The 51,801-nt window shown below is 34.7% G+C and overlaps 3 protein-coding genes and 1 pseudogene across 3 annotated transcripts; 1 reads left to right on the top strand and 3 right to left on the bottom strand.

Annotated features, from left to right (window-relative positions):
• Positions 1 to 9,340: 9,340 nt before the first annotated feature.
• On the bottom strand, positions 9,341 to 10,312 carry LOC146731580 (somatostatin receptor type 5-like). Its single transcript, XM_085492933.1, has one exon. The coding sequence runs from the start codon at positions 10,310 to 10,312 to the stop codon at positions 9,341 to 9,343; it is 972 nt and encodes a 323-aa protein (XP_085349059.1).
• Positions 10,313 to 20,002: 9,690 nt separating this feature from the next.
• On the top strand, positions 20,003 to 24,225 carry LOC144355103 (uncharacterized; annotated as a pseudogene).
• A 3,056-nt stretch (positions 24,226 to 27,281) lies between these two features.
• On the bottom strand, positions 27,282 to 33,587 carry LOC146731579 (ATP-dependent DNA helicase PIF1-like). Its single transcript, XM_085492932.1, has 4 exons — positions 33,171 to 33,587; positions 32,867 to 33,033; positions 27,595 to 28,217; positions 27,282 to 27,436 (listed from the first exon to the last, which is right to left on the bottom strand). The coding sequence occupies exons 1-4, from the start codon at positions 33,585 to 33,587 to the stop codon at positions 27,282 to 27,284; spliced, it is 1,362 nt and encodes a 453-aa protein (XP_085349058.1).
• Positions 33,588 to 39,897: 6,310 nt separating this feature from the next.
• On the bottom strand, positions 39,898 to 40,866 carry LOC144355102 (somatostatin receptor type 5-like). The gene has a single exon (XM_078010506.1). The coding sequence runs from the start codon at positions 40,864 to 40,866 to the stop codon at positions 39,898 to 39,900; it is 969 nt and encodes a 322-aa protein (XP_077866632.1).
• Between the last annotated feature and the right edge of the window lie 10,935 nt (positions 40,867 to 51,801).

Genomic DNA, 51,801 nt, shown 5'->3' with positions numbered 1-51,801 from the left:
TCTCCAAGTGAAAAAAAACATTATAATATAATTTGGTGTCTTGACAGTATGTGTTGAAAGACAATAGTGTTGACATATTCCTAAACTCATCATAATCCTAAATGCTGTTTGTTACTCAGTTGTAATGCAGTGTTTGAAAACTAACCTTGTATTAGTATACGTATCTCAGTAATATAATGAAAAAACCAAGGCAATAAAAGAAAACCAATAGATCATTATATCAGTATCATCATTCTGTGTTGGTTCATTGATACGGTGCATTTATAGTGGCGTGAGTTTCAAACATGACGAATTTGAAGTTTATGTCGAGATACAGATTAAGTTTAAATTGAGGTGGTCGCCGCGTATGTTGTGCTATCGTTATGAGTCCCATATCGAAGTTAACATCGTGTTTGAAATAAACAAACTTCCATTCAATATAATGACAATTAGTTTTACAGGTATACGGCGTTTGAGATTAGGGATACTCATCACTCTGTATTAAAGCCTATTTATACCTTTAGCAATGTAGTTGTTAAGTCGTCTTTTCAACCGTGGTTAAGCAAGTTCAGAACCATTTCATTATGAATAAATTTGTACAGAGTTTCACAAGCCAGGCGTCAGTCGTCCTGTTACATTTAACTACTAATTTATTAATGTAGATAGGCAATAAATGTCACCTTCTAGTGACAACCAAAAATAGTAAGATTCACCCATATACGTCATTCTGACGTCAAAAGTAGCCTATATTTCCGGAACATTTGCTTCAAAATGTATAATTAAAGCGCGGTAGTCGTCGCGCTGCGCATGTGCGAGATGTATGGATCCCATATAAACGAAGATGGCTACTTTGACTGTTGCGCAGATCAACGAGTACAAACTGAGACATTTCCAAGCTTTAATTAAGTAATTTTCATGTTATTAGAAGGCATCGAAGGTGTCACCGGCTGTAATCAGTGCAAGTCGCGCCCAGGTCAAACCTCATACTTGTGATTTCCATTTGAAGAGCGCATTGGATTGTGGGAAAATCAATGTTTATCAACAAAAATGTGGCACATGCGCAGCGCGACGACTATCGCGCTATAATTATACGCAATATTTGTACTGCAGTATTTGTATTGTATATTTGTATTTGTATAATTTGCACGTATTCATAGCACATGGTCACGAATAGGGAGTTATTATTATATGTTGATAATACAATAAGTTAAAAATGCGTCGACGAATAATGAAAGTTTTTCAATTTACATATTTTTGCAATGCATTCAGCTCTACAAGGATGCCCTTAACTGATTGTGTGTGAGACTGACAGTTAACTCGGAATCTTCGATTAGCCAATGCTTGCTCCAGTGGTTTTATGCACATCTAGTATGACAAATATCCGCTGTCGTATTCTCGTCAATGAATAGCGCATGCCAAAAGCATTATACATATTTTATTACGTAAACGCACTAAAATTACAAATTATCAAAATAAAATAAATATAAAAATAAGTTTTTAACATTTATGGATGATATGTATTGTTGTCGTGTTTTTTACATTTACGTTTCAATCACATTTATGGTTAATATTACAAAATTCAACACGGTTTTAAATTCAACTGACAGTTAGCTGCGAAATGTATTGGGCAAACTATTCATCTATTTGTTTTGATCCTTACAATTTTTACTTTCCACATGATTTATATATCGCGTCATTAACGGTACTTAAATTAGATATACAAACACATTAATATACCCATTAAAAATCCATTTATGAGAATATACAGGCACTTGAATTCATTACAAGCACTTAAAAAACTCATCAAAAACTGATTATGATGGTCCGTAAAGTAGGTAATTATACATTGCACATTATTGTACGTCAAACGAATGATATGGACAGGTGCGGTGTGTTTAACTTAGGATCTACGAGAAAATTATAGAATATATAATTATAAAACACTTAAATGTATAATGCATTCGTAAATCAAAAGTTTGTTTAGTTATTTAGTCGGAACATTGTGTTCACTTCCCGAAACATACCTTGTGAATCTATTATAAAACAAATATTAGTAAGTGATTCGCACTGATCAACTTATTTATGTGAGACATATGTTTGTGGCGTTGATATTGAGTATAGACGAGATAATCCCGCAAAATTAATATATATGTTCAAATCAGATTATAGATTCCTTTGGGATATCTTAAGGTGATTCATCGGTCGTCATAATTTCAAATATAGCTTATAGGTGACGTAAGGTGAGATTAAGCTGTCTGACGACGGCCCAGTTGTATGTATACAACCAAAGACAGAATAGCGTGTTTATTGTGCATACAATGTAGCTACTACTGAGGCGCGGGTAAGACGCAAAATAGCGATACTGCATCACGTTTTATGCTACATGTCTCATTTCGTTGGCAACGCTTTCTAATGCACGCACTTCATAGGAAGTTCCTACAATCAGAACGTAAATGAGACTGTCATTTGGATTCTAGACACATGCAAGGCAGAAGTATCTGTGGTTAGTACCCTTGGCACGTGTCTGCAAACACAAGAAACTCCAACGTACTAGTGCGTGTCCTGGGACTATTGCAGTGCTTGCCACTGGGTCCATGGACATTCAAACCACCATACAATTTTGACAAATAAAATCCTGAATTCGAGATGACAAAACAATTATTAACTGAATGCTTCGGGGTATTAAATATGGTATTTTGCAAAAATGATCTCTAGTGAAATAATATGGTTATATATTAAACGCATTTATCTAGCCTACCTCTTATTTGCATATTGGCGTGATTGTCCTAATCAATAACTATTGGAGCGATTATTTCAACCTACTGGAATGTATTAAACAAAACGTATTTTGAAAGGCTTTCATAATAGTTTTGAAAAATGTGTTTAAATGGTTTATACATAAAGACTGAAACGACACATTAATATGCCAACAATAGTTGTATGTGTTTTATAATGGTTTAATCTTTTACACGAGTAGTGTAATGTTATGTCTTATGTTGATGTAGTTAAAACGATAACTTTAAAAAAAGATGTACCTTCCCCTTGAAAGTCAAATTATTTTGCCATTACCATCTATCATACGAATTAAGAGTCAATTGGTATACTAGTAATATTACCCATGTATATTTCACCACACACCAAAACTAGATCAAATCAAGAACTTCGTTAACAAAGGAACAAAAACTATCATGCTGAAAGGGAAATTGACATGTGATTGATTGTGCGACCACCATCCGGAAATTAACAAATGTACATTCCTGGTTGGAAATTACAAATCACGACATTATTATCTATGATATATCAACGGCAGTGGAAGTGACCGACAACATCGTTTATTAAACATTTGAACTTAAAATCAATGGCGAATAAAAATACCAGTTCTGTAGCAATCCATGAAATGATCATTGAATAACAGGACTATGATCGGAACTCGCGAATGAATTTCAAAGGGAAAATGTGAGTTGATTTGTGTTTACATATTTTGTATGATACGGAAATTGGATTTTAGTCAGCGACCCCTGAGTCTATTTTTGCATCAATTTACTCAATTATTGTATCTATTGGTGTGTACCATATCCGGGGACCCACCTATGAAATACACACACCCAACTATCTTAACAACAGTGTTTTCTTGAAGTACATTTTAATGCTATATTTCGTTTGTTGCAGATCTCTCAATAAAAAGCCGCTTCTGTTAGTATTTGTAAGAACCCAAATTCCCTATCGTTAGTCGCACATACACCATATAGTGTGTATGTGTGTGTTTGTTTGTGTGTGTGTTTTGTGAAAAAAATGTATTGTATTGCCCATCCCAATTTTGACAATATGAATACGAAACGCAAATTAAGTTTAAACAATAAATCGAAATTCCGATATATTGAGACGCCTTATATGCCACAGTAAGTAAAACACAAACAATAACGAGAGGTCATATTTGTAAGAACTTTCAATTGAAATTTTAACTGCACTTATAATTTAGTATATGGTTGAAAAACACATTAGTTAAAGGTCCTGATGTATTTAATCAATCAGTTCGCTTAGCGATCAGGATTAATGGGTATTATATTTTTGATGCAGTCAATTAGCCAAAATTATATCACAGCAGTGCCATAGTTGCATTAGGTGCTAAAATATTGCTGTATCACTTCTATATCGACAACCATTTCAAGAATATCGCGTGGATGAACGTTAACTAAAAAAATATGTAAGCTCACACTCTATCTACATATCAAGAAGGTCAGGTTTTCGATCTTCTTACAATTCTCCCTAAGATAATATATTGAAGAAATTCGATAATGTCAACATGATGACATACAATTATATATATTTCTTATCACAGTACATTTATAACACATGTCATAGTTTTGAACAGCGTGACACGGCCAGAATGTCACAATTAATAACCGGAATGAAAACTTTAAAACGAAAATTACCAAGTTATCAGTCTAATAATCAATTACTGACACAATGGCATTTATACAAAACAATCGGCGACCAAGCAAATGTCTTTATGGTAATTGTATATTGTATTAAATTATATTGTTATCAATTAATTTCCCTAAACATTATCACAACGCATGCTCCTCATATTAGTACCCACAAAACATAAATTTATAAACACCTTCATAAATTCTCATTAGAATGTTCAAAACTTAATTCTTATGCCATTCTTGATTTAGGTTGACTAACTATTTTTTCAAAAAAATTATAATTATTAACGTACATGTAGACAGTTCGTAAATTAAGCCGAACTGTACCAACAAACAAACAAACAAACAATTATTTCGTAGTGTGGTCTAAAATATTGAACGAATTTATGTGCATAGCTACTAAATTTATAATTCACAATAACAAGTGATCGTTGACCATATCTAAATTAAATTAAGATACTGATTTGTTCCCAACATCACATATTTCTGAAATGAAAATTCACAATATATATATATATATATATATATATATATATATATATATATATATATATATATATCAGTTGGTACCATACATCGTTAATTCACACTAAACGCGAAAACATGGTCCAATGTGTCATAACAACACAATGAATACAAGCTTTTTGGCGTGTTACTATTTGCTTCTGTTTTATATGTAGGTAAAGAATAACTACAAATACCAACGCCAAAACAGAGACAGTATTTTATATATATCATCTTTATATCAACACTCCATATTTGACAAATACAACTAGCGTGACAAAGCATCTCGTTAGTAAAACCATTTTCTACACCATTCTTACATTGACAATGAACGGGGGGGGGGTCGTTAATTGTAAGCCGATATATGTCATTAATGAACACGTCTATAGACAATTAGAGAACCTATGGGAAACTAACAATCTTACCCACTTTTAGAGAACTATTCCACTATATCCTAAATATGGGGTGCATAATTCCAGCTTACTTAATATGCCTGGGCTTGTTGTTCAAACAATTAAATAAAGAGTTTTGTAAAGAACGACTAGCCTTAAAGGATTTTGGCAGACATAATGTGGTGAAACATAACTAACACTGGTACAAATTGGATATCATATGTGATGTGAACTTGTGTTCCATGCATAATCCATTTAATTTGTTTGGATGCCGCATGTGGAGTAGAATGTGCTTGCTTTATTCAAAACACCATACAATCCATACATCCTTCTCTTAATTTGTATTATGTTGCACATGTGTAGTGTACTGTCAGTTGTTTTGTAACCTATTGTTTTATAGATAATTTTCAAAATATGAGGTAAATCATTCCAAGTGAGGCTTAACGGTCTTCAAAAATACGGCACAGTCCATTACGTTTTCGCTCTTATGCTAAAGTTGTTTTTAGTTGTTTGGTTTGGTGATATCTTGTCACTGCGTTTGTTGTCATTATGGAAAAGGATGTGTAATTATAAGAAAAGTATGCTTTGTAAAAGGAAACTATTTATATATACAAATGTCATACGTCCACTAATACGGAATGCGAAATTACAAGCGATTATGATTGTCTATTCAATTCAATTAAAAGTCCCACTAAAATTATTTAAAATAATATATGATACTTATTCGACGAACCATAATTAAAACCGGGACAATTTATTCGTTTTTTTGTCATTATGGATATCAGTTAAAAACCAGTACGTCACTTCATTTTTCGTCTTATTTTTATATAAAAAAATGAAATAATGGTTGAAGACCTGCTCGTTGACCAGCCAACGAACTCGCTTGTTAACGTTACAGTATATACGCATTTAATCTAACTAACCACTGAAGGACACGCACGTTTTTCAGGCTTTATTGAATTTAAAATTACCGTCAACACAATTTCCGCTCTCTTTCAAAAATCAGGTTGTGTGAGTACTATTTGTAGATATATTCACAGTCTCTTGCTAATCAATAAACACATCTGCAAATCGTGAAAAGTGGGCAACGAACCGCACGATCCAACGGATATGAACATCCAGCCATTAGGGGAATCAGGTGATGGAGTACCCACGATATTTCAAAATGTTAATGATTGATCATACATTGAAATAATGTTTCAGTTGCTAGTAAACGCTACTTCAAACACTAGACTTGCATTAAAATATCTTCTCTTTCATCGCTCTAACAACCTGGATATGTTTTCGGTAAGTATTTAAATAATATCACGTGTTTGTAAGGGCAATATCACGATTGGTTGCCTGGATGTTGGTGATGGTCATAATACTGATGATGACAGAGCCGGAGTCCAACAGCCGTGATATTGCCGAATGGCTGTTATTTATTTTATCACATCGAACAGATATCCACCATGCACAATTACATTTCCCACACAAGCTCTCACACAAAATAACAATGCTATTTTAAGTATGCAGTATTTTTTGCATGTATTATAACAAAAGTCACTCAATAGCATACATTGTTTGTTGAAAAAACTGAGATACAAAGAGAATGTTATTTTCAGCCACGGTTACTCCTTTTAAGTAACCATGATTTACCAGTGTGTATCAATCAATATCTCGAGTATAAAATCATTGAAATGAACAGTTAACATTTTCAAACGCATGTTACCAGCGCCGTTGATTTGACTGCAATGACTTTCTTTCGAACGCACTACGCATTTTGTTCGCATGCCACTCAGCATATAGCTTACTCGGTGAGTACCGGCGTGGTACGCGTTGAAATGTTCACAGCTAAGAACACGCTGCACCGATCCCGGATGCGATGTACATATTTGCTCCATTTGAAAAATAAAAAAAATACCCTTAACACCAAAGCGGCGTATTTTACTTAATATTCATTCTGACATGCTCTCTATTTCGGATGGCTGATCCTCCTTCAAAACCTTGAGAGCAACGCCGAATGCAACAGCGGCCGGATTAGCACCAGTGTGGCAAACGACAATTTATTATGCGCAGAATCGAATATTATTTAAATAAAACATGTTTATGCATATACATGATAAATTATTACATGCATCTCATGACGACATTGACTAGAGACAGTATATAATTTAGGCAGAATTTAATTTAAAATTTAATTTAATTACTGTTATGTGGGTATGTTTATTTCATTGATATTTATTTAATAAGCCGCAGTAACATTGTGATAATAGTGATAATATTTTAAACTATGCTCGTTGAATTTTGATGTAGCCATACGGGCGTAGGATACACATCAACATGCATGTAACTAATTTTATACACCATAAACGTCGGAGCAAGGCCATTGAGTTTTGAAGTATCATTTGATTTTACATATTAGCTTGGTTGTGCGAATTGTTTGTTTGGTATTTGGCAATTTTGTCATTTTACTGCTTTTCCCTGGATTCTATTATTTGTCAAAAGTACCACATTTGTTTACATCACAAAGGCTTATGAAATGTGTGTAAGTTGAAACCGCTTTTCAATAATGTAACAAAATTATTCTAAGAATATAAAAAGGAGCAATTCCACAAACTGTCACCGGTTTCGATAAAGCATACTACACAAAAAATATATAAAGTTCATTAATATAAAAGTTCAATAAAGAAAACTTTAAAATTTTACAACAACCAACATACTATAAGTTACTGGATATCAAGTTAATAAAAACTGATTAGAATCGGATACTTGTTATAGAAATAAGAAGAAAAAAACGTTAAAATAAATTTTATTTTGACACTTTGTTTTATGACTTTACACTCTTGCTTTATGCGCAAATATATGAAGCATTAAATAAATATATATTCGAAAAATTCACAAGAAAACCCAAATAACTCATATAGATATTATTATAACGATTGATTTAGTTAGCTCTGCTTAAATACTGAATACACATATCGAATGAATAGAGCTATTTATGAAAATAATCACTAACATATCACAGAAGGGTCTAGTTTTATGTGTGTATTTCAAGCAACATCGACCCGATCATGCTGAGTAATATAGAGGTATGTACGACCAGGTGAAATATGAAACAAGTGCTCGATAAAACACTGTATTGACCTTGGTTATAGATCAGGGGGATTCCATGTATTATGATCATAACCTGGGTGGATGTATCTATTGTGATTATTGCAGGCTGTACAACTATTTTTACACATGGTATGTTTCACCTTTCACACTCAACTGTAGGAAGGTCAAATTTATGTAGACTAAATTATTTAACGATACTGTCCTGTACTCTGTGATCTACACTAAAAATATTAATGGAAAACACGAGAATTCTCATAATTTAGAATTAATTAAAATGATTAATGTTAAACGTTTTAGAGGTGTTTTGTATTACTGACCGTTGTGTTAAGAACTATTCATCTGCCACATAACTGTGATTTTTAGCATATTCTGTACACGGGAATTACATTGGAATGCAAAATACATACTTGGGTCACAAAATGTTTGACGCTTTGGAAAAAAGATTCTTTCCATGATAATCAATTCAATTGCAATTACACAAAATACCAAAGTTATAGCTTCTTTAAAGTTTGAATTAATTTCGTTTTGATAAATTTTATGATAGTTTACATACGATAACAATATTTAATAACTCGTGACTATAAAGCAGATTCCGATTAACGTAACGCTATTTGAGCATTTTTATATCAGACCACAATCATTCAAATGAAGTATTAATCACTGCGAACGCAATGATTACACTGTTGTTAGATATTACTGCCAATCAGTAAAAGTCGATAAATTAAATTAAAAATAACATTGAAAATAATTGACTTTGAATCGCTCAGGAAAACTAACACATACAAACACTGAACACAATTCGTCAGGATTCATAGGTAAATCGCAACCTAAAATAACTACCAGAATAGTATTAATAAATATTCTGAGGAAGATGAAACAAGTCAGCATAAAGCGTACTATTCGGTGAAATCAATTGCAGTTAGAAAATACATCAGCAGTTTAATTTTGTGTGATAGAGATCTTAACGTGAACGTTTTGTTTGTGTGACTTGCAATAACATATGCAGCGTTTAATCACGTCTTGGAAATCTTTCTTAAAATACGCGTATACTAGCGGATTTAAACAGCTATTTATGGAGCTCAGGAATACACTGACGTAGTACCATACCTGTGACGCTAGCGTGAGACTGTGATCGCCGGAGAGTAACATTATTCTTATAATCCAAAACGGAAGCCAACATATAATGAATAGAATCACCGCAAACAGCACCATCGCGCCGACTGTACCGACGTGGAACTGTCGTCGGCGTTGACGCGATCTTCCATTTGTCAGGTATCTCAGTATCCTGCAGTAGCAAGCTGTAATGCATATCAACGGTAGAGCGAAACCAACGACAAACGTGTATATAATGAACAGCTGTCCGACTAACACCGGGCAGACGACGTTACAGACCGTCACCCCATTGAACGTTTGTGTCGTCGAGTACATCCACAACGGTACGGTGACGGCGAACGCGACGATCCAAGTCGCGGCACACACCACTTTAGTTTTAAAGGCAGTTCGGTAGTTTTTAGACCAGACAATGTGAACGATAGCAAAGTATCGGTCAACAGCCATCGCAGTCAACGTGAAAATACCAGAAAACATATTAAAGCCGTCAATTCCCATCACTACCTTGCACATTACGTTACCAAATATCCACTGCTTCGTTGTGTTGAAATAGGTCATAAAAGGCAATCCGAGTAGAAAAAGAAAATCCGCAGACGCCAGGTTTAAGATGTACAAATTGGGCAGCGATGTCATTCCTGGGCAGCGAAGTAAAATGTAGATCACAATTCCGTTGCCGATCAACCCTATTACGCAGACGAGGCTGAAGAATATCGGGATCACGAAATGAAACAACCATGTTGGTAGCTGTGTCCTGTGAATGTCAGTACTGTTACTGGTATCATTTGAATTGAAGAAATTCATTGTATAATATACAGCATGCAAACGAACGTAGCTACAGCGCATTCAGTAGTGTGTAGCAGTCACAGTTACTCTGTTATTGACTCCCTCATCAGTCAGCTGTGGCACCAGTCGATAGACTGTTCTTTTGATATATCACCCATTCATGTAAATCACCCATTCATGGACCTCCCTCAACGGCCACATATTCTCCATGATCAAACGAACTGTGATGTCACGTACTGAACGGACATCTGTAAAACTAACTCGCAGGTTGCTTACAGACTGGTTATCGATCACGGTTGTCACAAGCGTTGAATAAAAAATTAAATATCGTATATTTATTTCTGAAATATCGACACCATATCTCAGTGGACAGGTTATTCCCGTGTCATTGATTAAGTCGTATGCGAACAGTTACATGCGAACTAATTCATTTAAAGACTGCTACATACTACTAAGTACCATCTGTGGTGAAAACAAACTAGAAACTGTCAAAACGCATTACTAAGATCAACATTAGTAAAGTACTTTCCCTTACTATGATCTTGGAGCATATCTGCTGTCATCATTGGCTCTCGGTCAATCATCTTGTTATACTGGCGTTGGTTAATACGTAAACAATTCGACCCATCTTATTTGTGTACTATCACAGCAAGTGATGCATGTGGGAAGTTTCTCTTACAATTCCAATCGTCAGTATACATTGAATGTTGTCTTTCAAAGACAGATCTCAGATGAATTCGATGCTGGATTAGGTTGGTAGTTCCTGGTAGATCTGTGAATATTTACTTATACTCATGCACTAGAGAGAACATTTCTGCCAAATTTCACATCAGCAACCGTCATCATCCTGCACAAAATCTTCATCCAAAAACTCTTCATACTCTATAACAGCTGCACTAGCAATGCCGAGACAGCAAGATTGTTATCAACATCACTATTCTGCTAATTTCATTTTAATACTTCTTCAGCAAATTTCGGATGGTATGTTTCAAACTTTCCATATATCTTTACTCTATAGTCATTTACATCAATGACACTATCAATGTATTATTGCCCCTTCCACTGCACTAATAAATTTAATTTTCTTTCATCTTATTATCAAAGAAGTGCTTTCACTGTTTCAGGCTCTCGATGCACCTGGACACTTTCCAGTGTCTCTTCCAAGCGATGATACACATACTGATACTGGTTCCTGAGTCTGTTGTCAAGAATGTGCAATATGACCTGTGGCAATTGTCCCACACATCGACTCAAATGGAGTAAAACCAGTTGATTCTTGGGACACTTCTCTATAGGCGTAGAGTAATTTATTGATGTTGGAGTGTTACTGCTTTGGCTGCTCTCCACAAACGCTTCAACATTGTTTTCAACGTACCATTAAACTTCTACAGTTGTCTAACACTCAACAAGCAGGACACCTCGCAGATACACTCACAAACTGAGTAACCATATCATGTAAAATCTTCTCTGGTAAACCCAGGCAGCTGTACACATCAATTAGTGCTTTAGCTATGTTTTCTGTACTGATATGTTATAAGGATATTGCATCTGGATACCTGGCAGCATAGTCTACTAATTTCAGGATGACTTTTCAGTAAGGTGATAAATAGAACCAACTAAATTAAGAACAACCCATTTGAATGGCACATCTATCAGTGGCATCATCTGAAGGATAATTTGCAATTTCACCTCGTACCGTTTTCTGTTTTTTTCATGATCGACAAAACTTTGTTATGTATACCCGGCCATTAAACATTTCTTGAGATCACTAGTTTTCTTTACACCCATATGCCCCCGTTTAATCATGATTTGTTGATGCAATGACATTGGTACAACCATATGCTTAACAGAGCTACCCTGGTGTATGCGAGGATGAGTAAACTGTCTGTAGAATACCACCTCTCTTCACCAGTGAAATATGGGGTGTTTACATAAATCTTAGGTACAGTGCTGCTGTATTATCTGTCATAGGCATACAATAACACTTTCAAGTATACTGGTCATCACTGCCAAATCTCTTTTTTTCTACAACACCACTACACCAGTGTTCCTTAATGTGGTAACAAGTTTCTATCCAATTTTTTACTGTAGGCATTTTGGGTTTTGACCCAATTTGATAAGATTTATCTGACAAATTGTTATCAAACACTGGAAGTAGCACTTGATAGGTTTAACGGTAATCATGTTGTTGTTTGAAATAAAAATTACCCTCGGATTGAACAAGCAATGTTTCTGTGGTCTGGCCTGCATAAACGTGTATCCAAATTTCTACCGCGTACAACTATAGCGAACAACCACACATTACTTGGATTTGTATTAAATACTCTGCATATATCAACTCATAACATAATATGATCTAAATGCAACTTATGTAAATTCACTTGATAAATTGTGAAGTATATTGGCCCTGACTTTCATTATCAGCTCACAACTGCAGAAAGAGGTGACAATGAGAATAAAATACTGCATTATTCCTATGGCATGTGCTTGATAACAGGTGTAACAGAAGGGCATATATATATTACTCGCGATCAGATGGGCATTTCATCCAACAATTGGCGTTGACATTGTTATTGCTTCTAACGATATAGGTAGTACATTAATTGAGATATATAACTTAGTTGACCAAAAACTCATGCGTTGCAAAATTGAATTGTGGCTCGTGATATAGAATATTTTATCTTCAAGCAGAAAATCATAAAAGATCGTTTCATGGAGTAAATATTTGATTTTCGAAGTGTACTATATGATACTTACTACAATGAATAGTCGAGTTTCCAGGAGAACGTAATGATAGCTGAACAAATGCAGTCCTTGTGAGGTCTATGATTATTAACTGCTGAATCGTCCAAGAGCACAGTTGTCGAGGTTGATTCAATCAGAGTGATTTCCGCTATTTAAATAACATCTTCATGCGTTTAATCTAGATTCGATGATTTGACAACCTTTTAGAATTACTTTAGGAAGTCAGCAGCAGATGAGCCGCGGCATTCGCCAGATGTTTGCAAAACTAGTGAAACAAGTAACCTGTAGAATGCTGTGTGGGTAATATTTTTATATTGATTTTTGTTGTATTTGCAGCAAATAGTTACCAAACAATGAGAAATCTATAGGATTGGATATACCTCTCAGCTGGCTTCACATGCATAGTTCAAAACTGCCTAACCGGTGCTTATACCAGGATTTAGTTGCAGCACTGTGGTCTGTGGTTACCGCTTCATTTTCCGAGTAATCACAAGAAATTGACATTACAATAGAAAATAAAAGACTGGCACTCCCATACAATTAATAGCAAGTGAAATTCCTGGAATTGAAACATAGAGTTTGAAGTCACTGGTGTAGGCATTGAATAACTTCAAGTTGGCATAAAGACGAGGTAGTTTATTTAATCAGTGCTGAACTAGAGGTTGAAATTATAATTAAGTTCGTTGTCATATAATTTGTTTATTTAAATTTCTCCTGAATTCAAATATAATACACTGGTGAAAGGATGTTTTTGAGGTGTGGTTACATTGTGTATGGAGTGGTAGGGTTGGGTGTCATATAATTTTTTCATTTTCAACTATCATGAAATCACACAGAATTTCACTTAATTTATTTTCGATGAAAAGTTTTCAAGCATATGGTGTGAATCAAATTTTCACTGTGCTGTGTCAAGTCTCAATAGAGTATGAAGGAAATGGCATTTTCACTGGAATTTGATTTAGCGGAAAAATGTTCACAGTGAAAGGAAGTATTCCACATTATTACATATATACTGCAGTTTATTTTGATTCGTCCCTGAAATCAAAATCGGTACTTCCACACCCCATATGCAAATGAGGTCTGAGAGCGAATACAGTAGTCCGTTCAAGAGTAGCGTTTTTCGAAACATAGCAGAAATAAACAATATTTAGAAGTACGATACTTTACGTTTGGGTACATGAATATATTTGCCGAGTGAAATGAAATTTGAACAACAGTAATGGTTCTTCTAAGCAGTAACTTATTTTGACTAAAACTAATTTGCATATCACCCGTGCAATGATGTGTTTGGTATTTTCACATATGCAAATGAACATGGTATTGGCGATTCGCTCCACTTGGATTGCCCTTAAAATCACTTTAATTTTGTGTATCTGTGTGTGTGTTTGTGATTTCTAGTGTTTTCACGTATTAATTCTTCTGTGATTTGTTTGGTTTGGCCGATTTCGCTCAAACTTAGCAGGTAGGTCACACCTTCACCCTAGTTATCAGGAAATGTATCTCCTACAAATTTTTGATACAAAACCTCAGACATAGCTCATTTTGCTCAGCTTGAGTGTGGGCACAAAGTTACTATTGGTAAAATCTGAAAACAAATTCTGACCACCGTTTCCATGGAAACAGCCAACAGCTGAATTTTTTAATACCTTCAAGCCAAATGTATCACACCCTACATTTCTATGATTAAAAAGCATGGACGTAGCTCATTCTAATCCGCTTGAGTGTGGGCTACAATTTACTGAGATTTTTTTTGGCTTGGCTAATTTTGTTTATAATTGACAGGCAGGTCGTACCGTCACTAATTGGCAAAACAATCCTGGTCCACAGCTACAATGGCAACAGCGAAAAACTGTTTTTTGAATACTTTCGACCCCAAATTTATTACCTCCCACTAGTCTTGTATTCATGCCTTTTATTTTGGCTACGTTCCACACGGTAAGAGATCACCGACGCCGACATTGTTACACTGTATCAACGTAATCCCGACGCAACTTTGAACTTTGAATGAACTGTAAATGCTGCCTGCAATCTAGAAAATACTATCGGTTGGAAATAATAAATTTAAGGGATTGTTCAGTTACTCTGGCCTGGGGGGGGGGGTCGGCAGATTCCATTTTGTCAGCTGTAAATCTCAGTTGACCCACCCCTATCAACAAAAATAAGTGGGCGACCCCCTAACATTATATTTTAAAACATGCTGACCCCCCCCCCCGAAAAACAAAGAAACATTAACAGTTTTGGCTCTGACATGATTGCAAAATGTATGATGTGCATTGAAAATATCGTGGTTTGCCGTAGTTTTTAGTGTTTGCATTTAATAGACCAGTCACCTTAGGAGGGGAGGGGAAGCATAAAGCCAAAAAACGACTACAGAAAAGGCTGCAGGAAGTAGGGAAATCTACGCTGCTAAAGATAGTAAATAAAAACAAAGCTGTGGAGTACTCACTTGATAAACGCCCTTATAAGATAGGAAAAGAGGATTTGAATCTAGGCGGTTTGAAAACTAATTTGGATTTAATATATCTTTCATATCTTATAGACCAGGAAAGCTTTACACCTGAAGCACAGTCTGTGCTTATGAAAACAAAGGACATTTTGATTTTTGTATAAATTTGTGTTGGATTTTGGTATTTTACAGAGCAAAATATGCATATTTAAAAGTTAAAAAAAACAAAAAAAAAACTATTTATTTATATACATGAATCCATTTAACTTTTTTGATTTGCTGAACAAAAACTGTCACTGCTCTTTGTACTAATTGCTGTGTTTTTCCGTCTCCAGCTACAATTGGATAAATCCAGTAAATATCTTATACAATGGTGACTTCAGACTTTAAATAAAGTATCACATGGACTTGGGATGTGTTCAAAACTTAACTGTATAATTGCATGGGGCTCTGCCGCATTGCATAATCTGTTAATTATTTGTCAACTTCAACCCCAAAATATTTAGCCTATAACATTTTTTGCATCAACAAATTTATAGGCAATATAGGTAATAGTTATTATTAAGAACACATTTGTACGATTAACTTTTTAATCTATTGTTCTGAAATAAAATTTAAAAAAATATATGCATATGCGTGTGTGTGAATTGTGGAAAACAGGGTGACACCCCCCCCCATTCGCAAAATCAAAAACAGGGTAACCCCCCTACTGATCCACCCCCAGGCCGAAGTAACTGACCAATCACTAACAACAGCATACGTCCTAGCAATAAAATAAAATGACTTCTAAGGACTTAATGTTTTTTTGCGAACTTTGTATACGGTGCCCGGTGTTAGTTATAAACCGACGTTAGCTTCACGTTCATGTCCTACCATGGCAACAGCCGAAAACATATTGCTAGTTTTTTTTTTAGTGGAGTGGATCGCCAACCGGCTTGTTTTCATTGGCAAAATCGTTCAGCAACATGTTTGGCACAATAGGTGTACATCACATGGACTACTACGATTGAGAGAACTGTATGTTGAATGAGTTTTATAAACCCCGAAGGGCTCTTGGAAGATCCACCCGCAGTAAAATTAGCGATTGCCATGGAGGCGCAACCATCAACATCAAAATCCCAGGAGGTTTCTGCTGGCGACGTTACCCAGTTCCAAATAAAGATCACCAATGCCAAATAAGCAACATTTTAACCGGTAGTCAAGATTAATTCAATCCACGGCTAACAAGCAACATCACAAGTGAAGTTGTAGCGTGAAGCTCAGCGACTACTGCTGACAACGTAAGTCATGCTTGCGTGCCTTCACCATTGTATTCAAACCCGGGATTCGATCAATAGGGGAGTTTCAGTAAAAAAAAACACATTGCAAATCATGCAAATTCAACATTTTCAAACCAGTATACTAAAACAGAAATGCTCAGCGATGCAAAAAAAGGATAGATGTTACTTTTCATTATACACATCTCTGTTGATACAAACCCTCACATATTCTATTCCCAGTTATACCTGCGTAAAGGAATTAGCCACTTTTGATGTTGACATTCAGACTAAAATCACGTGACAGGCTGTTAAAATTGGCTGTTGCATACACTTTCGCCGGTCTGGAAAATGTGTTTAGTTAGCTCTCATTCAAGTAACAATGCAGATTTCCCAGTGGGAGTGAAACTATTCGACTCTGCCATTAAAAAATATGGGTGTTTTGAGCAAAATACGAATAACCCTGGAGTGCACACAACACACTGAATTTCGGAACAAATCTTGCATTATTTACAGCAGCAGAATACCACAAAAATATCAGACGAAACATGGAAACACTATATATATTTCGGCCTGAACCCTCTCTATTGCAATTCCAGGAATTACCCCCCGTATGTGCAACCATTTTCACACCTTGGTACCACCCAAGCCTGAAAACAAAATCTTAATACCACGCTAAAGCGTTTGGTAATAAAACAAAGAGACTATGTGCAATCTATCACATATTTGTTGCATTCATCACGTTTTTACGATTCATCCTTGTCAGCAATAAATACCAGCTGTTGTTCACTGAGTATCCATTACACCTTCAAAATTAACCATGAATATTCGAATATACACCAAACAAAGGATGGTAATTTGCACAGGACGAACATCAAGAACATTGGTGTTTGTATATTAAATCTACATTTGATGAACTTTAAAAAACATGCGTCGTAATGAAAAAAAATAAACATTTGCGCAACATATAATACTGTCCCGATTGTGCACTGAAGCTATTTTAATAACATACCTTCACCATTCACATCCTGCTCTTTATTTCTATCATTCCAGCGCAACTAGGTACAATAGGTTTGACAATGATTGTGATATATGTTGCAAATCGCCTTGCTTCACGCCGGTTCGAGTCACGCACGCAGTACGTGTTTACTATAATTTGAAGTAGTATTTACCTTGCCGTTTATCTGGTGTTATTTGCTTACTTTACTTCCTATGTCAACAGCAACTATGAGTTTAAAATTATTTCTCAGTACTTATTCACTGTTATAATGCTGTACCATTACTTTCACCATCCTACTACAACCAGATCTGAAGGCCTTTACCGCATTCTGGCCACGCTGTGTGGCGCGGATTGCGTGGACGTAATAAGCATCGTTTATTGAGGATGCCCGGTGCACAGTCAGCTGGCGCACACATGATAATAAAATAAATGCGATATTTACTATATGGGGGCCGCCATCTTGAATGACGCATGAAACTAAATAAGAGACAAGTTGTGAAACGCGTTTTTCAGATTCCTACAAATCTGGACAGAAATACCAATCTTTCACAAAAATACGATCCATTGGGGCCATATTAGGCCAACCGATAACAAAAATCGGCCGAATTCGGCGTTTTTATGTGGAAAAATCCCTTGCATACGAACACCTAATTACGCGAAGAACATAGAACACTTAGCCGGGAGTATTTGAAACAGTCGTAAACCCCTGATTCGAGGGCCAATCAGCGACGCCCTTACCAAAGCACGACAACTACAGCATCAAGCCTTCCTATTGGCTAATAACTCAAATGACCCGCGGGTCATCAGAACGGCCGCGAGTTTTTAAAAACCAGCTTACACTAATCATGGAGGCAGAAATTCGTACATTTGGCAGAGAAGAACCACTGAAGTGTCGTTTAGTTGGCTGGTAAGTGCAAACATTTTTGAAAAATAATAGTGAAATAGTTCTTATTACAAATTCCCATTTTAATCAAGGAATTTAAATATGATTAAAGGTTTCCAATTAATTCTTATTCGTTTTACCATGTCATCAAAAATGAAATATACAAAATCGTACAGCTTGGTTACGACAGTATGTTATATTTAGTCGTGTCGTATTTTGCACAGACATGTTTTAAAAGAAATTTCCATTTGAGAAATGTGATTAGTATTACAGAAAAACGAATGATATCATGTATATTGTTATGCTAAATTTATGTTATACAGCTATATTCAATATCTTACAGGTTGCATGAGAATTATGAAATCAGAAAAGGTAATTCAGTGCTTTGTTCTGACACATACCAGCATTACTGCCAAACACAAAATACACATGTATCCAATGAAATGTTTGGGAGAATGACAATTCAGACATTTGGATCAGGAATTTCAAAAGGTCGATGTCGCGTAGATGGGCAACTGAAATACACTTACACAAATCTTGGTGTAAGAAAATATAGTGACAATTTTACATTTAAGAATCTAGAAAATGTGATAAAAAAGCATCGCCATTACTCCATTATTTCTTCAACTGAAAAGATGGTAAGGTGTGCCACTGTATGTGTAAACAAAACAGTAAAAAAATTGTTATTTCCACAGATGGCAAGTGTCAGGTACTGGTGGATGATCGAAACGTAAATTTTAATAACATTGGAATTAGCGACCACATTTCATTTAATGAACGTCCACTAAATGCATTGCTTGAAATAGTATTGTTAAGTTCTGTACGTATGGGATACCAAACAGATAAAGAAAACACATGTAGGTCAGGAAACTGTGATGTGTTAGTCAATCCGACAAAAAGAAAACAGATATGCCAAAAATGCATATATAAAAAACAAAACTTGGAAAGGAAAAAATGGTTTACATCTGAAGAGACTGAGAGAGAAAGAAGTGAAGAACAAATTACCAAGATAGATAAACAAAGTGAAGAAATAGATTCAGAAATCATGAACATAATTTTAACTGATGAGGATAATAAAGACATGGAGACAATAGTGAGATTATTGGGACCACAACTTTCGCAAAACGAAGAATTTTGTGCCTTGTTATGCTCACAGAAAGATAATGTAGTTAAAGAAGACAAGCGACAATATCGCTGGGACCCAAGGTTTTGCAATTCTGACTTTTCTTTACATATGCAAATATAAAATCAATCAAAGGCCGCGAAAAAGTGTGTGTTTTTGCTAACAGGCTGGAAATCTAGGACCCCTCCCACTTTATTGAACATAATTTAGCCCCCCACTGGATTGAAGACTACTCAATCAAAACTATGTTCAATGATGTTTACAGTAAAGTTCTCCCAATTTGGCCAATTTGTTGGTTTCAAAGACATCTCAGATGATGCAAAGCACATTGATGTTCTCAAAAAAGGTAAATTGAATCACAACTTTGAGATTTATCAATTATTTTGAATATAAACATTGGCTCCTGAACTTGTTATCATTCAGAAGTCCTGATCAATCATAACCATTTCTTCACTCAGTGAGTAATAAGAGTTACCGGGTATTATTGACAAAATAACCATAATTGTCTTCTGTACCAAGTAATTACAGTTTATGCACATTAGACATTTTTTTTATATCACACAGATCAACACAAGATATCATTAGCCTGCCATGCATTACAAATGTTTTTTATTGGGGACAGTGGTTTTAAATTTCCTGTGGCACATTTCCCAACCACTGAAGTCACAGCACCAGAGCTTTTTGCTATATTTTGGGAATGTATTGGATTGCTGAGAGACTGGCAGTTCACTGTAAGCAGATATGTAGATTATATATTTTTATTTATAAATTGCTTTTATACAAACATAATACATAGATAAAAGCCCACTTACACTTTTCACAAAAGTCTGGTTAAATTTTTAAAAAGGGGAGGCTAGACCATTTCATAGATATCAAATTGTGCAGATTTGATCATATTGTAAACAGAGGGTGCTGTACAGTAGCAAAATGAAGTGGAAAATGTACCTTTGCATTGCTCACACTAACCAGTATTATTTAATTTTTTTGGACTTAAAAGCACTGATGGCATGGGCGTTTACAACTCTAAAATAAGAAAACAAAAGTATTTTTTTTTTATCTATTTTTTATTACTTTAAATAAATACATTTACAAAAAAAAAGAAAGAAAAAAAATTACAAAAAAAGAAAAAAGAAAGAAAAGTGGATGGCTTAAAAGAAGTGGAAGTGGGGGAACATTATTGATAAGCTGACAAATCTGGCTAATAAGTGAATTACTCATAATTAAAATTATTCCATTTTTCATTAAATTTAGACATTGAACCATTATTGATAGCTATTTGTCGCTCTACAATGCGAGTGTTTAACATTATACTCTCCACGACTTCCACCTTTGGGACAGAACCTCTTTTCGATTCAGAATAGAGGTGCTGTTTACAGATTAAAATAAAAAGGTTGAGAAGATTACAATAAAAACTGCCATGTATTCCAAAACAAATATTCCTGTCAGACAATAAAATATCAACGTTTGTCCATTTTTTCCAGAGTTGCTGACATTTTCCCCAAAATCTTCTAGTAATAGTACATGTAATAAAAAGATGCTCAAGAGTTTCAATATCAGCGTTACAAAAAGTGCACAATGTACTATCAACTAATTTCCATAAGCACAAAGTGTTATTTGTGTAAATTGCCCTATGTAAAAATGTATAATGAAATGCCTGCAGCCTGGAATCAAATGTACAGAGAAATGGTAGTTTAAAAATGGGTTTCCAATCTTCGTCCGGAATTCGAATTTCAAGCCGTTTTTCCCATTTATTTTGACAGCCCAAAGGAGGTACATTTTTCCTAACCAAATCCGAATACATTTTTTTGTGAGGTTTAGGTTTGTCTCTAACATTAAGGACAAAATAATTGTCAATTGAATTTAATTTCTTAGGCTTCTCCTGCAACTCCTTTTTCCATGACCTGGGAATAGCTTTTAACACAGATTGAAATTCCAAAAAATTAACATTGCAGTCGTATTTACACTTGAAATTTTCATAACTTAAAAAATGACCATCATCTCCTAATAAATCATTTACATACCAAATATTCTTTTCCTGCCACAACCTCCTGTTGACATAATCATCTTTTATAGCAATATTTGAATTATGCCACAAAACCTGACTTTGATAATTAAATTTTTGATGATTTATACAAGAATGCCAAATGTCCATTATTTCCGACCAAAAGTTATTTTTAATTGAAGTAATATACTTTTTAATAAAATTTGCATCTGCTTCCCAAATCTTATAATGTCCAATTTTCCTAAAAATATTAAAATAAAGTATTTTCCACGGGTGAGCACTTTTTTCTTGGGACTTTTTAATCCAAGTTAATTTTAACGCCTTGGAAAATAGTGTTAAATTAGGTAAATTTAAACCACCATATTTAACACCACGACTAAGAGTAGCCCTGGATATTTTAGCTCGCCTACCACTCCAAATAAATTGATTAATAATTACATTAAGACGATTCATAAGTGCACTAGGAGGGGATGGCAAGGAGGAAAATAAATGGATTAGTTGTGAGATTGCAAGATTTTTAACAATTGTAACTTTACCCAAAAGTATTTATTCTATAAGAAAAAGATCATAAATGAATAATCTAAAGTTTGAGCCATGTTGACAGTGTTAATTATTCAGCGCTACAACAGATTTAGTCATTTTTTTTCTAACCAAATGTATTTTGCACCACATTGTCAAATGTGTGAATCACATCTACAAGCATTGGAGGGGATTGCCAGAAATACTCTATTATAGCCTAATAATTCCCATAGCTGGATTTTGCTATTTTGAATGTGCATGATTTGTGTAATAAACTTTCAATTGATTGCATGTTTTAATTTTATTTGTAAGGACATGCATGAAATTAAAAAGATTAATTTTTGATCCAATGGAAAATTCTAAAATATTCAGGCAATTTCTGCAAAATCAGATCATCCAATAGTTTTTCAAGATGCAGGCAAAACAATATGATTAACTGTTCCATACTTCAGTTGCAAATAAAATTATAACAGAAAGTGAAAGGTGCAAAAACACAAAGGCGTTGAGATACTGTTCTTCTAGACATGCAAGTGTAAATAAATCAGTTCATTCTAAGCTTCAGATCTAGATGCATTTATCTTCAACAGAGAACCAGTAACTGTAATGAAAATGAAACAATGTAAGAAATCTCTTGCTGACAACAATTCTAGTTTTGTTTTTCTTATGTTTATTAGGTGAATTACAGCTGCTTTGATGGGGCATCCGATAACAGATCATTTGTCAAGTTACATTTCCCTGAAAATCTCCCAGAAGAGAGTGATTTTACTGTAAATGATTTACATGATAGTCAACATGAAATAACTTTTCTTTTTGACCCTTCTGTGAGTATCACTAATAATTTCTTTTGTTTTAACTTGGTGTCCAATACAAATACATGTATAAAAAAATTGACTTCTGATTAACAATATGAAACACTTCTTTAAAATAATGAATGGATAAATATCTAAAAAAACTAAGAGAAAATTCATTTTTAATTCACATATGTAGCATGAGTTTAAGAAGCTCAAAAGTTCTAGAAGTAAGAAGGCAAAACACTTTGTTTTTGGCAATAATGACATTTTATGGAGCCAATGGGTGAAGGCCTATCAATTGGATGGTGCAACCAATCCCATCAGAGTGCACTACAAACTAAGTGATGAACATTTGCACCCTGACCAAGCATCAAAGATGCGCAACCACCTTGCAGAACAAGTACTCGATAAGGACATGTTGTATTTAATGGTGGTAAGTCTGTGTCTGTAAAGCAAGAAAGAAGTGTATTTTCCCCCCTAGTTATTTATCATATCTTGAGCAGGCAATCATGCTTTACTTATAACTATCAAGAACAACATTTTCTATATATTCTTGTTTGCTTTACAGGCATACCAAAAGTCCTTGTCAGATGATATCGAGAAATGGACTCTGACCAAAACCATTGAACTCCTCACTCACACATCAACATTGGTTTCAAATTTCCGAGACATGAGGCCAATAACAAGTTATGAAGATAAACGCATTGTTGAAAACAAATGTGCACCGGAGTGGTTTACTCAGTGAAAAAATGATGTACAGGCTGATAACACTCTAACAGTCCAGGAAAAAAATAGTGCTCTCATGTCCAAGGAGAATAGGAATGACTTAAAAAGCCTAGTTCTAGGTTTTGATAAAATCTGTAAAAACAAATTAAAATTCTGTATGGGAGGATACATCATCCCAGGACGAGTAAACTCTGATGTTGTAGAAAACTTGTTTTGTTCCCAACGCAGTATGAATGGTTCTAACCAAAACCCAACTTATGCCCAATTCGGGAAAAAGTATCAACACGATATTGTTAACACAGGGAAGTCAGTCACAAAAGTCAAATGCTGCAGTCATGGACAAAACAGGATATGCTGTTTTACCCTATCACATGCACACAGATGAGCCACTGAAGAATAGCCAAAGCAAAAGAAGGAAGGTATTGGGTGTAAAAAACTGACTTGATTAATGATTACATGTTAAGGTAGAGATGCAGTTTACCTGACAGGTATTTTAATTAGGAAACCAAGATGACCTCCCTTGTCCACAAAACTATATATTTTCGGAAAGCTTATTGTATGAATTTAAAAATTTTGTTAGTATTTTTTTCTGGACACTGTAGTTTGAAATATGCACAAAAATGTGCTTTTTTGGTCAAAAGTAATTTAAAAAAAAATAGCTTCTAAACCATGTTTCTGTTTCCTGTCAAAATTGGTTCATGGGTACATCAGTCCAGTTGTCAATTTTGCAGGGCAGGAGCTCAAGTTTATGCATAAATTAACACCCATGCTAGTTGTCTGCACGATTGTTGCAACACTGTTCAACCAAAAACAATGCCCGACGGCGTTTTGAAGATAAACACGCTGTCAATCATTTGTGAAAATTTCAAAACAAATGGTCAAAGCGTCTAGAAGCTATTTTTTAAAGTTCTGTGCACTAAAAAGCAGCTGAGATAATTGTTAATTTGCATAACCATTCACTCAGTAAGAAGTTTGCTAATGCTCATAATTAAAATGGCTGTAACAGTTCCAAATTTAAATGTATTATCGTTTTGTAAAAAGTTAAATATAGTGCATAATATGGAGATCCCGTCATTTCTTTTTTTCACCATGTTTCTTTTTTATTATTAATGTACAGCCTTGCTAAGCATTCAAAAGAGACTGTTTGTACCTGTTATCTATATTTTAAAATCGTTTTTTGAGTATGTTCCACTATTCAAAATTCTACAAAAATTTAACAATCTATAGCCAAGACTGTTTGGATAATAAAGAGCGAAAAAAAATCACCCCAAGTGCCCACAAACCTGCATCTCTACCTCAAGTATTTACCAACACTAACCCTTTTATTAATTTGCAAAGAAATTTCTGTCGTGCCAGATACTAAAATGTTTGGACATCCTAATTTGTATGTAATTTTTTTTAAATTTAAGTATGCAAATAAACTCATTTTCCTTTAGTCTATCAGTTATAAAACAGTTTAAATAACTTACCTGTACAGTGGTATTTATTTAATTATTCAATATCAACTTCTAGTCTAGATAGGACATGCCATGCTCACTTTTGAACATTTCTGTAAACAGAAAAGAAAGTGCATATCAACATCTTTTATTATATGTAGGCAACTGCAATTTCAAACAAATCTTACAGCTTGTAATTATAGATATGGTATTGTCTATGATCATGGATTTCTATACAGTTGTATGAATTGATACAAAAGCCTTGTCAAGATAATACATTTACTGATGTAAATAAAGCATAATGACAAACATAGCTATTACAACCTTGTCTGTGGTGCCAACCTATTGTGGACTGGTTTGGGTGTTGAGACTGTAACGAGGGTAGCAGGTGTCGTGCAGTTTCATAGAGTGTCCCTAATTATTACCTACTTTTTAATATCACCCTCCAGCTAAAAAAAAACTAGACCTGCCCAGTCAAGACAATACACCATTGTCAATCAATACCATGACCTCGGAAGAAGCACTGAGAGAAAGTTATGTAGACTGGGACATTGCCACTGGAGGAATAGCCCAACATTGAATCAGTGCCTAAAATTTGTACCAGGATAGAAAAAAATACTGTGAACCACTTTTGCTATACACCGCAAATCATGGAAATTTTATTGAGATTCTTATTATTTTCATAAATACCATCAAGTCATTAAACCTTCTCATTGGATCTTTTATTCAGGCCATAGAGTTTACTCAAATTTGCTTGCAGACAGTTTAAATTTCATAATCTTTGCTGTGGTGCAAGCAAGTAATTGTATCTCTGTAAATGTCACTTCTGTTGTTGGCTTAACTTGTATTTGTTTCAAAATGTTGATCATATGCGGCACCGGTATTTATAATAATAAAATAGTGCGATTACCTATACAATATTGGCTCTTTAAAAGCACATCTCCAATATAAAAACACATTTATTGTACACTGAATTGGACCAAGTAAATGAATGTCTCTGCAATTCACATGCGTCAAGGTGCTACTATCGGAGAATGTACAATTTATATTTTGCCGTTGTTACTTACCTTAAATAATTTCCATCAGCTAGATTACTGACTTCTTCATCTTGTAAGCCAACACACCCACCATGGTACCATTCAGAACACTTGTCACAACATAACCACAAACCACCAGTTTCTCCCGATTTACAAATAGAAATTTCTTTGGACTGAGTTTTATCTTTTACAGTAATTTTCCTCTTCTTGGAAATTTGTTTGGCTGGTGGTGATCTTTTTCTTTTGTTTCCTTGTCCAGATGAACCTGCAGTAAACACATCTGGGTTGGGCATTCCAGTTGCAATTTTAATAGATTAATAATTTCAAGTCCTTTACTGTTGACCTTGACTTGTGTGTCACATTGTGTGCATCACATAGTAGTATTAACTCTGCTTTCTTAAATTTGGTTTTATCCAAGTAGTTACCATCCATTGTTAGCTGGTCTTTCAAGTGAGTGTGACTGATAATTTTCTGCTCTGTCAAATCATTTTGCATGGTATTAATAGTAATAACTGATTGTGAGATTTGTGTACTGCTCTTCTTCACATAGACAGCATGATGATGGGACATACCTTTTTTCTTTCCCATTTTATTCTTTTCGAAATATGTTGTTGGCAACTAACATATATGAAGAGATCAACTCTTGGTGAAAGGTGGTGATTGCTACAGACAAGTTTACTAAATTCAAGCAGACATCTTTGCACTCATTCCTTGGACCTTTTTCTTCTAGGAGATTGACAGGATCTTTATAGACAGCAAATATTCTTAGCCACTTTTGGAACAAGTCATTGTCCTCCAGTAACATTTGACTGGCTACTTGCACAGCATTAGAGCCTTCCAGGTGCACAAATTCTATACAATGGATTTGTTCTCTTTTCATCTCCAGATCATAAAAAAATTCAAACAAGATATCACTAATATGTGTTAGTCTACCTGTAGAGTATTGTCTACGTTGAATTTCTTCTAACGTGTCTTTATAGTTAGAAATCAATAACAGTTGGTCATATGGTACCTCCAAATAATTCAATAAATTGACTTTGTGGAATACAGATTTCGTGCTACCGTTTTCTTTAATCGTCTTTTCACTTTATAGACGCATCTACCAGCCAAATACCTCAAGCTTTCCATTCCTTCCTGCGACATCGTTTTGTTTTTTTGATTTGTTGCTGGACTAAAGACTGTTTTTGAAGGAAAGAAAGGCAAGCTACTTTATATGCTTGACTTTGTAAATAGACACAGAACTTTTACATGAAGGCCGAGGCATGATTTGTCTCAAATGTTGATTCTGAGCAACTTCTTTCAAAAAAACTGTACACCACTTGCCATTGCCGATTACAGAAGTCTTGTAGTATATCTGCATCTCTTGTCAAAGTTCCTATCACTGTGTTTTGTCTTCTCTGGTTATCAGTCTCAGGAACAGCATACACCATAGATTTTATAACAGCATGTGGTATGAATGAAGCTGGTACTTGTACTGTGATATCACCTGTATTATCCGGTAACTGACTGTCATCAGTTTCTTCATGTTCTCTTTCTAAACCTTGTATGACAATTTCTTCAATGGTGAACTCATCATCACTTCTGTATTCTTCTTCTTCCTCTTCCTCATCCACTAGTTCATACATGGCTGGAAGACGACTTGCAATGTTTTCTTCAGCTTTATGAGTGCAACATGAAAGGTCGTCTAGAAATGCATGCTCTTTTCTATGAAGAAATTCAGAAATAACTGTAGGCTGAGGTGGACATAGCTTCTTATTGAAATTGACCACTCTCAGTCCACTGAGCTTCTTTGCCCGGCTAATCGCTATACCTATCTGTCCTGGGTTGAAGACACATTTACAGTCTACAGTGACGGAATCAATTGTCATGCCTTGGTTCTTATGAATAGTGAGTGCGTAGGCAAGACGTAATGGTATTTGCTGCCTTGATGCAGTGTCACGATGCAGTCCTTTATCAAATCTGAAATATAGAAATACATGTACTGATTTAGTTTACACTCGGATGGCACTTGTAGAGTAGTAAAGTTATTAATATGCTAGTATTTTATTCAAACTGCATCTTCCCATTAGCACAAATATAAGAATGGGGATAACAATGTTTTAGCAAAATAATACAAATTAAAGAATGGTAAGATAGGGGTACGGCAAATTATCTTTTCCATTACATATACATTATGTACCAGTAATGTAAAATTAGAATATTTAAACATTTATCTTCTAAATTCTTCAAAACTGCTAGAAGTTAGTTAAAGATTGAGAATACTGGTATATCAATCACTTAGTCCCCTCCAACAATCACTGAAATAACTTGCTTTTACAACCTACATTATAGGAAAACATCAAGCCAGCAGGCATGCAAAATAGTTTATTAACCTTTCTGTTAATGTAATATACAATTATTACATAATTATCATGGGTTGTTTATGTTTGTACTATCATGGACCTCAATGGAACAACCTAAGGCGAGAAATCAGGAAATAATCATCCCTTTTCCCATTTGATCATTGAATATAAGAGTAATATTTTGGTTCAGAAAGCAATCTGTTATAAGGGTTAAATAGCTGGACAACAGGAAGTGCTCTGCCTGCTGCCAAGCTTTGAAATTATGACCTTGCATATTTAAACAAGATTTTATCACTAATGCTGGTCTGTCTAATGTGTTTAGTTTTTACTAATTACACTCCTAAGCATCCTGTCACTAATATGAATGGCAATGACCGTGCTTCTGTTATTTTAGACAAATCTCTTGTTTAATGTCACCATAATAACACAGGTTTCATCTTCCTAGCTATAACAGTGCTTGAGATATAGCAGTTATGCACATTAATGATTTTAGAAGCCCAACCTAATGGGTGCCTAGCCATGTGCCATTCGGGTGAAAGAATGTACCTCAAGAGTACAATACACATAAAAATCTTTCGCCAAAACAGATCAATACAAAAAATTTAATTGCAAAAGTACCATTTTCACAAAATCAAATATGGTGGCCACACCACATGACTGATTAAAATTTTAATATTTTTCTTGCAACAAGCTATGACCGTACATCTTAAACGCAGCATATCGAGTTGAGTCGTTGAATTTCTTTTGAGAAACAAATGTTTTGGTAAATTTTACATAAAATCCAAGATGGTGGCCAAACCATATGATTGATCTGAAATCTTTTTTGACATTCTGAGAGAGTTTCATATAGAGATGCATTGCAGCAAACAAGACAATATTCACATACATATGGCATAAGTAAAAAACTACTTCCTGCCTAGAAGAAAACCAAAATGGTGACCAAAACATGTGACAATCATAACAAATATTGCAAACTGAAATGTGCGTCAAATATAGATAAAATACCATATGTGGGGGAATTTTGCCTAGTGGTTCTAAAGAAGAAGATTTAAAAGTGAATTTTACCGTTTTGGAGGGAAAAAACTTGGTGGAAAAAGTCACATGACCGCTAAAGTTTTTATTGCTGAAATCAATCACACACAAGTTGTTCTATACTGTATACCATACCTAGCCCTAAGGGCTTGGGCCTTAATGATTTATGATTCTACAGTTATGTTGGGTTTGTGGCTACCTTAGTAAAAACATAAATAGAGGGGCGCTGCAAATTGAGGAGGGGTGCAAATAAATTATAGATGAGTGCTGCACCCCTCTTAAACCCCTCGTGGAGAACACTGCTTACTAAATTAATGTTACAAAAAACAATTACCATAAGGGATGATTCTGTGAAAATAAAATCCAGCGAATATACTTTTTTTCACATATTTCACATTAAACCCATCAAAAATCAGTGAAAATAAATTCTATACAAAACACCTAAAAAGCCTTTTCAGCGAAAATAAATTCCAACGACAATAAAGTATTTCACAGTATGCTGTCAACTTTATTACTATCAGGGTCACCTACTCAGAGTTCCAGTTGTAAAATCAGATTTACATATTCTAAGACAGACCGGAAATAGAAACGAGACAAAAACAAAAGATTTTTCAAGTTAGCGTGGGGGGAAATAACGTTGCTAAGTATTATCGTCAGGGAAAGCTATTGTTTAAGCTCGTCAGTGATTGGTTGCTGGCAAGGTTTGGGGGATTTTGACCAGTTTGTGACGTAGGCTTGACCTAGAGAATGGGGCCTCAGAATAAAATAATTCATATGGGCCTCCACATTTACTTTATTTTCATCTGTTTTAAATCCAACCATACTAGTTATGTTGCTACATTGTATATCCAGTTGTATATAATCCAGTCCAATTACAGAGAGTTTGCGTGATTAACATCTTTATTTTTTTTCTGACCTTTTTCAAACAGCTCTTACATAACTAAGACTCGTTGATAGTTCATGTGGAGTTTACTTAATAGATTTACAACTCTTGAATTATGAAAATTTTAATTTTTCCTTAATCATAGTGAATGATTTCCGTAACTAAGGAAAAAAGACAAGGGTTAAAACTCCCACAGACAGTAGACCATTTGTCAAATTACCACTTTAACAAATCATTATGATAAAAATATCAAGATAAACACCACATTAGCCTGTTTCACATTTAGCTTGCCTAAGGCAACCCCAAATTTGTTTTATTTGTAGAATAAACTAGATTAAAATTTGTCAAACCATTCCTCTTTAAGACATCCTAAAAATTCTTTTCTTTGAAATCGAGATTTTACAAATAATGCTTTTAAAGAAAACATGGCAATGTTAGTGGTCCCAATGGAAATCTTCTCCTTGCAGTCTGTGAAAAAATGCAGTACCCAACATGAAGCACTTATACTATAGTCTCTGAAAATTTTCGTAAAAAAACTCATTGTTGAGGCACAAGAAGGGTTTGAACTCTGCAAAACTGAAAATTTGAGCCTGCCAGCACACCAATATGGCCGCCCTTTGTTATGGTAATTATGTAATTATGTAAAGAATTTGCAAACACCTGGTTGTCATTGTTAACATTTGTCTTGTTTAATACTATCAAAATAACAGCATTGCAAGTATTTCCAGTGTTTAAAATAGCATTTTACTAGTGTGACCCTAATTTTATCTCCATGTTCTTAGTGAAAATGGAAAAAAAATGCCAAAAGCACTATTTCACCACATCACAACCTACGGAACTTAAACAAATTGTGCAAATTTTACTTCTTAATGTATGTGCATCAAAACTAGGGTTCTTCCAAAACCTTAGTAACATTAATTACGTATTTCTCTTTGTTTTGAACATTTTCCAGTATTAAATATTGATAAAGGATAACTGATAATTGATTTAAGCCATATGATATAATTTCACATGTTATTTGGTCAATGGGACGTATTTTTTAAAAGTAATTGTACATGCATTCTAAACTAACATGTGTGTATATGCTTGTTGCACGATATATCCAGAACAATGTGTTGTACTGAAATGCTTTTGTATAATTCAAATAGTTTGCATAAATAACGCAATTAAAGTTCAACCTCCAAGTGAAACAAGTCAGTTGACTACCCATGTGCACATACACTGCCCATGTGGCTACATCACAAAACAGAACACAAATATATTTCTACTCATCAACAAAAACTTATACTCTTAGCTTCAGGGTTTCTTTTCTATAGTCACACATTAATTGGCAAGTATATACTGTCGTCTGTCTGCTCGTCACAAAACTAATGCATTCCAATTATGTGTATTCAATCTACCCTTTAAAAGCAATGCAACATATTTACTACCTTATAATAAATCTTTACTCAAACTCAACTATTCCACAAAACTTGGTCAACTGTACTAGGCAAACTAAAAAAAAACCCAGGGGATCCATATAATTTTACAATATTTCAGAAATGTAATGCTAATAACTGGGAAAGTTTCAGGCAAATATGTACTTAAATTTGTAATATTGTATTGCCTGATTGTCCATTCATCAGTATTTGATTCAGTGCTTCAAACTTCTACAGTATTGCAACTCTACATAAAGCATTAAGTCATGATAAGTGCAGGGAACCCATTGCCGTTGCTCATTTGTTTACAGGTGAGACGATCAAAACAAACGTAACATCATTAAAATCACTTCCGGGTTTTAAAAACGTGGCCGCGCACATTGGCGTTCACCATTACAGTCAATCGACTACCAAGGACATGTTTACAGGTTGATATTCTACACTGTTAATGCCGTGATACGCTATGACATGCCGAAACAAAAACGATAGCTCATTATATTATTACCGTTTTTAAATCGCCGCTAAAATGCACCAAAAATGCGTAAATTTACTCACTATTATCGGCAACTCACAGCAGCACATCTTGGCTTTACGATGATGTGCAAGTTATCCCATAATACTTTCGAAACTATGATCTCGCATAATTTTGCAAGACTTCGACTACTTTCAAGATGGCGATCAAGCAACTGGTGGGTTGTAAATATAGCTCCGCGATATGTGTGTTTTGATGCCTTTAGTCTACAGTAACAATATTTATTAAGCGATATTTACAGACAGGAAACACTCGGTTAATGACATCATTCGGTTTTAACATGTTTTGGATTCAAACACAATTTTGGGTAACAGAACAGTTTTTCTATGTTTTACGTGGGACAGATAGGGCGCCCCCATCACTGGGATGTCTAGCAATGTTTTGAATTTCAATTACATTACCTTGAAAAAGATTCACGAGAAATTGCAGCTGTAGATTTCACATTATCGAAGTAGACATATACCGTATCCGGTTCAAGTTTTACAACATTTCCTCTAAGACCATTTACAAGTGTTGTTGATAGATTTTTTACAAGAATAACAGGGACCCCGACTTTCAATCTTATAACCTAGTAATATATATATATAGATTTAACATAACATACTTACTACAATACAAGTTTAGTACCTACAGACCTCCACGGTTATTTCAAGTATGACAATTTTCATAACAAAACTTTAATATATACAAAGCCATGCCACATACCTTCTGGACAGGTAATTTGTTGAGCTGTAAATGGTCCCAATGGTCAACTGATGTGTAAACAAACTCATTACCAGGAGCCTGCAACAGTTCGCACGCATTGTGAAAATTCACTTCAAAAGTCGTTGCATACAAACATACTGGATTTGAACTAGTGGTCTCCAATGGACGGTCAAGTGCTTTTAATAAAACTTCGGTTTCGTGAGAAACATTACCATTGGCACACTTATGTACAGCGGAAACAAACGTCATTTCATCTTGTCTCCTAACCTCTGTTAATGTCACTGAATGTGGAACCACTTTCGTAAACACCGCAGACACGAAAGCATACATTCCAGGGTCACCATTGTCTTTATTTGGCACTGGGCGTAATTGTAAAAAATCGCCACTCACGATGGTTTGCACTCCACCCATGACCATTATAGATTTCCGCACCAATCTAACAACAGATTCGACTTGCTCGAACAACTTACTACTCAACATTGAAATCTTGTCAATTATTAGCACGTTCATTGTTTCAATTACGCGTTTAGACTCTGCATATAATGGATCAGTCAGTAACTTTGAGACAATGGACTCAACCTCAAAACGACCATCTCCGAGGCATAGGGTTGAATGGATCGTTTTCGCTCCTTTGGGTAACAATAACGCAGACAGTCCCGTTGTAGCAGTGACAACGACATGTTTCCCCTATTCTCGTAGTCGCTGGACGATTTCGTTAAGAACATACGTCTTCCCCGTACCTGCTTGTCCAGTAATAAATATACTGTGGCCATTCAGCGCTCTATTCATTGCTTCTTCCATCACGCTCCAAGAAATCCATGTGCTAAACTCGCGGCCGTTCTGATGACCTGTAGGTCATTTGAGTTATTAGCCAATAGGAAGGCTTGATGCTGTAGTTGTCGTGCTTTGCTAAGGGCGTCGCTGATTGGCCCTCGAATCAGGGGTTTACGACTGTTTCAAATACTCCCGGCTAAGTGTTCTATGTTCTTTGCGTAATTAGGTGTTCGTATGCAAGGGATTTTTCCACATAAAAACGCCGAATTCGGCCGATTTTTGTTATCGGTTGGCCTAATATGACCCCAATGGATCGTATTTTTGTGAAAGATTGGTATTTCTGTCCAGATTTGTAGGAATCTGAAAAACGCGTTTCACAAATTGTCTCTTATTTAGTTTTATGCGTCATTCAAGATGGCGGCCCCCATATAGTAAATATCGTATTTATTTTATTATCACGTGTGCGCCAGCTGACTGTGGCCCGGTGGCCGTGGGAAAGACGTGTAGTGGCGTGAAGCTAGGCGATTTTGTGCCGTACGCGAGCGCCCGTTCGAGGCACGCACGCAGTACGTGTTTACTGTAATTTGACATAATATTTACCTTGCCGTGTATTCGGTGTTATTTGCTTACTTTACTTCCTAGGTCAACAGCAACTATGAGTTTAAAATTATTTATCAGTACTTATTCACTGTTATAATGCTGTACCATTACTTTCACCAATCGAGCGAGCGCCGGTTCAAGTGACGCACGCAGTACGTGGTTACTATAATTTGACGTAGTATTTACCTTGCCGTTTATTCGGTGTCATTTGCTTACTTTACTTTCTATTTCAACAGCAACTATGAGTTTAAAATTATTTCTCATTACTTATTCACTGTTATAATGCTGTACCATTACTTTCACCATCCTACTACAGCCAGATCTGAAGGCCTTTGCCGCATTCTTGCCACGCTGTGCGGCGCGGATCGCGTGGATGGCTTTCATGTTCTCGGCACGTGGCCGAGGGGAAGACGTGCAGTGGTGTGAAGCTAGGCGATTTGGTGCTGTACGCTAGCAAGGTAAATACTACGTCAAATTATAGTAAACACGTACTGCGTGCGTGACTCGAACCGGCGCTCGCGTACGGCAACAAATGCTGTACCATTACTTTCACCATCATACTACAGCCAGATCTGAAGGCCTTTGCCGCATTCTGGCCACTCTGTGTGACGCGGATTGCGTGGACGGATTTCATGTTCTCTGCACGTAATGAGCTCAGTTATTAAGCATCCTTTTTTGAGGATGCCCGGTGGCCGAGGGGAAGACGTTTAGTGCCGTGAATCTAGGCGATTTGGTGCCGTATGCGAGCGCCGGTTCGAGTGACGCTCGCAGTACGTGTTTTCTATAATTTGACGTATTATTTACCTTGCCGTTTATTCGGTGTTATTTTCTTACTTTACTTCCTATGTCAACAGCAACTATGAGTTTAAAATTATTTCTCATTACTTGTTCACTGTTATAATGCTGTACCATTACTTTCACCATCATACTACAGCCAGATCTGGAGACCTTTGCCGCATTCTTGCCTCGATGTGCGGCTCGGATCGCGTGGACGGGTTTCATGTTCTCTGCACGTAATAAGCTCGGTTATTAAGCATCCGTTATTGGGGATGCCCGGTGGCTGAGGGGAAGACGTGTTGGCCGTGCCGCGTGCGTGACTCGAACCGGCGCTCGGGTACGGCACCAAATCGGCTAGCTTCACGCCGGTTCTCGTCACGCACGCAATACGTGTTTACTATAATTTAGAACTAACATGTATGCTATCGGAAAGCATTTTGGCACAATTTTACTCAAAAGACGAGTTTTTCATTGCTCATGAATATTAATTTATGCAAATGAGACTAGTATATTAACCAATCGTGTCATGCAACTTCCCCCTTGCTGCACGTAATAAGCTCAGTTATTAAGCATTCTTTATTGGGGATGCCCGCTGGCCGAGGGGAAGACGTGTAGTGGCGTGAAGCTAAGCGATTTGGTTTGATTTAGCGCCGGTTCGGGTCACGCACGCAGTATGTGTTTACTATAATTTGACGTAGTATTTACCTTGCCGTTTATTCGGTTTTATTTGCTTACTTTACCTCTTATGTCAACAGCAACTATGAGTTTAAACCAACATTGTTGTTTTAATTTCTATTCGCATTTTTAAATTGTAATAATTTATATCTTACCGTTTGTATCTCTTTTATAATATAGGATACGTCGACATGATTAATAACTATATACTTTGACGAGGTCTAGGGCTACACAACACAGTGCACTACGATCATCGACTTCATGCACAACGTCAACATATCCTACAATTAAAGTAAGTGGCCAACATCCGTCATAAGTGATTGTAATTAGTACTATTCACGTGTGGGAGGTAATCTATTGTGAATACATATTAATGCATTGCACATGAAAATCTTTACAATAGGAATAGGAAATGCTAGTTACCAATTGCCTCACTTAAACAAGTAATAATGCGTCAAAATCCTGAGCCATAAATGCCATAGTAAATGAAAACATGGCGATTGTCAATTAGAATTTAATTACACTTATCTTTTAGAATGTTATAGATACTTGATCAACGTGTATTTTATTCATGATACTTTCAAATAAACAACATTATATCAAAATACTGCTAACAATATACAGAATTCCCAAAATAGCTGTAGCATTTAAATATCATCACCATGGCGATTGTCAATTGGAATTTAATTACACTTATATTTTAGAATGTTATAGATACTTGGATTCCAAAAATAGCTGTAGCATGTAAATATCGTCACCTTCTTCTAAGTGTACTGGCGTGAATAAACATTGACTGTAACAATTTATAAGTTTATCTACTATTTACCAAGCATGAACGTCTTGGTTTGAGATAACATGGTGGAGACATACTCAAAGGATCCGACAAGATAGATATACATTGAATGTCACCATTGTGATACTAAGTTTAAGTTGCTTTGCTCAAAAAACAAAACCTGATATGAGAAGCACAATGCATGCAATCAAAAACAATCATGTGGCATATTCTGATACACTTTCATACAAAATTAGAAAAAAAAGTAAAAATCAAAATATCATTGCACAAATTGTGTTTAAAGATGTTAATTCAATTGGGCAACACTCATTAAACTAGACCGACAAATAATTCAATTGTATCAGAACTGTTAAAGATAATGCATGATATTATTATAAACTTGACCAATCGAATATTTCTGATATGAATATATAACTAAAAGGAAAATACAATATTCAGAAATGCTTGTAAATACAAAGAATGAATTCGGAAGGTGATATCCATAAGGAAATACAATATTTCATTGATCTAGTGAAAACATGTAAGTGTAATATTTTGATTATATCCAGAATAGTTGTTGTGTTGTTTATAGTAAAAGAAAAACAAAGAAAAATTGGGTTTGGTTATAACGACATGCAACAATAGGCCCTTTTTACCACGGTACTATGCAATGCAAGCGGCTTTGGGTTAATTTTGAATATCGGATTAGATTTCAAGTACACAATTACATTCATGTTTGTCGATTTGTATTGCTATGTAAAGCTCAACGATAAAAACAAATGTATTTTTAATTTTAGTATGAAGTACCATTACAAATCGACGTTTATACCAACAAAACGACATTCTATATAATAATATATAGAAATTGCTTGCAATTCTTACATTTGACTTCAAATCAAGATAGAGTCGATTCCTTGTTCTGCTTCAATCAACCAGTACAGCGAGTTTGAATGTCCGGTCTACTATGCAAGTGTTCTCTTCGCGGCAATGTCTGCATATGACTACTTTGTTAAATGCTAACAATTTTCAGGTCGCTCGTTATCTTCAGTGAGATTATAAACCACTACTCAACACTCGCCAGGATTTCAATTTACTATCTGTGGTAAACTATTTCTTGTTGTTGATCGATATACTTTCTGGGATAATAAGTTATACAACTTGATCTGTTGCGTGTTGTATATGTTTTATTGAGGGCTTCCATTTAACAGCACGTTGAACTATACTTTACGAGTTTCTCGTTCAGTTAATGACTAAATTACTTACACTTGAATAACCTAATTTTCTAACACTGTCTATCTGTTCGTTTTAGCAAAAAGTACGTATATAATTCCAGGCAGAATGTGACTGAAAACACCATGTGTTTAGAGAGGGGGAGAGAGTGTGTTGTACCAAAGTATTTGCGATATTAGAAAATGATCAATGAAGTTTCAGAATTAGATACACATTAATTTAGTGATTGACTGAAGATGAATACAAAATAGTTGAGATACATATTTATTGTTTCAGGATCCTAATTCTTCAGAATTGAACGACTTTTTTCTGTTTTAAGATGATTAATTAGAAGTATATGACTATTTTTCTATTATTTAAATGTAAATTCGTCAATAATTTCTGTATGTCAATGTCATAGCAGGGAAATAAGCACCATTTTTTTGTTTGCTTTTCACTATTTGACGTGTTGCATATCGTTGGAAATACAATACATATGACTACATTTCAAATGAAAGGTATACTGAACGCAACGCAACAAAGCAGTCCCAATATTTTTCATATCCTCATCTAGTTAGTAAGAGCATTTGCTCTATTCGTTTTTAAATTTGATAATGAACCTAAAAATCGGACATTGTGTAGTATTGTATGCTATTCATCGAAACGTTTACGAACCACTAGAAAAACTATAAAAGAGCATAATTGCCTAAATGAGCTTAATGTCTTTAACAGCCCCAGTGGTGGTACAAAAATTATTTTTTACACATAAATGTTATTTTCTTCCTCCTTTATGGTTCAAGCCATTTCAATAAAATTACTTACATTTACAGAGTGTCTGGGCAATACTCCAGGGCGAGTAAAATAGTATGAAACATGTTAAACATAGAATTTTAATAGTTTTGTTTTAACACGGAAACATATTCTCAACTATTTGACTAGCTAGCTTGGTAAAATAAATGTTTTATATATATATATGTCATGCTTTCACAGGAATGAATTTCGATGGAATATGCTCACATTGACACATTAACAATTCCAACTAGATAATATGTCAGACTGGGGTATATGCGGTTCCTTGCATTAGATAACTACCTGGTTTCTTGATTAATGCAAATGTTACTGTCCATCACAGGCGACCGCGACCGTTCATTCAATGCAATTAAAGTTGACATTGACAAGATTTCATGATTAATCATGCGCGTCAGCTAAAACGTATAAATTCACAGAGACTTTTCAAAATGGCTTCCGGCTGTGTGCTTCTTGTGAGAGCAATGTTCAACTCATGTTTCTTGTGAAAGCTAATTTCAATACATAAAATGAAAAAAACTCTAGCAATCATGAACACTGAACAAAATTGTCACCATAAACACTCCTTCTATTCATACAGAAAGTGGGTTCAATAATGTATTACATATTCAAAAATGTATAACCAACATGTGGTAGTGTACGAATTTATTTTATGTACGCATAGAAATATATCAGGTGGCAAAATCTGCGTCATTTCAAGAAACAAAATTGTTAAAGTACACTTATATCGAAGTTTCATTATATTGTCGGGACATCAATGAATAGATATATGCAGTGTAATGTATAATATATAATTGATAGTATTAAAAATATATTTTGCCACATCGACAGTGATTGTTTTACAGATAAAATAATGTTTAGCATAGTGTGTAACCGTTTTGTTAAGAATTGTTTATATGTCACATAAATAATATCAGCTATTTGACCATGACACAAATACACATGTGTTTGTCACATATGATATGTATGTGAAGTTTAAACCAAATATAGCGTGGAACCTCGCCCATAGACCTATGGCAAATCCCATCCAAATATACCAGTTAAAGAAATAGAAAATGTCGTATGAAGATTGGACAATTCAGCATAAAGCGTACTATCCGATAGCAGTTTAATTCAGCATGATGAACATCGTAACCTTGACATCGTGTCCTTGTGTGACTTGCAATAACATATGCAGTGTTTAATCACGTCTTGGAAATCTTGCTTGAAATACGCGTATACTAGCGGATTTAAACAGCTATTTATGGAGCTCAGGAATACACTGACGTAGTACGAGACCTGTGACACTAACGTGTTACTGTGATCATCGGAGATTAATAGTAGTCTTACAATCCAAAAAGGGAGCCAGCATAACACGAACAGAATCACTGCAATCAGTACCATCGCGCCGACTCTACCAACGTGAAACTGTCGTCGGCGTTGACGTGATCTTCCATTTGTCAGGTATACTAATATTCTGCAGTAGCAAACTATAATGCATATTAACGGTAGAACAAAACCAACGGCAAACGTGTATATGATGAACAGCTGTCCGATCAACACCGGGCAAATGATGTTACAGACCGTTACTCCATTGAACGTCTGTGTCGCCGAATACATCCACAGTGGTACCACGACGGCGAACGCGAAGACCCAAGTCGAGGCACAAACCACTTTAGTTTTGCGGACTGTCCTATAGTTTTTAGACCAAACGATGTGAACGATAGCTAAGTATCGGTCAACAGCCATCGCAGTCAAAGTGAAAATACCAGAAAACATATTAAAGCCGTCAATTCCCATCACTACCTTGCACATTACGTTACCAAATATCCACCGCTTCGTTGTGTTGAAATACGCCATAAAAGGCAACCCGAGTAGAAAAAGAAAATCCGCAGACGCCAGGTTTAAGATGTACAAATTAGGCAGCGATGTCATTCCTGGGTAGCGAAGTATAATGTAGACAACAATTCCGTTGCCGATCAGACCTATTACACAGACGAGGCTGAAGAATATAGGGATCACGAAATGAAACAGCCATGGTGGTAGCTCTGACCTGTGCATTTCAGTACTGTTAGTAGTGTCGCTTGAATTGATAAAATTCATTGTATAATACGGCCGGTAAACGAACGTAGCTGCGACGATATTAGATATATGCAGCTGTCATTATCACTATGCGAATGAGCTTCGTTATTGACGACTTCCACATCTCCCAGCTAAGGCACAACAGAAATGACTAGGCTTGAAATATATAATATATGCAGATAAAATGAACCTCCCTCAACGGCCACATAGTTTTCGCAATCAACGAACTGTGTCTGTCTGTACTGACTGAATGCACATACACATCCGTTAAACTAGTTTACACGTTGTTTGCAGACCGTAGGCTTGTGAATAATATCACAAGCATCCAATCAGAGATCGTATTTTTTTCTGAAATATCGACTATGCGCGCGAGTTATCTCCGCGTCAAAGAACTAGCCTTACATTTAGTAACACGTATAATAAAATCATTCATTAAATCTTGTTAATCAGACATTATCATCAATAGACAATATAGATCATTTGAAAAAATACTAATGATGAGCTACTAATTTTGGAGATTAATGCCTATATGCTTTATTGAAAAATACGACCCAAGTGTTACCAAAAATGTAGATAAAGTCATTAATCAAGAAAATGTGAGTTACTATTTGTTTTCAACCATGCTTAACACTGACATGGTTATATTTAACACATTTACTCCAAATATAAAAGTATATATATATATATATATATATATATATACGTAAACTGCGTTTAATACTGCTATACATTGGTGCAATCTGAATAATGTGGTCAGTAAATCGTAGCTGCTAATAATAGTATAGCAATGACGTTGAAATATCAATTAAAATATATGAGTATTGAATTTCCTGATGATTGTGACACCATGAAATTGTTTTGATGAGGAGAGTAAAAAAAAATAGGCCAGGAAATAATGACTGTGTTAAATGCGAATTTGCATTTCTTAGAACACATTTAAATATCAGATGTAGTTAACCACACATCATGAAATTCGGTTTTCTGATATAAAGTGGTAATAATGGTTTGATTTACAAGTATCTAAGAGAAATGCGTTTTGCGAATATGTATGATAACGTCATTAGTCTTGACGTCATAGTGCTTGGCTTTGCATGGGTGAACACGGGTATTACATATTTTTATTGACAGCTAAGGCACGTGCATAACATTTTTTTGAAGTAACACGTCTTTCTGTGGCCAACAACTCGTTTCCATATATCATCAAAAGTGAATTGTCAATCAAAGAGCAACGTAATCAAACTTTTGGGCCTACATACACATACCAGGTTTCCTTATAGTTTATCGTTCCACTGTTCACAGAGGCCTGAAATTTAAACACTATTTAGCCAAGACTGACCGAGTAAGAAAAAGCAAATGCCCATGAACCTGTATCTACCTTAATTCTGATTCGCTTACATGAACAGACGAGCAGCATTTTGGAACAAAGGTTTCTATATAATTATACTTTATTACAGAATTTTTTCCCATGTTGCATTACACCTAACAATTGTTTCAGTTGTCTATCGTTCTTTTTTAGGATATGTAGTAAACCGTGATAATGTAAAGAGAAGGCAGGTATTTATTTGGCGCATTCGACTTAATAATTGTACGTATGTAACTTGTCACAATTCACTACTGCAACTTATTATTTCAGTTATGTTCTGAAAATATGTCATCAGTTTCTCTTGCTTAGGTGAGGGACGCAAACACTTGAAAACCTGGATTAACAACCTCTGCCAAGAATGTCATATTTTGTTGTTTTTGTTTTTAGTCATGCCTGACTCTCAATCAATTGAAAACAGATATTTTGGGAATACTTCTTCTTAGAAGAATATACTTTTCCTTTTTCGAGAATTGTTCCCCCTAATAAGAACCAATCAAGTTAGATCTGCATATGATTGCCATGAAATCGGAAATTTAAGAAATGATTCTTCAAAGTTATTGAATTTTAATTGCATATTCAGAACTGACTACTTTTGATACAAGGAACAACCGGTTACAACTTCGCGTAGAATTGGATCTAATCTGATTGCTATGCATACATAAATTCTAAAAATATTATATTTTAACTTGAAAAGATTCAGACGATTATTTTAAGAGTTTTATAAGGTTGCCCTTGATATAATGCTCAATCGACGAGACTTTTAGAAGATGATTCTCTTTCAGAAAAAACTTACACTACCATATTGACCTCAATTTTTGAAATATTCACCAACTTAATTTGGTCTTTTTAACTGTTTTTAAAAAAAATAATTCCAAAAAAACAAAAAAAAAACACAAAAAAACAAAAACAGTTCTTTACATAGAAGATGCTTTATTTTATTATTAATTCATTTCATTTAAGCATTTTTTTGGAGCCAGGATAAATTCTAGTGTTTTCTGCTTTGGTCGCAATGTTTTATATATAACATTTCAGTCATAAATAAAATAATTACCTGATGTATATGGAAATAAAAGTTAAATATTCAACATACACCATCATGTCGCCAGCGGTTATACAAAAATATCTATGTACACGTCATGTCGGCGGATTGCAAAATACGTCTGAAAGTGGATTTCTCAGAAGATTAAATGCAAGACTGCATGCCGTTGAGGATATTGTTTACGCTGTTAGACATATTATTTATCAAGCTGTCGCTGTATGTACACAATACAGAAAATTTGAAAACACATTTATATTATTTTGTCTCAGACAACATGTTCGTGGTGGCGGTGCGGGGGGGGGGGGTGTTACTCGCATGATAGATCGACTGTCGTCCTTATAACTAAACGTTTGACTAATTCTCGGCCTTCTAACTATGCATTTGACCAATCATACTTCAATATATTCAATATTCTGTTCCTAAACATCGTAATACTAAGAAACATATATGATATACTGGAAATATGCGTGAACACAACACATCACATCATCATAAATGTGAACACAGTTTTGAACGCACAACAAATATGTCAAGGCTATACTCAGCAACATATATTATTATTATTTCATATTTCATTATTAATATTTATTATTATTTCAATCACAATTATCATCAAGTCAACGAATTGTTATTCACTCCAAAAATAATTATAATTATTTATGTAGATTTATTGGCAATTGAATACAGTGTTCCAGTTATACTCTCACCCATGAATACCAGTCTAAAACATGGATTGTTGTAATATAATGTTTAATAACAAAAACTATAATATTTTGGGAGAATATAGGTTAACGGCACTGTTATTGCCGTCAATGATAATTTTGTGTCAATAATCGTGTTGTTTCATGGACATACAGGCACAAAATAATTTAATGGGCGAAATACGCTAATTTTTCAATAAGCTCTGATTAATTCTAATTTAACATATGTATATGCCATTAAAATAGATGCGCTGTACCAGGAAAAAAATAACAAAAAGAAAAATGTAAACATATAAATCATATGAAATTATATGTATAGCAAGCAATGACAGCAAATTGTAATTGATATGAACGGTTGGTCAATTATATTTAATATAATACTATCAGAGCTTTCAATCACATATAATTGTTGAATGATTGCCATTGCCTATTGTCAGATATTATTAACATGGACATATATACATGAGCACACTTGTATACGCTTATAAAGAACAAGAAATGCATTCCATGAATATAATTGCAATGAAAATTAGATACGGTATCGGTCCTTTATTCAATATGAAAACAAGAGAGGACCAGTACACAACAAATCGCAAGTGTATTTTTAATAGCATTCAGAATATAGCCTTGTACGTGCGCTGTACTTTAGTGAGCGTGAATATTGTCACAGCATGCATTTGCAGGAAAATATTTCTGTATACATGCTTGAAAGCGTCTGTCAAACGTTCAACAAATCAAAATGGTTTTGTTTTTTATTGCCCAGGAATAGGGATTTGTAAATAAATAATAATGAATCTTCGAGTGAAAAACAAAATCAAAACATATTATGAGATGTTTGTCTCGTATATCAAATCGTGAATATGACATCCTTTATAATAGATTATGAGACTGACAAATAAAATGGTTGTAAAACCTCCATGTGCCGGTCGCTGTATCGTTCATTTAGGATTTTAGTTTTGAAATATGCCTGGTATATATGTTATGGCTATAATTTGACGTTCTATGTACTTTATATATGCACTTTTTAAAAACGTAATCTTCGTAAGTAATGGTGCTTTCCACATTAAAAGTGATTGTCATAACACAAAAATCATTGTTTTAGAATCCTTGAGTATTGTACTTTTGACTGTTAAACATATTACACATTATATTATAGCATTGTCAATACCAGCGAATGTTATAACATCATTGCTACAGGTTATTCGCCATTGCATTATTGAACATCAAGGCCCCGTACCATGCATGGGAATAGAATGTTGAGTTCGGAAAACAAATAAAAAGACGGGCATTTAATAATGAAGGAAATTATGGGGTGAAAACGATGAAAATCAAAACTGAAAATGAATAACTCTGAGCTATATGAAAAATTATTATTTGTCCTTAGTTTACATGAAAAATTTCATCCCAACTTCGCGAGAAACACCCGGTACCGACACCCAGTGCATAAATAAACGTAGCTCACTAAATGCAAACGCGATGGCTCGTTTTAATCGATGTCGACGAAAATGCGCTCGAAAATGCAAGAAATGAAAAAAATACTTCACAGCAGACTAAATGGGTAGGATGGCTTGAACTCAAGGGGTATGCGCCACCAATTTTGAAAACCTTCATGTCGTTGACCTAGCCGACTTGCTGCGGGAATTTTACGCTTCAGCTCGCAAGCGCTTATTCCAAATTATCTTAGTTTGAACGTACGAAAATTCACTGGCATTGCCAATGCAACAAAAAATAACAATAATGTACTCCCCGGTGGCTCATAATGAACGAAAACACACTTTGCACTTCATAAAATGGTCGACCACGCCTCGTGCAAAGTGTGCTTTCGATCATTATGAGCCACTGGAGAACATTATTGTTTAAATATGCTTAAGGTATTATTAATTCCGGATGTGCATATTACTGTCGCTTAATAGCATGCCATGATTTAATGAATCAAACATTCACACGAGTTAACAGTAACTACGTCAATACATGTAAATATAAGTCAATATTGGGCAGCATGCTGTGTCTATAAGTAATTATTATTGCCTGTGTTTTAATTTGTCTTATTTCGCTGACTGAAAAATGCGCTAAATTAAAACCCAGTGAATATGTAAAATTGAGCATAGAACACATTATCTGAATGATAAAACCGTGAATTTAAAATCCAATGAATATGCCTGAAATGCTAAGTCAGTGAAATGTAAACCCAGTGAAAATTAGTCATTTTACAGTAATGCATTTTGAGCAAATGAATAGCAGTTCTCTCAGGCAATTTTAAGCAATGTCTATCGCATCTCACTGATACATCACTATGAAATTGTTTTGATAGTACGAAATTGAGCGCAGTGGTTAATATTTATCAATCAGCAAATTCATTGAAGGTTATGAGCGTGACATAGACATGTTATGTAGAAAAAGAAAAATACTCGTACATCTAGGCCGTCCAACGTAAGCAGCAAGACCTAAATCGCATGGTTTAGTAAAACAAATAAAAAACTCTTTATGTTGTATTATATCAAACTTCAATTAATAATTCAAGTAACAACGTGCCAGTGTTTGTGGTATTGCACAGACTAGTTGCATCCGACTCTATTGAGAAATGCGAGATCCATATTTGGAACGATTGTGTGATATTGACAATGCGGAGAGCGATTATAAACAAAAGTTGTAGCGAGAAATGGCCGCTAATTTTTACTATCTTGCTCAGTTCTGAGCTTCCCATACCAAACGGTTGAATCAAGAAAATGTGGAATAATAACGTTTTTACAAGAATGCCATAAAGTATGCAACCAGACAATACGACGCCGCATTATATAACCTATACTACACAGTATGTATTTGTTTATACATTCTTGTAACATCGTCGTAACCTCACATTCAAATGTAACAACACATTAAATAGCAAACAAGAGAGAAAGCACGAAAGCATAGAGCAATATTTAAAGCACATCGTGCTCTACTGGCATCTATCAATCATATTTGAGGTAGGGATGTAGTTTACCTGTAGTAGTTTGAAATATGCACAAAAATGTGCTTTTTTTGTCAAAAGGGATTTAAAAAAAATAGCTTCTAAACCATGCTTCTGTTTCCTGTCAAAATTAGTTTATGGGTACATCTGTTTACTATGAAAGAAGTGCCGTCTTGAAGACTGTCTACCAGTTGTCAATTTTGTAGGGCAGCAGCTCAAATTTCACTACTTCAAGTTTTATTCATAAATTAACACCCAGGCTAGTTGTCTGTACGATTACTGTAACTCTATTCAACTAAAACAATGCCCCAACGGCGTTTTGAAGATAAACACATTGTAAATCATTTGTGAAAATTTCAAAACAAAAGGTCAAAGCGTCTAGGAGCTATTTTTTTTAAGTTCTGCAATGTGCACTAAAAAGAATCTGAGATAATTGCTAATTTGCATAACAATTCACTCAGTAAGAAGTTTGCTAATGCTCATAATTAAAATGGCTGTTACAGTTTCAAATTTAAATGTATTATCGTTTTGTACAAAGTTAAATACAGTGCATAGTATGGAGATCCCGTCATTTCTTTTTTTTATCATGTTTTTTTTTATTATTTATGTACAGCCTTGCTAAATCTTGCTAAGCATTCAAAAGGGACAATGTTTGCACCTGTTACCTATATTTTAAAATCGTTTTTGAGTATGTTTCACTATTCACAATTCTACAAAATTTCAACAGTCTATAGCCAAGACTTTTTTGATAATAAAATGCAAAAAAAAAATCACTCCCAAGTGCCCACGAACCTGCATCTCTACCTTAAGGAACTATCCTCATGTCCTCATATAGTTAGTCATATAATTCATCAGGATATTATTATTGGTGCATTTAATGTTGAAATTACGCTTTTTATGATTTTTATGATTTCTATGACTCCTGTAAGTTGTATATAAATTGTGCATGAGAAGTGCTATATACCAGAATACTAAAACAGAGTATAAAATGTAGTGGTCAATGACAAGCTGTCGTTGTTTGACTTAGCGATTAAACAGTACGACGTCAGTCCGTCCAGGCTAGCTTTAGTATTAAAATATAACAAAATGATGTATTTGTTTTTTTTTTCATGGTGATCACAATTATATACAGTCGTTGTATTGATGAACAAATTCATTATATATATATATATATTTCAAAAACACAATGTGGTTGGCATGGCAATAGATAGATTGTTGACTGTGTGAAAAAGGGTGAAAATGGATCAAACTTCTAAGAGTTACATGGTAAAAACACAATTTTATGTGTTCCTTAGGCAATAATAGTTGAACTGTGATTGCAAATGCTTCTGTTGTGTGTTCAGCACGCTTATTACAACCATTAAACGATAACGAGTCTCTTAAAAAACGATAACAATAAAAGTATCAGTAGGCAATTGCCTTAAACGATGTGCAGCCCTAAACTGACTGCAACAAATAACGACCACCAACACAAAACCACCACATCCTACCCCACCCAAGGTATGACGCCTGACATTCAATAATTTACACAACAACGTATACCACTAATGAATAAAGTATACGACATATGGATGAAGTTGTTAATATTCACATTGATGAATAATTGATGATTATTTCATTAAAATAACGAGTATATCTTGGATCTAAACCATTCACGCATTTCTTATACTATATATTTGAAGATACCGACATTTGTGAAATATGTATAATCGCCCCCTCATGAGTTAGTGTAGATTATAGTCTCCTTATAATGTATGGTTATTAGGTGTCATTGTCATATACTGACGTTTGTCGACGGAATTTATGTCATTAGATTTCAAACGATATTTTCCCAATGTAGTTGGTTCAGAAGGATATTCTTCACGTTCTTGCAAGTTAATGCAAGCCGTGATACTGTTTTTCATCTACAAAATTGGTTTATAATTTGCTATATATTACTACAGAGAAAGTCGACAATAACATAAACAGAAACAGAAGTTATGCAAATTGAGGTTCGCGATAATGCAATTATGTTTTATAAAGGTTTTTGACCATTTGTAATTGGGCATGTCATCTATTCAGTGTACACGTTTCCTCTGCGTAAGGTAGCAACAATGTAAATCTCAGAATGAATAAATATTTAATTAAATCAGTTTCTCTCAGTAACTCAAAATGTGCCTGTGGCAATGATATGCTTTTTAAAAGCTTGGAAGTAAAATAAATGAATACACGGTGTGGCTGTAAGACGAAAAGCTCTATACAATGGTGCAACACAACTTGCTCGCTTTTAGCGACTCTATTATGCAGTGTATCCATGAAATATTTCTGAAATGTTCAAAGTTGTTTCCAAAGGCGATAAACTGATTGACAATTAACTGAGTCCTATAATAATATTAACTACCTTTGGTGGGCAACATAATTGTGGTCCTTCTTTTATGCCAAATACATATTTAATTCAATGTGTCTATGGGTTCCAGGATCGTAAAGCCGGGGAATTTTTAATGTGGTCTTTCCTGTAAGTAGAATGTTATCTGTGCCAATTCACTATTCGTTGTATATAAGTACACATTGGTGACACCCGATTGCTAATATTGACCAAGTAATAAATACATGTAATTCAGCTCTAAATAAGCCTCAAATATGCTAAAAATGCTGAAAGTTAAATATATATTGTTTTACTTCCGGCGCTAGCGCGCTCAATGACACTGTATTTAACAATCACATGTGGTTAACTGGGTGGTTACGTTCGTACATAGATATTTAATAACAACGACTACAAATCAATGCCGTTTCCACCAATACATCTAAGATTCAACACGAAATGTTAACAGTGCCGTAAATAATACTTATTGAAATGATAAACATGTCAATGAATATACACGCGATAATCGCGATGGTAGATCAAATAACTCGAATTCCAATCGAGGTAAAAAAACAATTATAATACTACACTGCTTAATTATTTCGTTTTTTGTATAGAAGTTCAGTAAAATCAAATGATGCATGAGTTGTTGAATACACTAGATAGTTTGTAATTTCGTTCTGCTACATTCAGTCATAATTCAAAACAAATAAAATGCTACAATTAGGAAAATATAACCAATTATTGTCTTTTTTGTGTGTGTAAATATGACAATTATAATTGGTGGGCATATGGCATGCATGTTGCCATGAACCATTTTTGGTATATTTCTGAATTGTCTTATCAAAATCAATGTACATGTTCATCAAAACAAAAGAAATTCACAATGTCGAAAAACGAAAAATCATTGTATTAGTGTTCTATCTTGCTGTATTATTGTGTTGCCATGTTCAGCCGGCGTTCTAATTTCTTGTAAATAAAACATGTATTTTACATGCCTTGTATTTCCACTGGCCACGCTTCTTTGTGTAAATAGTCCGTGTTTACCCGTGCTTGTGAATATAGTCCATATCACAATCTATATTCTTGACGCGTCACATTCAATGTATAATTAAAATGCCTATCAGTGCCTCGAATTCGAGCGCAAGTAAAACGTCGAACGTACTCATAGTGCATCATGCAAAAATGTCTACCAATGTTTTAAAATTACAGTCTGTTTCAATTTAAACGAAATTCCTCATGTAATAAAAGACAATTTTTAGCGTTTTTTTATTTAGCGAATTTAATACTATATAACATTTTTATGATGTTATTACAATGCTTTCAGAAACCTGATGGAGCAGCAGCAACATCAAAACACGGTATGCAATTATTGCAAATATAACTCTCTTGTGGACGGATTGTCGTTTTTTCTGTGGAGTAATGCTCGAAGCAAAGCATTAATATGATAATAAATGTAACAATCATGTGTACAGATCATATAACAGATAAAATTATTGCAGAAGTAGTCAGTGTAACCTATACTATATACGAACTATATATTTTTCACTTTTCGTGTAGTCTGCATTCTTATGATCCAATTTGTGTATCACTTTAGGTAATGGTGTTGAAACGCATTCGCGTCAGAGATTTTACTACGAAGTGCATGCTCGTTAAAGATGAACTTTCATCTATCATCGGTTCTGTCGGTGCAACAAAGGCATTCGAGAATATAAGGACAGACAGTTTCGGTTAACATCAAAAAGAATGGAATAATATCTTACTGTGCCATGTTTTGTGTAAATGTTCTAGCTGTGCCAAGTTGTATTACGCTGTATTTCTATAACCAAACCCCTTTTATAAAACAAGCTGTATCAAATATGTTCACATCAGTCTAACGTAGGTACTACATTTCCTATACGTAACCTTGACTTGTTTTTGTTTTGTAATCGACAGACGATATCGTATTATCGTTTATTTCGTTCAAGTCAACAAAAATGTTGTGTTAATTATCAAGACCAAGCCGTTTTGTGACCCGTATTTGAAAATGCAATGGATCATATTGCTTCTAATCCTAGTAATGTGTATTCTACTTTTCATAATGTGTTAAGTATTTGAAGTCTATAGAAATTTGTAAATAACATTATCTTAGATTTTGTGCGTGATTGTTGTCTTGTCCTGAAATATTGGAATGTTCGAAATTACATTGAAATGCCAAAGGACGTGCATCAAAGAAGGACCGCAGTTGCCTGTATTCGTGTTAACGAGTGTCATTAATGATACCGAATTTATTCGCGACGTGCCAAATGAAATGTATCTTTACGATTTTAAACCACACATACCTACACATAAACTGAAAACATGTATACAAAGTCGACCCTCGTGGTTATATATCCGCATAAGCTAATTTATTATTAATATTCATTAACATTAAATTAACGCCCGGGATATGCTAATATACAAAAGTATATTTTATGTGATATTATATTTATAGAAAGTATAATATTGTGATATTAATTATTACTCAAACGATTGAATCCTAATTGGCTAACGTGTAATGGATATCGTGTGTTTCATCGGCAA

The sequence above is a fragment of the Saccoglossus kowalevskii genome, chromosome 18 (assembly GCF_978046115.1).
Source record: "Saccoglossus kowalevskii chromosome 18, keSacKowa6.1, whole genome shotgun sequence".
NCBI lineage: Eukaryota > Metazoa > Hemichordata > Enteropneusta > Harrimaniidae > Saccoglossus > Saccoglossus kowalevskii.
The sequence above is the reverse complement of the archived record's forward strand: the minus strand, read 5'-3'. Positions and strand labels throughout refer to the sequence as shown.

Excerpts from the sequence above, each read along its gene's own strand:
- LOC146731579 (XM_085492932.1), bottom strand. The coding sequence starts at position 33,587 with ATGGTCATGGGTGGAGTGCAAACCATCGTGAGTGGCGATTTTTTACAA. Across the intron at positions 33,034-33,170 it reads ACAAATTACCTGTCCAGAAG|GTTATAAGATTGAAAGTCGG; the intron begins GTATGTGGCATG and ends ATATATTACTAG. Across the intron at positions 28,218-32,866 it reads TCTCGTGAATCTTTTTCAAG|ATTTGATAAAGGACTGCATC; the intron begins GTAATGTAATTG and ends TCTATATTTCAG.
- LOC146731580 (XM_085492933.1), bottom strand. The coding sequence starts at position 10,312 with ATGAATTTCTTCAATTCAAATGATACCAGTAACAGTACTGACATTCAC.
- LOC144355102 (XM_078010506.1), bottom strand. The coding sequence starts at position 40,866 with ATGAATTTTATCAATTCAAGCGACACTACTAACAGTACTGAAATGCAC.